Here is a 72089-nt window from a genome sequence, read left to right on the forward strand (position 1 = left end):
CTCCTTCTCCTTTAGGTTATCAATCCCTGAATACCTCTGCTCCCTGGCAATGCCCCTTGTGCAGTAGCACAGAAAATGCCATAATCGGCTCCGAGATAAGTATATGTTGATGAATCAGCTTATATAAATATATTGACTGGCTTGATCGCAGACAAACAAAATATCTAAGCATCGAGCTCCTTTTGCAGCTTTTCCCTCATTGCAGTCATGTTGAGAGGTACAAAAATTGAGGTGAATGATCATGACCTTGTGTCTGTCTTCTCAGCTATGCTTTTTTCCCAGACTTAAATAGGTACAAGCTCTCCTCTTTGAGACTGAATAATTCTAGGGATAAGACTGACACTGAACAGACAGTGCAATTGCACAAGTCACATTTCCTTACAAAATGCGATGCACAGTAGCAAATCCTTGATTAGTTTGTCCATCCCCTGTAGCTATTCTTATGAATTTTTTTTTTTCATGTTGAGTTCAAAGAATTGGTCATTATGAGCTACATTGCAGTAAGAGTCAGAGAAGGAGCATGTGTTTTCCTTTGTTCTAGTTTTCACTACTCATTTCCAAGACATTTGCCTTTTTTTAAGGAGCAACTTTCATGTAAGTTACTAGTAAGCAAGGAGGAAATTTGAAAAAGTGTAATTATTGCTGTTTCTACTCTGTAAGAATAGGGTTTAATGTTAGTTTTGGAGGTTTTAGGGTGGGGTTTTTTTTTTCAGTTTTAGATTCTTTTTTGGCAAATATCTGAATTGAACAGCTCAGTGCTCATCCTGAAACAGTTCAGACCCACTGTTCTACACCAGCCCCAGTTCCTATTGCAGACCATGTCACTTCTCCCTGAAGTTCTCACTTATCACATCAGTTTAGCTTTTGGCAGGTTTTAGCTGCTGCCAAACAGTCACTGAGAACTACTTTCAAGCGTGGGGTTGATGTCTAACTGAGAGCATTCAGGAAAGCAATTGATGCAAGGCGTTAAATCTTTGTTATGTCAGTATCAAGACTTACAGATCTCACATATTTTGCAGTGAAACACTGGAAGTAAAGGAGAAAAAATTGGAAAAAGTCAAGATTTGGAAAATCTGAGGTTCCTGCATACAAGCAATTTTGTGTGCGAGGGGCTAGAAGTACCTGTTAAGTTACACACTTGCCCAACAGTACAAAGGAAAACCATGCAGAGCTCAAAGAAAAATCCACCCAGACTGCTTGAGGTCAGCACTAGAATGTAAATAGTAAGAAAGAGGGGATAAAGGTGAACTAAGATACCAAATTGGATCTGACACTTGGTATAAGAACTTTTCACTTAAAGAAACAATTAGTGCGTTCAGTAAATTTAACAAGGTGTTGTTAAGAATTGTCAAGGAAAAAGAAGAAAGTCAGAAAATGCAGATACAGAAACTATTTAAAACAAACACAAGCAAACAAATTCCTGTACACAAGAGCTGATCTGTTTTTCAAAGAAATATCCTGAAGACATGATACAGACCACAAGCTATAAATGATATTTAACTCTTGCAAAGATCATTTATGCAAACACATGTGTCCTAATGGAATTTCACCCTCAGTGCCAAGAGGGAGACCTTTAGACAGAAGAAGGATCAGATTCATGTCCGTGCTTCCATTTGAGAAGGAAGATGCTGCAGCATCGTACTGCAGCGTCCAGAAGCGGCAGCATCACTGTACATGGGGATGCAGCTGCATCCCCAAAGTCTGTATCAGCCATGGTGCAACAGGGCAGCACTTCTCTACACAAAGTTGGCCTGTCCTCATGAGTAAATCTTGGGCATATTGAGTTATGGCTGTGCAAGCCTTTTCTAGGCAAACATGAGCTTTCTCCTTTCTATTTCCTCATGCCGCCCCAAAACCAAGTGAGTGTATTGTGGCATTGGAGAGCAAAGCTAATGACCCAATGGATGCGAGATAACTTCTGAAAACATTCCGTCACCAACAGTGATTTGATGTTAATGCCTTGGAAATGTAGAAAGAGAAGGTTGAACAAAAAGAAAACAAAAAACAAAACAACAAAAAATATTGCGAGCATAAGGATAAACTCTTAAGCAAATCAGAGGCTTACGGATAGGATGATCAAGGGTATGGTTTGAATAGATGATCTAGCAACCCAGTATGTTTAATAACACAGACAAACACTATGTAACTTGACATTTTAAAAAATGTTTACATCCCACTACTCACATGGCAGATACTCAGTTGATGAACTTGAGGAATAATTAGAACAAAAGTAAAAATTTCTTTCACTCTGCTTGATTCTGTATTGCAGTATGTAGAGTTTCTTAGTCTCCTAATAATGTGGCTTCTGAAATAGCTTCCCGCTGTTTACCCAGTAACTAATCTTTTGCATTTCCTTCCAAATTTCTTCCCATGTTTTCTATGACACTTTTCTTAAATAAGATTTTCACCTCCAAAGCACTGAAGTTCTTAACAACCTGTATGGTGTAATTTATGTCTCAGGGCTATAAGCGACATTGAGAGAAATATCTAGTATTAATAACACAATCATGTTCAGCAGGTTAATGGCTCAGACAGAAACACAGCTGAGTGCTTTGGTAGAGAAATCCACTGTATTTCATGTTCTCCTGATTGTTAATAATCAGATGCAGCCTCGGTTTGTGAATCTTGTGATTTAGTGTTCAAACCTAGAGGAAGAAACATATCTACAGGGAGAAATTCATGAATCTATATTTCCTCTTGCATGTAGTGTAGGGCATCTTTAATATTTTGTAAAGCTATTGTCTTCTGATTTTACGTTTAGAATTACTTTGTCCTCAGTGAAAACAATGTCTCTTCCATATCATCTGCAGTTCTGATTATAAGAATCATGAAGCAGTAGTGAAAAGAGTGTAATATGCATTTTCTTGCACAAAGATTCTAGAAATTGTACCCTGCCATCTTGCTCTGCAGACGCAGTTTTTATCCTCCTATTATAAAGTGCATATGCTCCCTCTGTGTATTATGGATATAATCTAAAGCCCACTGAAATGGAAAAACTCTCACTTGGCTTCAGACAGGTCCTATATCTATAAAGAGAAAAGCAACTACAAAAGAAAATGGCTTTATACACTCGTTTTTGTGCGGATTTAAAAAGTTCACAATTCCAGATTGCATCTCCATTTTCAAACATAGGTATGTGTTTGAAATTAAAATTGTATATGCTGTCCTGGTTTATTTACATGGCAAACCTATTTGCTGTTTCTGGTTTGAGCAAAGGTATGTGGAACGGAAAAGATTGCAAAAAAGAAGTTTACAGAAACTGCTCCTTTGCTAGTAGAGCCCAAAAACCTTTACCCATCACTGCAGGTTTATTGGTACAAATTGCTTGGCTGTACCCTCGCTGAGGCACAGACTCTCTGAAATGTCGGTGCATTCCTGTGAGTTAGCTTCACTAGCAGAAATGACATGGTTGGCTGTCTTTCAAGGTGTACACCAGTCCAAGTTGGTCTCCTCTGTAGGTTTGAACTGATAGGGTGGAAAATGCACTAAAAGGTGAAGAATTTTTCCCTAGAGGGTCTACCACAGATTAAGTCCTCCAGGATGGTGGCAGACCAAACTGCTGTGTTTGGACCTCAGGCCATTGTGTTTGTAGCTACTTCATTCTCCGGATCTCAGCAGGTTCCAGTGACCATCTCTGGCTGACCTGCAGACTTTTTTGGGCAGAAACTTGGGATGTTACTTCTGCATGGAACTGGGATGCTGTCTCCCAGCCCACAAATGTCCCATGCCCAGAAATTACTACAGAGTCTAGACAGTTTTACTGAATCTCCAAGTCTCTGGATAGTTTCGTTTTCCACTTTAGTTCTGAATGGCTGAAAAGGAAAGGATAGAAAGATGTTGCAAAGTTTTCTGAACAAAGCTCTTCTTTATTTTAAAGGTATCAGAAAAGATGTACAGATCTGGACAAAAACAATACACTCCTTGCCTGCACTTCCCTGCCTTAATTTCCTCACTGCTGCAAAGTCTTCAGTGGCTGTGACCACAATCCAACAAGCAATCTCTAATTTTACCTTATGCAAGTGGCTACTCCTCCAAATCATGGGTGCTATCTCCTTCTCTTAGATATAGTACTTAGTTTTCCTCAGGTAATCTTATATGAAATAGAAGCCTAATCTGTAAAAAACATGCTTATATTCCTCTGTCATAGGTTTTTTTATTATTATTTATTTGTGGGTAATTCTGAGCTTTCTTTTCACTGCTCATTCTCAGAATTTTTTAAGATCTTATATATATGTGTGTGTCTGTGTGTGTGTGCGCGCACGCGCGCGTGTGTGTGTATTTCCTTGTGTTTTAATACGGGGATTTTTTCCGCTCTCCAACTGTTTTAGATAGATTCCGCCTTCATATTTTCACATTGACTTCACCCGATTTGTTGTTCTGAAGTGGTCCTGAGGAGTCATTATGGCTTAATATTTCACATTACCCCTGGTCTTAGAGACATCACATAGTCATGATGGAAAATGATGGGTTGCTACAAGGTCTGTTCAGGCATGGAAACCATGAATTTCCATAAACTGTTAGCATTAGAGGTATATTTTATAAAGCTTTCGACAGGTATGATGAACCTATAATAGTAGCTTTGGAAACGTTTTGGTTAAAATTCATCTTTACATGCAGCCAAAAGAAGTTGAATGATTTACAATAGCTTGGGATCTGAGTGACAAATGACGGAATGGAAAGATTTAAGTGCAGCGTCTTACAAATTATTATCTTTTCTAGTTCCCAGCTAGGGGTGTAGCTGATGCTTTCTTTTGGATTTAGTGCAGCTTTTAGAGCGGGTAATAAACAGACACACAGAAAACAAACTTCCACCATGCTGATCTGCTATATTACATTTCTTTTAGTAAAGCTGTATCTCCTTAGATGCTCGCAGATGCTTTCCAGACTATCTGCGCTAACTTACACTATTAGTAGTTTGTGCAAATTAGCTTTAGAGGGTAAAAATAGCATATATTTTTTTCCAGAATAGAACCATATTGACCTTGGACGGCTTTCAGACTCAACACATTGATGGCACAGCGCCACGGACAATCATTCTCCTCTAAAGCAAAGGAATTTGGAAAAATGCCTTCACAGAAGGATGCATAAACTAGAGTGGTATCTATGGAGGTTTTGTCTCTTTTTAACTCCTGCTTTCTAAAAAATATGAAACTAACTCTGCCTTTGAAACCCACGAGAGAGAGTTAAGAAAAACACCACCTCTACCCCTACCGTCAGAAAAAAAAGTTACAGAGAAAGTTACAGTAGCAAATAGGAAAAATGTACAGTTTTAGACAAAAATACGGTAAAAGCTGCATTTTGATGGGTTCCTGCTAATATTTTTGCTCCCTGCTTCTCTTGGTCCACTGTTTTAGTGTGCTTGAGGTCTGCACCTGCAATTTGGATTTCAGTAACAGCAGAGTTCCCTAGTCATGGAAGTATAATCCCATTTTTTGGGGGTATTCCGTAGTCACCTACCACTGATGCTGGTACTCCTGTAGTGGAGAAACCAGTTCACACTACAAGATATTTGTGTATACCCCATCCGCCACCACTGCAGCTGCGTCAATTCCTGGACCTGTAGCACAGCTCTCAATGCATGATCAAACTGCAAGACATGACACTGCACTTCATACAGCTCCTCATTCCTTTAGGAGCTCCCTAAAGGAATAGCTTCTATTCCCCTACAAAACCTCTGTTATTCAGGTCTCAACTGAGTGAATCTAGGCTAGTCTTCCTTTAGGACACAGGCAAGGATGCCTACTGTCACGCTAGTGAAAAAGTACTTTAACCAAATTATATTTAATAGACTATCAATAAAAGGTCAGGCAAGCCTGCCTTTCATACAAGAGGGTAGCAACGACTCTCCTGGGAGCTGGTGGCTCTTCAGTTAGTTAGGAAAGAGCTGCTTCACCCAAGAAGTCTTCCTTGGTTGGAAGAGGTCTTTAAGATCATCAAGTCCAACTGTTAACCTAGCACTGACAAGTTATGACTAAACCATGTCCCTCAGCATTGCATCTACACATCTTTTAAATACCTCCATCTTTAACTGAACCTGGTAGTTCTTCTTATCAGTTCCTAAATCTAAGGATACAACCTACCTATGTCCAGACTTCATACTGGGGCAGTACCAGAGCATCCACCCTTCTCCCTTTCCCCATACTTTGGCTTCCAAACCAAAGAAGCCCAGACCCAAAAGGCATATAAGAGAATTAGCATCCTCCAGCAGGGCTTCAAACTAGACAGCATCCCAGAGCATGTCCCAGTGTGTCTCCAGGTATCCCTGATATAGACCTACCTTTGGGGCACTTCTTCAAGAGAAATGAGATGAAATAGGTCATGCTGTTCCTCATCTAACTCCCTCACCCTGAACTGGGACACGGAGAGTTAAATTCCTCAGTTGGAAATTATGCCCTTTGGCCATTTCATTAAAGACCTGAGCAAGCTGCTTTACTGATCCTTAAAGAGCCTATATACTCCATTACAGTGAACTGAATATCTCCTAATGAGAAATGTTGTATTTGCACTTTGGCTGTAAAAGGTTACAGCTGATAACTTTGACAGCCTCCACTATTCTACTATTAAATCTCATTGAAGACTGATCTACGTTTAAGATAAGAAAGTTTCTGATCAAACTCCTGTTTTTTATTTTTAGTGGTGTGGGGTCTTTTTTTGTTTTTTGTTTTTTTGTTTTTTTTTTTAATCCAGAAACCTGTTGCCAAGAACAATTCATTTATCGTGAGACCTTTAGAGCGGTGTCTCATCTCTAGTCCCTGCCAATCTGCACAAGTCATCCCGCAACTCACTCAGAGCATGAATCAAGGGGCAATAGGCACTGTAGTGATGCTGGGAGGAAAAGGAAGATGTATTGGGCATGCTCAGTGGATGTCTTTCACGCAACTGTGAACAAACAAACCAGGCAGGACACTTGATTAAACAGCACAAGTGTGCACTGCAAAGCAAATTATGATAAATTGCTAATATTGATTACTTTTAACCAGAAGGATGAGATTGTCTGGTGTTTAAATTTAGGAATGCAGCCAAAAGATACCTTGACCTCACCTCTGCACCGGGAACCAATACAAAATTAATTTGAGCTGTCGTTCAGGTAGAAGTCACAATTATGTGACAGTTGATTTATTAATTTAAGAGCTAGCTACAAACCAGATGCCTTCTTCTCTGGTACGTGATTTTTGCGGCTTAGTTTGATAAGGCAGAAAAATCTCAAGGATGTTGTTAGTCTTTGTTTACTGCCTGTAATATAACACATTTTCATTTGAGTTAATGCACTTCTGATCAGCAATAAGCAGTTTTCGCTTGTTTTTGTGACTACATTTTTCCTTTTTTTTAAATTTTGCTTTTATTTTTGTTAAGTAGCTTGTACTGCTGAATTCATAAACGTGTAACCAGTACGGCATTTGCAACAGTCATCTGAAGCTGCAAATACTGTGTCTGCCGGTACTGTTGATTGTGTATGTTGCGTTCTAAGCAAAAGCACTTATTGTCTGACCTAAATTCTCAGGAGGGTTGAGCTGCCCCCTTTCATAGAATCATAGAATCATAGAATCATAGGGTTGGAAGGGACCTCTGGAGATCATCTAGTCCAACCCCCCTGCCAGAGCAGGGTCACCTAGAGCAGGTTACACAGGAACACGTCCAGGTGGGTTTTGAATGTCTCCAGAGATGGAGACTCCACCACCTCTCTGGGCAGCCTGTTCCAGTGCTCTGCCACCCTCAGGGTAAAGAAGTTCCTCCTCATGTTTAGGTGGAACTTCCTATGTTCCAGTTTGTGCCCATTGCCTCTTGTCCTGTCCCCGGGCACCACTGAAAAGAGCCTCGCCCCATCGTCCTGACACCCACCCTTTAAGTATTTATAAGCGTTGATAAGGTCACCCCTCAGACGTCTTTTTTCCAGACTGAAGAGACCCAAATCCCTCAGCCTTTCCTCATAAGAGAGGTGTTCCAGTCCCCTAATCATCCTCGTAGCCCTCCGCTGCACCCTTTCCAGCAGTTCCCTGTCCCTCTTGAACCGGGGAGCCCAGAACTGGACACAGTACTCCAGGTGCGGTCTCACCAAGGCAGAGTAGAGGGGGAGGATGACCTCCCTTGACCTGCTGGCCACGCTCCTCTTGATGCACCCCAGGATGCCATTGGCCTTCTTGGCCACAAGGGCACATTGCTGACTCATGGTCATCCTGTTGTCCACCAGGACTCCCAGGTCTCTTTCCACAGAGCTGCTCTCCAGCAGGTCAGCACCCAACCTGTACTGGTGCATGGGGTTGTTCCTCCCCAGGTGCAGCACCCTACACTTGCCCTTGTTGAACTTCATAAGGTTTCTCTCTACCCAGATCTCCAACCTGTCCAGGTCTCTCTGTATGGCGGCACAGCCTTCCGGTGTGTCAGCCACCCCACCCAGCTTGGTGTCATCAGCAAACTTGCTGAGGGTGCACTCTATCCCCTCATCCAGGTCATTGATGAATATGTTGAACAGGACTGGACCCAGTACTGACCCCTGGGGAACACCACTCGTCACTGGTCTCCAACTAGACTCTGTGCCCCTAATCACAACCCTCTGAGCTCTATCTTTCAACCAGTTTTCTATCCACCCCACTGTCCATTCATCTAACCCACACTTCCTAAGCTTCCCTATGAGGATGCTGTGGGAGACCGTGTCAAACGCCTTGCTTAAGTCAAGGTAGACCACATCTACCGCCCTCCCCTCATCTATCCATCTAGTCATGCCATCGTAGAAGGCTATCAGGTTAGTCAGACATGATTTCCCCCTGGTGAATCCATGCTGAGTACTTCTGATAGCTTTCCTTTCCTCCACGCGCCTTGAGATGACACCCAGAACGAGCTGTTCCATCATCTTTCCAGGGATGGAGGTGAGGCTGACCGGCCTGTAGTTCCCCGGCTCCTCCTTCTTGCCTTTCTTGAAGACTGGAGTGACATTGGCTTTCCTCCAGTCCGCAGGCACCTCGCCTGTTCTCCAGGACTTTTCAAAGATGATGGAGAGCGGCCCAGCAATGACTTCCGCCAGCTCCCTCAGCACTCTCGGGTGCATCCCATCAGGGCCCATGGACTTGTGAATATCTAGATGATCTAATTGGTCCCTCACTCGCTCCTCCTCAACCCAAGGGAAGTCGTCTTCTTTCCCTGTTGCTTTATTCAATGCCTGGGACTCCTGAGGGCTGGGCCGAGCAGAAAAGACCGAAGCAAAGAAGGCATTCAGTAACTCTGCCTTCTCCACATCCTCCGTCACCATGACTCCTGCCTCATTCAGCAGTGGGCCTACAACTTCCCTGGTCTTCCTTTTGCTTCCAATATACTTGTAGAAGCTCTTTTTGTTTTGCTTGATGTCCCTAGCCAGGTCTAATTCCAAGGCGGCCTTGGCTTTCCTTGTTTCATCCCTGCACGCTCTGGTGGCATTCTTGTAATCCTCCCAAGGGGTCAGTCCCTTCTTCCACTTATTATAAACTTCCTTCTTCCACTTGAGCTTTTTCTGAAGCTCCCTGCTCAACCATGCAGGTCTCCTGCGTCCCTTGGCCGATTTCTTTCTCTTAGGGATGCACCGATCCTGAGCTTGGAGGAAGTGGTCTTTTCTGTCTTTGTCCCAAAAAACTGATGTGATGTGACTACGTGTTATCTGCTTGTTCTGTGTGAACACAGAGGCTTCAGTGTAGGTTGCAGAGCCCGATCACAGAATCACAGAATCACAGAATGGCAGGGGTTGGAAGGGACCTCTGGAGATCGTCTAGTCCAACCCCCTGCCAGAGCAGGGTCACCCAGAGCAGGTGGCACAGGAACGCGTCCAGGTGGGTTTGGAATGTCTCCAGAGACGGAGACTCCACCACCTCTCTGGGCAGCCTGTGCCAGGGCTCTGCCACCCTCACAGGAAAGAAGTTCCTCCTCATGTTTAGGTGGAACTTCCTATGCTCAAGTTTGTGCCCGTTACCTCTTGTCCTGTTGCTGGGCACCACTGAAGAGAGCCTGGCCCCATCCTCCTGACACCCACCCTTTAAGTATTTCTAAGCATTGATAACATCTCCTCTCAGCCTTCTCTTCTCCAGACTAAAAAGACCCAAGTCCCTCAGCCAACTCTTATAGATCTTTTCCACATGCATGTATATATATATTTACATATATGTGCACATACATATACAAACTTAATATTATGTCTAAGGACAAACTATAAACATTTTAATTTCATTAACTGGTCATCTTTTTGGTTTGTTTTTTTTTTTTTCAAAGTCATTACAGTCTTTGACTGGTGTCTGTCTTCTGCACTCGTGCAGGTATATACATTTTATCTGTAATTAATGCAAAGTTTAGATCATCTTTATCTAGATTCATAAAATTACTCATGCATGAAGAAATGTCTCAAAGAGGCAGCTGAACAAAATCAAAGTCAGGGAAACTCTTTTCTGTCAGGTAGGATCTTAGATATTTAAATAAAGGCATTTAAAATAGTTTCCTCTTTCTTTTTTTTTTTTTTCTTTTGGCATGACACATGCATTGTTGGCATGATGGTATATATCTTGCTCCACGGTGCTTCCATAATGCATTTTGGTGTGTGCTCAGCACCAGGATAATAGGACCGTATTGCTCCCATGCGTGGAGTATAGCTGTTGAATATAGGCAATGGCCCATTCCAGACTGTACATCCATGTCCACAGAGAGCAGAGTGACACTGAAAGCAAGACTCTAGTACACCCTGAAATCAGGATGTCTTGATTTCAGTCCCATCTTTCAGGTCACACGCCTGAAACATTGAACCCTCTGTTTTGGAGAAGCTGTTGTAACCTCAGTCGCAGGAATTAGATCGGGGATCTGCAGGGTCACTTCACCTGTGGCCAGTGTCTTCTCCTCAACTCCAGTCCTTTGTAGCATCTGAGGTATTTATGCACTGCCTTATGTGTTTCTTATCAAAATAATGATAGGCTAAAAACAGCATTGTGTAATGAAACCCATGGGGCCTCCCAAATAAAAAAAAAAAATAAGGTGAAACACTGTAGAGTACAATGCACTAATATACTGTAACGTACAGCGTACTAGTGCCACAGCTCCACAGCTGAATGCGGTGGTTCAGGCTAAGAGACATTCTGGGCTGCCCCAAACCATATGTTTTGCCCATGATCTTAGAAAAAGAAAACAAAAAAACCTCCTCCAACCCAGCACTGAAATAAATGCATGGGGAGGGGATCCTACTCTAAAAGTCTATTGAATAGAAATGTGTATCTAAATGTAAAACACAAGCTGTCAAAAAAAAAATAAAATAAAGGAACATTAAATAAATTTTATTTTCCACCTTCTTTTCCTTCTATTCAATTCATTCTTGTGCCACAATGTACAACTACATCTCTATAACAGCACTTTGCATATTTTACTACCTGAGCACTAAAAAACCCCCAACAAAGACAGTGATACATCTAAAAACCTACGCAATTTCTGCCCCATTGTCTGCCAATATACCTCCCTTATTAAAAAGTATCACATATGCATGTGCACAGATATAATTCCGCTTTTCAAAACATATCTCCTGACCCTTTTAATATGGGGGTGATGGTGGTGGGGTTTTTTCTTAGTCTTTTTACCCATCCCTTTCCCTTGCTCCCTTTTTCTTTCCTCAGTGGTGGGCCTTCTAAAAGTAGAGCTTGGCAATTATATTGCTAAAAGTTCTATTAATGCAGTATTCAGCCCTGCTCTACTGATAATTTTAAGGTTCAATCTCCTGAGAATCGTCAGGGTTAGAAATAGGCTTTCTGTTTCATTGGAGAGCTGGGAATTTCAGCTTTTCAGATATATCAAGTGTTATGCAGCATTTATTTAGAAACCTGGCAGATGATGAAATATTGAACCTTAAAACAGGAGTGACATTTTGATTTATATTAAAAAGGACTGATCCTTCTCTGTTTCCCATTCTTCATCAGTATCTTTCTGTCGACATGAGCAGCATTACTTCTCTATTTACACCAGAAAGATAGCATAGAATTGGGCCTAAATGGTTTTAAATGTTTTCTACAGGCTTAAAAAAAAAAATCAATGTTTTTTTTTTCTTTCTTATTGACAGTATAGTTAGGCGTGTGATATCAAGGTAGACAGGATTTCACAGGCATAGAAATACAAATTATGGTGCCAATACATTTTTTAAAGACTCAATATAAAAACTTCTCAAATACCTTTTCCATAAAATGTGAGGCTTAAGCAAAATACAGGATGGAGTTATAAAGGTTTTTATTATAAGAAGTTTGGTCTGGCCAGCGTAATTCACTTGGCCATTTCAAATTTATTGTAATAAAACTTTTATGTCGTCACATAACACTGTCTTCTGTATAGAGAGCCAGATCTGTGAAAACAGTTTAAGAGGCAAGCTATTCTTGATGAAGGATTATAGGCACTGTGTATCTGTAAACTGACGTGATGTTGGTTTATTATTGTAGCTAGTAATTGTGGGAGGAATTCAGTCTTAGATCAAGGCAGCAGTTTGTTGTTTAGAATTTTTTTTCCTAAATTCATATATCCCAAGGTACTTTTGAGCTACTTTGGAGACTGAATATTCATATTCCCCTATTTGCAAATAAGACAGGGGGAAAAAATCAAGTCTGATACGAAAAGGGAGGAATGAGTACTTGGAGAGGGTTCTCCAGCTCAGTTCTGAGTCCCTTGTGGAATTATATCTGATGTTGTCATCTGTTGGACAAGTGACTTCACCTTCCTAGATTTATGTTTGTCCTCCCGTCTAAGTCTCTTTAATCTGTCCAAGTTTTCATAGAGCTCAAGGGCTCATTGTCTGCTGGGGTCTTTACCACCACAGTTAATAAAAAAATTGTTCACGTTGTCGCTATGAAAGTGAAATAGTGAGCAAGATATATAGCCTGTACAGCAGGGTAAAATTTACTGTAGTAGGACAAAACTCATTTATGGTGGAGGTTTCACATCTTGGCTTGATTAAATGCTTTTTAAAAAAGAACAATGATTTCATATCCATTCGCTCTTTGCGAACATAATTATAGAAGTATCTGGTAAAAACCAGATGCAAAAGAAAGGGTTGTGATAACTAAAAGGGAAAGATACAACTATATATATTGTTAGAAGCAGAGATGTGAATCCAAGTTCCCATTTCAATAATGTTAACATTAATAGACTTCAGCAAACTCACTCTTGTTCTGCCCAAATGGACACGTGAATGCAATTCAGGCCTTCCATATTGTGTCTCAGCCTGTCGTAGATATCTTTTATGAATCCAGATCAACTGTGATAGCAGCTTATCTGACATCTAAATCTTTGCTGTTGTTGTTATCTTCAAGGCTAAATAATGCCTTCCACCCGCTTTGTCTCTTTTGATTCTTGTTCATCTTCAATTTGTTTGTTTTTTAAACCTTCCTGTTGCGCAGAAAATTGTGTAGCTGATGAGATCTGGTATGTGTCATCGTCGGCGAGCACGCAGCAGAACCAGTGAACAATGGCAGACTCCAGAGCAAGTGGCATAATACAGTTTTAGCACATAACTTTGAATTGCTTTGTCAAAAATCGATTTGAGAAAGTCAGCTACAGTATGAGTTCCAGATAGTTTTGAAACATTAAATCATTTTCACACTCTGTTATATACGGTTACAGATAGGGTCTTCTATCAGTGGCATTTAACAAACATTAAGAGGCAGTTCATTCCCTGGAACAATTGCAATAAAGGGTCATTTGGGCCAAAATATTGAAACACGTCTCATTCACCCGGCATTATAATTGCATGTTTATACTCCTTTCTTATAATATCTTGAGCACAGAGGGATCTTGGAAAAAAATAATTGAAATCTGTAGGAGCGCGATGCTGAACTAAATAATGTTGGTGTAAAAGCAATCTAAAGAAGGGGAGGGTCAGGTCCGTTAAGGAGGCTATGAAGATTTTTAGCAGTGAAAACTCAGTGTTCTCTAAGGATTGAGATAATAATGAGAAATGGCAGAACTCTTGAGAAAGGTTTACTTGTAACAGTTTCATGTAGGTTTGTAAAAGTCCATGTTATATTATAAGGCGAGGTCTCTGCCCTGAGAAGGTCTAAGCCACCTGCTTTTCCCGTGTTTGACTGCTCCTGGAAACTTCTGAACTGTCTCCTCCAGCAGCCACTACCAGGGACAAGTGTACATGGGCTGACCTTCAGCTGTGTTTCATTCGTTGTTTCCTCTCCTATTTTTAGCCTTGCCTCTTGCTGAAGTACCGGAGGTCATCTGGATGCTCCAGGCAGATTGCAACCAAAAAGGAGAATTTGTGTATTTAGTGGATAGTCGGAGGCTAGGTGAAAATACTGGCACTGTCGTCACTCAGAATTGCCATTTTCCATGTTTGAGGGAAATGTTGTAGGATAATTTATTTTGATGAAGAGAAAGTATTGCATGTTGTCACATTACTTGAGAGTGTTCTGCTGTAGTTTACAAAACAGAATTCCAGTATAGGTGCTGTGGTACACGACACCTCTGTGGGTCCCATAGTATCAGATCCCTTTCCCTTCTGAGAGTCTAAAAATGGCTGTCTTAAGATAAATGGTCAAATGTAGAGACAATTGGGGTTATTTTAGTACTCAAGCAAGAATTATTGTGAAATATTTTGAGCTCTCATCATATATTTTGTAGATTTTATTTGAGCTATTTGAATTGCAATATATTGGAGTGAAGGACTGGTGCTTGAAGCTTGTCAGAGTCCAATACGTTCTGACCAGGTTCTTTTCAATATTGTACACATGGAGAGTGTAATGTTTAATATAAAATTTATTTATTTAAAAATAGTTGATGTTACACAGGATTTCTGATTTAGCAGAATGATACAAAATGTGTTACATAATACAAATGTTAGTTACAGTTAGCAAAATATATATAACAATTGCAAAACCCATTTTTGTCGTAATCTGGGACTGCTTAGTTTGAGGAAGAGGAGGCTGAGGGGAGACGTCATCACTCTCTACAACTACTTGAAAGGCCGTTGTAGAGAGGTTGGTGCTGGTCTCTTCTCACAGGTAATTAGCGATAGAACAAGAGGGAATGGAGTCACCATCCCTGAATGTGTTTAAGAGCTGTTTAGATGTGGTGTTAGGGTGTAGGGGAGAACTCTGTAGAGTGGGTGTTGTAGTTTTGGCCAGATTGGCCAATCAGAACCACACATGGCCCTCCCCCCATCTCTCCTCAGAGAGAAGAGGAAGAGATAAGGAGATTTACGAGTTTAGAAAAAGAACTAAACTACTTTAATGAAAATAATAATAAATAAGAAAATAGTAAATAATAATAGAATAATAAAAATTAAAGGAAGAAAAGTATACAATATATACAAAACCGTATCCAGCTCCCAGGATGACGATCACATCACCAGCAGACACAGGAAAAGTCCCAGACTAGAGTCAGCAACGGACATGAGCTGAATTCCAGAACTAGAGTCAGGAATGCTCAGATCGGTATCAAAGGCAGACGGACAGACAGGGTCCTCCTCAGACATGGGCCATTGAAGAAAAAATGAGCCAGAGCCCCCTTGCCCCTTTGATCCCTCAGCTTTTATACTGAGCATGATGCATATGGGATGGAATACCCTGATGGTCAGTTTGGGGTCACCTGTCCCATCTGCTCCTCCCTGCAGGTGGGACCCCTCTACGCTTCTCCGCTTCCGACCTTCTAATGGGGCAAACAGCAAAGTTAGCTGACCTTGGTTGTTACAGCACTAAGTATAAGCAAGAGCCTCTGTGCATACCATTCCTTGGTATAATCAGGTTTTATCACTCTGAGAGTGAACAGTTTCTGAACAATATGCTGTTAATTTCAGACTTTAGTCAGTTAGAAGAGGCTCAGCTAAAAAGTAAAATTACAAATCAGAAAATTGGTTCTATTTTACCTCAAACCCGGACGGTGGGGTTGACAGTTGGAGTCGATGATCCCAAGGGTCTTTTCCAACCTAAATGATTCTATGATTCTATAATACCAGTGTGATTCCCATTACTGGTCTCTACTGTCTGCTCACCGTTATAATGCTGGGTGTCCCCAGTCACTGGGAAGGAACATGTGGATGAAGCCAGCCCAAGCCTGCTGTTCTCCCTGAAACTCCCCTGCCGGTTGTTCAGCCTCCATACACTGCTCTGGACTGAACCACATACTCCCTCTCCCCACGTTGGTCTGGCTAGCTCATGGAGACATTCACGCTTTTAATGAACTCAGGGAGAAACACCACCTGTTGATCCACTCAACTGCCCACAGATGTCCACCTGAATAAAAGGCCACCCTCCAGTTCCCTCCGTGACAATGTTAAGCCAGTGTCTCTGAAACAGCTGTGATCAACCATAGCCTGCATTGTTCCCTGACCTTCACGAGCACATTGCCCTGGCCCATTTCCACTGAGCCCTCCTCCACCCTAGCGGTGGAAAAAGCTCTTCCTCTGTGAGATCATCTCATGCAGTCTTGAGAACTGTCCTGCAGGCTTGGACTAAACAAACAGCAATAACAGTAGCAATAACTACTATATAGCTGCTATTTGTCCTGGAATCTCAAAATGATACAAAGATGGCAAACATCCCTGTTTCCATGGTCTGTCCTGCATTGTGCTCTTCAGAGGGGAAAGTACTTTGGCTTGAAAATGTGGACAATGATCTCATACTCTAATAATAGGCATTCCTATTACTAAAAATCTGACACCGATCACTAAAAACCAGGTAGATCTGGATTTTTTTAAAGGTTATATGTTTTTAGGTGGAAACATCATCAAGATAAAGTGTTAATGTATTAGCCAAATTTTCTTTGAAACTTAATTTATAAGAAAATTCGTATTCAGTTGCCATTTCTTGATATGACCAAAATAAACACTCAAGGCTTCACAATAATTTTGTTGTTGGGCTTTAGTAATTTATAAGAGCTTGAAGACCATTGTTGTAACTCTGCTAAGTATCAGTAAAATAGAACATCTCATTAGAGATATCGTTAAATGGCTTATTTTTACTAATTGAAAAAAAGAGATTAGAAGCTTATCTATTTATTCTCCCAGATGAAGGAGATTGTGTCTAAAATTATGAGATCCACCAGAGACGTCTTGTCCTGTGATCCTATAAAGAGTCTTTAAATGCAAGATTTCTAACACTGCAGGAAAATAAGTTTTAAAAAACCTTAATAAAAAGAAAAGAAAACCTATGTTGTAAACCTTTTGCATTAACAAATGTGCTACTTCAGAGAGTATCTTCTGGGGACCTGCTGACAGTTTTCATGTGAGATAATTGCAGATCAAAACGTATTATGCTGTTAACTTCAGCAGAGGGATTTTTCTGTTTATTGATGTAGCTGATAACATAGTCATAATAGAAGGTTATATGAAATTTCTCACTTTAACTTTCTATTTTCAGGTTGTTTGGGTTTTTTTGTTTTGTTGTGGGTTTTTTTGTTGTTTGTTTTTTTTTTTTCCCCCTCAAATGCTGTTTGTTTGAGCTTGAGTTTCTCCACCCTGGACATCTGCTATGAATTTTTTGATCTGCAGAAATCTGTTTATCATGCTCAGTAGAAATCATAGAATCATAGAATCGCCTAGGTTGGAAGGGACCTTTGGGATCATCTAGTTGAACCATCAACCTAACTCTGACAAAACCCATCACTAAACGGATCACTGAGTCCAACCATCAACTTAACTCTGACAAAAACCATCACTAAACCATATCTCTAAGCTCTATGTCTACCCATCTTTTAAATACCTCCAGGGATGGTGCCTCAACCACTTCCCTGGGCAGCTTGTTTCAATGCTTAATAACCCTTGCAGTGTAAAAATTTTTCCTAATATCCAGTCTAAACCTCCCCTGGTGCAACTTGAGGCCATTTCCTCTTGTCCTATCGTGTGTTATCTGGTCTGATGTAAGTCTGGTCTGAAATCTGATGCAGTTCGTGATGTTTTGTTTTTTGTTGTTTTTTTTTTTTTTATCCAGTTATATCTTAATTGGGTACGGGCCTTTCTAAAATGTAACAAACATTCAGGGAAACCCCTGGTTTTGGTTGCAACAGGGGATTTGCCCATCCTGTGCTCATTATCCTACGTCCTGCTTTTAGGGTGGCAACATGGAAAAAGAATGAAATTTGATATAAGCGCAGAAGAAGATCTAGAATTGAAGCCAAACACGTGGCCGACACAGTTGTGGATGCTGCCAGGGTTTCCAATGAAACTGAAAGTTTCATTTGTGATTTATGGAAGTGCTGATCATTCACAACTGCTGATTAAGTCAATGGGATTGCTGCCATGAATGTATAAAGCAATAAGCAGAGTGGAATATCCTAAAACCAAACCCTAAATACCCATTTAGGGTTTCATTAGGATATTCCAATGGGAATATCCTAAAACCAAACAAAATCTAGGTAAAGAACATAAATTGGCAATTTTGATCTTCCTTTTTTTTTTTTTTCTTTATGCCACCACTCAAGATGAGCTGTGGAAATATTTTCATTACTGTTTGCATTGCATTCTGCAACTGCAGTATTGAGCACCCCTGGGAAAGAAATTGCGGCTTTTGTCCTCTAACACACTTTGAATAATGTGAAGTAAGCAAGTTGAATGATACTTTGGCTTTTTTTCTATTTGCTCTTTCTGAAGTACAGCTATTTTTATGACTGTCCTGAATTATTAGGAATGGGCTTGTAGGAAAAAGGATGTAATTCTTTAGCTGCTGAGGAACTCATTTTGCTGATTCTTTACACTATGCTTTACTACACTGTCAACGGAGCTACCGGATGTTAAAGTGAAAGCCTGAAAATATTATAAATATTTCTTTGATAAGTCTGATGCCTGTCAGCAAAGTGTTAATGCTACGCAGGAAATCAAATTCATATTAAAATGCTACACTCCCAACCGAGGTGCTGCACCCAACTGAATACATTCCAGATGTGTGAAGATTTGCTGTAAACACTAGATGACGTTCAGAACCAGATGTTTACCTGGTTTTGCTTTGCTTTTCATTTGCTCCCAGAAGATGCCCAAAAGTTCACTGGTGATCAGTAAGATCTTAACACAGTTTTATTATGGTAGAAATGTGTGGGAAAATATGCAAAACATCACAACATTTGCAATCTTTTATTCATATTCAGCTGTGCATTTGTAACTGCTATGAGAACAGGTGACCGAATATATTGTAACCCATGGGCTTCATACTTTGGTTTTATTTCTGAGGCTCAACGTAAGAGAATGAAAACTCTGCATTCTGCATCTGTGAGATGATCTAATCGATGCTAGAGGAAGAAAGCTGTAAATAGAGAAGTTAAAGGCAGTCAGGCAAATTCAGCTGATGGCTAGTGCATGAGCAAAGCTTGTGTGTGCCCTGAGTCCTGTGTCTCAGTGTCTGCATCATTCATGATACAATATATAGATTTTGTTTCAACGACTCTTGTTGAATTGACAGCTTTTCATCCATAAATTAGATTGAGGCCATGTTAAGGTCCTAAAGCTATTCTTTTGGGACTGTGGCATTTTTGGAAGGCAACGGAGGGGTTTCCCTTCTTCTCGACCTCTGAAGATTTAAGTTAACCAAATGCTGACGTCTCCATATGCCTTTTTATCAGTTGAGAAACACAGAACTCCTATGATATGCTTCATCTCATGCTAGAGTATGCTTGAAAAAGTTGACCAGATTACACACTGGAAGAACCTACTTTTCCCCCTTGATGGGGGGGTCACCCCCCTGGTGACCATCTTAGGCAGAGACACCCATCTTTCAGACATCTATGGAAAAGCAGGATAAATCTCTCCGTGTGTGAGACGCTTTACACATCGCTGGTTGCTTTAATAACCTTTAAGTATTTTTTTATACTATTAGAACGTTTTCTGTACATGAAGATATTTTCTGTCTGAGGTGCTGTCTGGAAACTGTTGCTTATAATTACTTTTGAGGACTCACAGAGCAAGGCTGTGTTATTTAAATCTGCAGAGTGCTTTGTGGACAATCCTGAAGTTAAAGGAGCTTTTTTCCCTCTGTGATTCCAACAGTTAAACTGCTACTCAGAGAGGCTGAAACATGGTATTACCACAGTGCCTACCTCCTTGTGGTGCAAGAAGAGGGAGATGACCCTTAAAATTTGGCACAAGCTCACTGCAACCACTCTGACTAACGTCACAGAAAAATAGAAGCTGGTGTATTTTTTATAGAACACTACTCCATGTTTATTTTGATGAAAACCAGGGGAGGTTAAAGAGGATGGAAAATGCAAGACACTGGTGACTCAGTATTTTAAATCAGCCCTTTTTAAAATGAGGTGAGGAAGACAGGAAAGGAAAAGAATGAAGATTTCAGCTACAGGGAGGAGTAAACAGCGACGGATTTTCCAAAACATCACTGTTAAGACTGGACAGGTTTGCTGGAAATCCCATCCAGACCTGGCCATTTGTATTTTAACCTGAAATTGCCCTTTTCAGGGCACCTGGATGAAACTTTACATTGAGGCATCTGATGTTAAGTTGTCAACTTCAGTCGCATAAGCTGACCTAGTCTGCTGGGGAAAAACTACTATTACTTATTTGTATAATGCTATATAGCATGAGTTGAGAGAATTTTCTTTCTATACTGCACATGCTGCTAAAACCACAGAAATAAATTTTATTCTTACACGATGGTTTTACTGACATTCATAAGAATCTGACTGAACACTCCTTGAAATAATTAAAAGTTTCCTTTTTTGCTTTGTCTGGCATTTTATTAACCAATTAATGCTGATGTTGATGAAAACATGATTACAGTGTAATTATGGTTACTATTTCTTAAGTTTTTAGACATTAGACTTCTGTGAAAAGAAAAAAAGAAAAAATAAGAAGAAAAACAAGCCTTTCATCATATGCATGAGAAGTGCTCATATTTCTAATAACTTATCTGAATACTATTTTTGAGTAGTTAGGTTTGTTCAGCACTTTGTGTAGTAAATTAAAAAAAAATAATTCCTCAGTTTAGGACATTTAGCAGAACTCCTGGCATTTGTTCTTTGATATTGGCAGTATATCTTTGAGGTGACTTGCTTATTTTTGCAGGTTCTTACAAAGAGGAGAAAGCTGAGCACAAGAGGATCTGCCCTCCTGCAGATCTGTATGAACAAACGGGAGAGTGTTCCTCACAAACCTGAGGTGCTCAGGGTTCTATTTTGTACCAGAAGGCAGCGGTGCACACCGAAGAACTGTGGATACAATATTTTCTGATCCTGCCTTTCTCCTTTTGCTTTAACTGACTTTTCCTAAGGGGCATGTCATCTGTGTTCGGCACATGGAGTAAATGTCAAGCCATAGGTAGCCTTTGCAGAAGGAAAACCTATTGATCCCATCTGAAGTTTCACCGAGATTCTCCACAAACGCACATAGCCTGTCTCACTTGCTTTCTCCGCGCATGGGCTGGGTCCACTCTCTCGTGAGCACTGGGCTCACGCTGCCCAAGCTCACACTTGGGCTTACTGGGTGAAGGCGAGCGTCAGGTGCCAAGAATGTGCTTGATGACGGGGAGGTGAAGTTGCACAGAGCCCACTGAGGCAGACCATCCTTTGCACCTCAGGTTCAAGTCCAGTAATCAGCATAATTAAATTTAAATTAATTATCACAGGTGAAAGCGAGCATTTGGAAATCTGTTCTTTGTTCACCGTGCTAACAGAGATTCCAAAAATGTTTGGAAATCTAATTCTTATTTCGTATGCATTCACATAGATTTAGATATTTTGCAAGTTTTATGTTGTTTTATACTGCAGCTTCAGACACGCTCTCTTTTACAGCTTTCAGGATATCTCAGAGTATTTGAGATCACTGAGACTAACCGACTGAAATGCAGACACCTGAGACATTAACTGCTCCTGATTTGTACTTCTAAGAAATTTTTAGATCTTCTTCATATATTTTATTGCATGTCAAGTAGCACAGAAATAATTCCCAAATGCTTCAAAGAATGACACTGGGATGGTATTTTAGGAGAATATAAGCTAGGATATCTCTATGCTGTTAGAGTCTTACGAACCTGAAATATGAATTCTCAGTGCTTACATAAGGGGTTTTAATGCACAACACCTTTTAAGCAATGTTGTAATTGCACAAAAATTGTCAAGGGCCTCCTTATAGCAAATGGCTCTAAAAGACTTCCTGCTATGGAGCAGGAGGATGATTCTGACAGCTGCAGTAAAGAAGGGATTTTTCCATAGTTTCTGACTTTTCTGAAACCTACCTTCGAGGACTAAGGGATGAAAAGGAAGAGCTTCCAGGGTGGGAGCTAGTTATAACAGTTTCTCTTATGGTCCCTGAGAGATTTAGGCACTTCTAGGGTATGATTTATCTGGGCCAATAATACACATCAAAACTCTTCAAAGACATCACAAATGTTTAAAGACATCTATTTCTTTTCATCGGTATAAAGGAAATATAGGGCAACTAGCTGAAGAGTAGATATCTACAGTCTAATGGTCCATATAAGAGGAATCCTGGCTCCGGTGAAAGTAAAAGCTTTGTTTGCCTTGTCCCTGTGGGGCTCTGGTGAGTCCTCATTTTGTCCTTTCAGTATAAAGGGGGCTTATAAGAGAGATGGAGAGAGACTTTTTACCAAGGCCTGTAGTGACAGGACAAGGGGTTGACAGTTTTTAAATGAAAGAAGGTAGATATAAGGAAGAAATTATTTTTTATGGTAAGGATTGTGAGACACAGGGACTGGTTACCCAGAGAAGGTCTGGATAACCCATCACTGGAAGTCTTCAAAGTCGGGTTGGATGGGGCTTTGAACAACCCGGTCTAGTGAAAGGTATCCCTGCCCGCGGCAGGGGTGTTGGAACTAGATGGTCTTTAAGGTCCATTCCAACCCAAACCATTCTGTGATTCTATGATTTAGCTTTTAACTCTGTATGCCTTCAACCTTCAGCCATACTTTGCTACTGCTGGCTGCATGGACAAAAAAAAAAAAAAATAATAAAAAAAAAAATCAGCAATGTTCTTATATCCATGAGTATTCTGCTTAGAAAGATGCTCACATGTAATATGTTACTTACTAAGATCTCAGAAGGCTAATAAAGGGTCTCGATCTGGTTTGAGGAAGAAACCTCAAAAGAAAAAGAAAGAAAATTTGATGAGGAAGACCCAGTTGGTGGGATCATCCGGGGAGGTTTCAAACTTCATAACTTGGCTCCAGTCCCTGAAAATGTTGACCTGGATCATTATTCAGAGACACATCAATTATTCTTAGCTGGGGAACACAGCTCTACTGAAGACAGAGTTACTGTATCACTTTGTACCAGTTGAAGTTCTGGCCAGAATAACCATCCCTTTTTTGAAGCTTAATGACATCATGTCTGGCATCAGGCTAAATGCAGAATACCTGGTGCTTTCTTTTGGTTATTCTTTAAAAAAGGAAAAACTGTGACAAATAGATCTGACGGCCCAAACATCTGAAGACCTTCAGATGAACTTCAAGTTACTTTGTCACACACCACGTGGGCTCGTGAATAAACCAAGGCGACACATTTAGCAGCCCGAAAGCTTGGAAATGAACTTTAAAGGCAAGATTAACACGTAGTGCAAAGTGACTTTCCCCCATGATGACACGGATATGCATTGAACTAGAACACAGTAATAGTTTTTATTGAATGTGAAAAGCGAGTAACATTTAGCTTCCGTATGGAAGGCGTGAAAAGGTCAGCTGGAAGTTTTATTGACGGTGCTTAAAGGAGAAGTTTGCTTGCTGCAATGCAAAATCGGAGCTTATTTGGACAAAGGAAATTGTATTAAAAAAACAAGTCCCGTTCCATAGGACAATTGCATTCTAATCCCTCTGTGTATATATATTGCCATTCAATGCTCTATGCCCATATCTCAGGAGAAAAATATTTTATGATATCTCTTATAATTTATCTAATACCTGAGCTTCATTTATTACGCATTACTAATTTGGTTTTAATGAGTGATACGTTCCTATAGGTTTCCAGGAAGCAAGAAACACTTCTATATGCTTATCACTTATTAAGCACTTATTTTTACTGTCTTAAACTTGTGTTGGAAATAAAAAGCTTATGTAAGTGTAACATTTTAGACTGAAGATTTAGCATCTTAGGGAACTTCACTTTATGGTCCATTGTAACCTGACTATAAATGCACGTCATTAAGACCACCTGACAATTAACTTTCAACAGTTGTTCTCTAAAAGACAGATGCCTTTTAGTGAAAAGAATCACGAGCACTACAAACGTCTGAGCTAATGGCCATTACTAATTATTATTAATACAGCTAATAATAATAGTCATGTTTGGAGTGATTTTCAATGAAAGTATTTAATGATTCATGGAATGTTTGTCTCCGGCAGCCTTTGTGAGGCAAATATTTTAAATGATGGATGGTTAAATGATGATACACATAAGTCAAGGGACTTGATTATGGTCATAAAATGAGGCATATGGAGAAATGGAAATCAGGGAAGAAAAGTGATTAAGTGATTGGCTTTTTCATTAGGAGACTAGCAGTCTGGATACAGTTATTGGTGTGAATTTGGGTGCTTAACTTCACTGTTTCTGCTGTCTTGCTGCAAAATGGAAATGACTGTTCATTATACTGTTAGCACATTAATATATGAGCCAGGGCTCTCTTACTGTGTTGAGGTAACTGGAGACCAATATAATTTAACTGTAGACTCTCGGCTTTCTGTTTTTTGTATAAACGTGTGCTACTGCTTCCTTGTGCAGAATGTGTAAGGAACCTGACCCTTTCTCTGGGGCTCAATTCATAACAGCATGAAATTTGCTCCATTGCTTGGGTTTGCCACTAAATTAAAAAAAAAAAATAAAAATTCTCATTCTGTAACTTCCCCCACTTCAGTTTCAGCCCACTCTTAGTTCCTTGTCCAGGCTCAGAAAAGTCTAACTCTTAAGCATATTAATCTGTTCTCCATAGTATTTTATTTTTGAAATTTTGAGATTTTTTTAGATCTAATTTTGTACCAGCCTTGCTGGTTGCTGATCTTTCTGGCCTCAGCAGCCACCGATAACCATTGCCTCTGAGTTTTGCGTTTTGTCTGTCCCATACCACGGTCATCAAAGCGCCTTGGTGCTTGCTGAGTTCACCAGCTCTCGTTCAGCAGTGGTCACCCTGGCCAGTAATGCTTCCCCCAGAGAAGCTGCTCAAGGCCAGGCTCACCTCCAGCTGTTCCAGGAGAACAAGAAAAAACACTTTAAAATCTTGTCTTTCTATCATGCTATATTTATTTCCATTTATAAAAAAAAATCAAGATCTTTAACAACACTGGTTTCTGATGTTTAATCAGGGAAAGAAAAATGAATTCCACTTATGTTTTAGAGCATGTTTGTTCTCATTAACTTCTTATGAACTATGCTTATTGGTGATAACAGATGAGACTTTGGTATTACAGATTTTCCATTTAGATTGTATACATGGGCTTTCACATTGCCCTACGTGTCATGTCAGACTGCAAAAAACAATGATAGATCAAACCCCCTTTTTTATTTTTTTTACTGGGGCTACGCAGAGAAAAACTATTTGTGTTGTTGAATATGTTAAACATTTTTTTCCCAGAAATTATATAATTTTACTCAAGTTTTATTTTATTAGATATGTATTTGGAAAAAGAAAATGTAATTTTTCTTTCAATCTGGAGCGATCTGTACATAATATGCTGTAGGTACTAGACACAGACAATACACTTGAACCAGAAAAAGGGTTTGAGACAGCTTAATGTACAGCTTGGCAGTGAGTATATATTTGGGATTCTGAACATAATATGAGATAATTGAAGCACTAAGAACTATTGTTAGTCCAAACACAAATTGTTCTGTTTTGGTAGCTGGTATGCCAGGGGCAGTTTAGCTGAATTCATAGAATTGCAGAATGGTTTTTGTTGGAAGGGACCTTAAAGATCATCTAGTTCCAACACCTCCCACTAGACCAAGTTGCTCAAAGCCCCATCCAGCATGGCCTTGAACACCTCCAGGGATGGGACATTGACCCACCCTCAGAGTAAAGAATTCCTTCCTAATATCTAATCTAAATCTCCCCTCTTTCCGTTTGAAACCATTACCCCTCATCCTATCATTATACTCCCTATACAGAGTCCCTCGCCATCTCTCCTGTAGGCCCACTTTAGGTGAAAGGCAGCTATAAGGTCTCCCCGGAGCCTTCTCTTCTCCAGGCTGAATAGCCCCAAGTCTCTCAGCCTGTCTTTGTAGGAGAGGTTCTCCAGCCCTCTGATCATCTTCGTGGCCCTCTGCTGGACTCACTCCAACATTAAATAATCCCATGTCCCGAAACAATTTTGCAGGCTCTGGTTTCTCTGGGTGAGGTATCACACCAATATCCTTTTGCTCCTTCAGGCTGAGCTAGTTCAGAGGCCACTCAGACACCTTTGCCTGGCACTGTGTTGTGATATCTAGACAGATGTCAAGGGGCAGATGCTGTTTTTCCCCTCCTCTATTTGCACATACTTCAGTTAGTGGTGTTTAAAACTGTTGCCCTGAAGCATTCAGGGACTTTAAAGATCAGGCCCCACAACTGTGCTTAATTTAAGCTTTTTGCACAATTTGAACGGCTACGGTCCTCGCAGGATGCAATTCAGAACAAATCCATATTTCTCTACACAGATGAGAAGTAATTTATGCATTTTCAGTAAATCCTGTACCTCCTCATTATTATGAAATGTGACATTTAAAAAAAGCCTGGCGATGCAAAAACTTCCCTTCTCTTCTGAGTAGCTGAGTGCAAGGACATGTTGTCCTGGGTTATTACTGAAGCTTTCAGCATTAATTTACATCATTTTCAAGTGCTTTTGGGACATTTTTCTCACCATATAATTTCATTCTTTTCCTTCTTGACTCCAGACTCTCCCTCCTGGTCACAGTGACTGACTTGAAACCATTTAGCATGTGCTTGGTGCAAGGGACAAAATGTCCCTAAGCCAGCTTCCCTGCCATTAAAAGCGTTTGTCAGCCTTTTTCTGTCTAACTTTGTGCACTGCTCTTTTTGTATAGATTGAGGTGGTTACTTGAGAAGGCATGTATGAACTTATTCTTGAAATACATTGGTTCACAACAGTGCACTGCTTTTGCTTTTTTAAACCATCTTTTATGTGGTAGACTCGTAACCAATATGGACTCTTACTTGTTGATTAAAGGAGTTGTGTGGTAAGGCTAAAATACTTTCCTACTTTTAATATAATCAGCAAATATATGTTTTTAATGCAGAGAACTTAAGATGCATAAAATAACTGTTTCAGTCGCTGTTGGTGTTCTCAAATCTGTACTGTTAGAAGGAGTGTTTTTTCTAATTCCTAGGGACGTATATGAATGCAGGTTCATTGATTTCAGGCATTAAGGTCGCCAGTGACAGATGAGAATCTGGCCCATCCAGGTGTCCTATGACATTTAGAAAGAAGCAAACACAGGCCCAAGGCTCTCCAGGATGTCTTGACGAAGCAGTCAAAAGTTTTATTTGAGCCACTAGGACAGATAGTCAAAATAACAACCACTTCCCTGTTTTGGAATGAAATAGAGATTATGCTAAGATTTCCTGAACAACTATTTCCTTAATATATGGAGAGACATGTATTGCTAGAATGAAAAACAGAACAAGCAGTATGCCCAGCATCCTGGCCTGTAGCAGGAGCAGTGTGGTGAGTAGGACTAGGGCAGTGATGGTCCCCCTGAACTGGGCACTGGTGAGGCCCCACCTCGAGGGCTGTGTCCGGTTTTGTGCCCCTCACCACAAAAAAAGACATTGAGGTGCTGGAGTGGGTCCAGAGAAGGGCAACGGAGCTGGTGAGGGGTCTGGAGCACAAGTCTTCTGAGGAGTGGCTGAGGGAGCTGGGGGTGTTCAGCCTGGAGAAGAGGAGGCTGAGGGGAGACCTTCTCGCTCTCTACGGCTCCCTGAAAGGAGGGGGTAGCAAGGTAGGTGTTGGTCTCTTCTCCCAAATAACAGGCAATAGGACAAGAGAAAACGGCCTGAAGTTGCACCAGGGGAGGTTTAGATTCAGTATTAGGAAAACTTTTTACACTGAAAGGGTTGTCAGGCATTGGCACGGGATGCCCAGGGAAGTGGTTGAGGCACCATCTCTGGAGGTATTTAAAAGGTGGATAGACATAGTGCTTAGAGATATGGTTTAGTGATGGTTTTTGTCAGAGTTAAGTTGATGGTTGGACTCAATGATCTGAAACATCCCTTCTAACCTAGGCGATTCTACGTTTCTATGACTCTATGATGATTCCCTTCCAGACAATCAGAACTCACAATTTCACAGTAATCACCAACTATTACTCAATAAATAGCACCAAAATGTATTACAAAAGATTTAGGGAGGGATAATTCCAAAGTGACACCTCATGAATGAAAAGGGATAGGGATGTCAAAATAAAGATTAGATAGCTATGCAATGTCAGCCTCAAGCAAAATAGTCACTGTGTTGACTTTGGCAAAAGATCAGCTGCTACTTTCAGTGGGGACTAGGACAAATAGCATATTTTGGGTAACTTGACTGATATGGAAGCTGTCATCTGTTTCATCTATTTTTGCTCAAAATTCACTTTTTCCAGGTACTTTGCACTGCTGAAAATTGTTATGACTTTTGCTATCGAGTTAGTTCCTATTGAGATTAATGTACAAACATTTATGTGAATCCATTCATGTGGACTAGGGTGCACATGTTGTTCATGTCAGTCTGCCACATTTGAAAAAAAAAAAAAAAAAAAGACAAAATCACTTTTCTATGTACTTTATCACAGTTCATGGCCTCAGGCAAAAATGCAGAAAAAAGGAGTGAGCTTAAGTGTTTATACCTCAGGGAGGAAACACTTGGTTATTAGACCAGATGGGTGAGCACTTTCATGTCCAGGTTCCTGCTGACAGATTCAGCAAAATAAAATAAAATAAATAAAATAAAATAAAATAATAAAAAAAATAAAATGAAATAAAGTAAACCAAAATAAAGTAAAATAAAATGAAATTATTTTTACTTTAATTTAACAATGCAGTTTTGGCTTTTGTAGTGGATATGAGGTTTGTCTCATCTTAATCTATGCAGGATTGATAGAACTGTGTTCATTTCCCAACCACGAAATATATTTTTTCACATATATTTCACATATAGTTTTTCACATTTTTTCCACATCCTTTAACTCCAAGATTCTTTTTTTTTCCTTACTGCAGAATGTAAAGGGAATTCACAATGCTTTATTTTACACACATTTTTCTCTCTTACCTTATTTGAGGAAGTTTTGGAAACTTCAGTCTTATTTTGCACGTGTAGCCTGGTGTAAAACAGAGCTTTGATTTTTCCTGGATACTTTGAAGGATTATTAGAGTGGGTATAACTGTAACAACGATTGTAATAATACAAAAAAAAAAAGAACATATTGCTTGCATTTCATGTCTGTTTAACCCTTGTCTCAGCACTACAGCAAGAATAGGAACCCACGGAGCACTTTCAGTCTTACAATCCACATCTAGGGCGATTCCTTTGAGCTTGCAGTGGAGGGCTATAAAAACATATTTATGTTCACCTGGCCACCTGCATACAAGTTATGAATCGCTGACACTGACAACACCTAGTACAGTAAAAGCTGCCTGATCAAGAGCATTCAGTGAGCTGATGACACACACATTTTTCCTGCTGGTAGGTGGCTGTATGTGATGTGAGCTTTCTTTTTTTCTTTCGGCGTGCAATATCCTGCAAGGGCCACTTTTGAAAGAGAACAAGTTCAACAGCAAAAAAAAGATTAACAGGCTTCTGAAAGCAAAGAGGCAGATAATAGTCTTGGAAAATATATGTAGATGTACTTCTGGAGAGAGAGAGAGCAGGAAAAAAAGAACTGTTGTTTGCTTGAAAGCTTTGCAAGAAAAAAGGATATAAAGGAGTTATGAATCAGAGCAACATGCTGACATTCAGAAACACAAAACCTGAAGCACTCTATGAAGGAAAATGTCCTAAAAATATTTTTTTTTAGAATTCCAAGGTATGATCCTGGTCCTATTGACATAATTTTGGTAACTCCACTGGCATCTTCCCTAATGCATAGTTTTATCTGAGAATCCAATTAGGATTCAGCTGCAGAAACAATAACTTTCCAAAAGCTTTGCTTTGACAGTATCAGTTGTCATTCGTTCGCACTTTAAGTGATTTAAGACTGTGTGGGAGTAATTCAGGTGCCTAAACAGAGGAATGTATTGGCAGTTCTGGGTATACTAAGAGGCATCCTGGTGTTTCTGAGGCATTCACAGGGTCTGGCAGACAAAACATGGGATTTAGGGAAGACCCTTTACACATCCCCTAAGTGTGAGCTGGAAGCAAGAGCATTTCAAATGGCACAAGATGCCTGTGTTTACACAAACAAATCAACCGAGTCCCTAAATCACTTCTTCCTTCTTCAGACCATGTCCACACACACACACACACAAAGTATCCTTGACCGGGACTGAATAAGTGAGCTCTTTTGAGATGAGAAAATCAGTTTTTTTTAAGATGAGCAAATCAGCTGCTGCCACTTACACAGAGACCTACTAAGCGGTAACAAATATTAAGGATATGACCAGATGGGGACAAGTGATCAAGCAGGGACATTCAACGAAGCAATTTCCTCTTTTCACAAAATGTTACCAGCCTTCAGCTGAGCCTGAATAACTCCTTTTGGTATGAACTGAAATACGAATTGAAATATATTAGTCTAAAGAAATTATCATTGCCTTCCGCGTTTCACTTACCCATTTTTACTTTGTGTTACAATAGGTGGAGACCGTGCGCATGATTAGTGCCTGCATTTCAAATAAGGAGTGGTGACTTAAATTTCCTGCCACCGACAGCTATTTTCAAAAGTGGGAGCAAAACACTGGCAGCTTTTGTCTTCAGGTGAAAGTATACACTGTTAAAAGGTCTGAATGAGCTAAAGCCGTGGTTATCCACGGCCCGGTGGTTATTGTCTTCTCCATTTATGTTAGTATTCTTTTTGCTACGCTTTACATGAGCTACTCAGTTGATTTTGGCTCCTTGTATCACAGCAAGCACAAAATACGTCTGCAGTTATTTGTGTCTACAAAATTATATGTATAAAATTGATGTCTAGTTAAAAGATGAGTTGAAAATCTTGCCTCTAAATCAAATTTAAAATCAGTGATGCACCACATAAGAAATATTGCTCTTAGAGTGCTTCTGTAGTTACTATTATATGTCTCATGAGGCTTTTAAAAGATTAATTTTCTTTCATTCTTTGGTTCAGTTTTTTGGAAATCATGCATTATTGTTTTGGGAACAATACAGATTTCATTCCAGCCAGTATAATTCAGTAATTTCAGTAACCTTCATGTGAGAATGTTACACTTAAAATCTTATTTATGGGAAAAGAAGTAAGCACATCTTTTTTATATATGCATAAACCCAAGAATTTATTGTTTGTATAAGTGAACTCTCAACAGCCAAACCCAGGAACTGTTATTTTTTGAGACCTAAATGTTACAGAAAAAGAAGAATTCTGCAGTTATAACTGTTATACACACACTTATTCTCTACCCCTTGTCCCAGGGTTTGCAGTTTCATTCTGGTGGTGGGTGGTTGTGGAGGTGTCACAGCAAATAGTCAGCATCTGGAGTCCTTCACCAAGAGGAATAAAATGTTCATGTTGATGGTTTTCTCTTCCTCGTCCTAGGGAACACCTGGGGTCCATCTTCAGATGTTTGCTAACATGCTTTTACACCTAGCTCTTCATCTGTCTGCTGCTCCACATTACATCCAAATTTACTGTGTATGATACCTATAACAGATACAACCTCATTCTCTTTGTTACCCCTAAACCCAGTTTTGTCCAGCTCCGGGTCTATATTTTTTTAATTGGTCATGGGTGAGCTGCCTCTAACGCCAGCCTGTGCCCCACCTCTTATCATCCCCTGCCTATAAACCTCTGTGCCATCTCCTGTGTCTCCCCTTCTCAAGACCTCTGCTGTCCTACCAGGCTTGTATTTCTCTACAGTACATCATTATGTTAGAGTTGTAAATATCTCATTCTGCATGGAATAACTGGTTGTTATTTCTGTTTGTATAAAACTACAGTCATCCCATACAAAGATTAAAAAAAGTATTACAAATTACATAGAGACAGACACCAGGTCTACAGTAGAGAAATTGCTGTCACCATGTAAAGTGAGGGTCAAGCAGGTTGGCAAAAGTTCAGTCGGAGCAAGCCTGACAAGTCTCAGTCCTGAGGCCTTGCAAGTTCAGCACAAAGCTTATAGCCTGTTATGAAAAGCAGAAGTGCTGTACTACGGGGCTGCAGTGCTCCGAGAACTATCAACATCTGTTTTCTATAGCTATTTTGTATAGAAACATCTCCACTCTTTAAGAGCTAATAATCATCTAAACCATCCAGAGCATAATCTTCCATTCATATAAGGAAGAAAAAACCCTAACGAATAGATAATGGAATACAGCTTTTGATATCATCCTGTATTCTTTTTTAAATCTATTTTGTAGCTCTGCCTGAGTCAGGCTCTTTCTATTCGCAACTGTGAAGTCTGTAAGACCAGCAGATGTGAGGATGCCACAGCTCCCTGTTTCCAGCTCTATCCAGGAGTCACACTGAGCGCGTGTTCCCTATAGGTACACACACAAACACATGTATGCAACACACGTATGCACACATACATGTGACGGGGCACAGGGGCAAATACTCAGCACTCACACAAACACAAAAAACATCACCGATCTTATCCTGTTCCTTCATCTGGCTCATCAGGATGGAGGTCTGTTGGTGGGAAATCTATCCATGTACAATCCATGTACGTACTTACGTGCGATGTGGATCCCCCCCAGCAGATGGGCTCAGACGCTCTGTCAGCCCAGTACCTGCCTTTACGTCCCGTTCTCTTCGGCTGCTGGCATCTGAATAGATGAGCTTCAGAGGCTGCCGCCCCAGTCCAGCTACTGGCAGAGCGCCCTTCACTCATGCCCACACGCACACGTGTGTGCGCGCATGCTGTGGATCTCTCCAGTAAATTACCTTAGATAAGGTTACAAAGTAATTTTCCCTGTTTCCTCTTTTCTTCAGTTGCCTCGTGCATGGCGACATGAGCGTGCAAACAGGTCTCCCATTTGGCGCTTAGAAACCAGAGTCACAGGCTGAGACCCCTCCTGCAGCCAACTCACAGCCCCTTGGGTCCCTCCTGTATCCAGCCCAGGCGTATGACCACCCCAACACGTGGCTCCTAAGTGCCTAGTTCTACTTTTTGGTTAATCTCGCTTAATGTTTGCTAGTGATCACCCACTGAAATATCCACCCACGTGATGTGCACATGCTCCATCACTCTGGTTGGTGCCACAGACACATAGGCCCTTATGATCCCTGGTCGCATCCCATTCGCTTGCATTCAGATGCATGCAAGCATGCAGAATAGAAAGGCCTTCACCCATTAAAATAGCTAAAAATGGAGTTCAGTCAGAAAACAGGATGACTGCACCTACCAACTGCAGGTCATGGACAGACAAACACATCGACTACCAGCCTCTTCATGCGCAACCAGCCCTTATCCCTTATCCTTATCCCTCATCCTTATCCCTCTTCTCCCTCTATTTCCCCAAATTTGTTTGCCTTGTTTCCTCTCTTCCCGCACCTTTGATTGCTCTCCTAAACATCCCATGATAATTCTTGTACAAGCCAAATACTCTTTTTCCAGACACCCCCCTCCAAGTGTCCCACCCCTATAGGGAGTGAACTCCCCCCTTCCCAGTCTGTAAAGTGTGCTCCCATTGACTCATGGTACTGAGTGAGAATGTGACATTATTGTATACAGAATTATTTAACCTCTCTAAAATTCTTCATAGGAACAAAATATATTATTATCAATCTTTTGCCTTCGGGTAAAGCTCCAGTTGTATCAACAGTTCTTTATTTTTATCTACTTGTATTTGCCTTGGGCTTTCTTATCTTATTTCTTATTTGTCTTGTAGTATAGTAATAGATGTTTGTGTGAGTCTTCTTGTCAGTAGTATTTCAGTCTCAGACCCCAGCAGAGGTGAACTGAGATGTTAGTTAATAGGATGCAGACACCTCAGCTGTTGAGCAGTTGGATTATGGTCAAGCCATCAGAGTGAGTGAACATCAGAAGACGAAGACCCAGATAATAACAAAAATGAATAAACCAAAAAGTCAGGTTTGTTATCAGATGTAGGTGCTGATGGATAATATAAACAGCACTTATTAAGGTCAAGGTCATATTACTCAGTATGTCAGTCAGCATCATTCTTCTGATCTTATTTTCAATCTCCAGCTAATAAGTAAAATGTTAGAGGGACCTATTTTCATTAGCATTAATTACATTGCGGTCAAGTCATTAAAGAGTTGAAATACTTGTAATATGTTATAAAATTATCATTAAAAGCTTCCATTTCTACACCTAAAGGACTGTATATTGTAATCTCTCAAGAGACTCAGAAGAAAACCAAAATTGGTTTAAAATTTCTTATTTGGGTTTATTTACATTTGGGGTATTAAATATGTGTAAGCCCCTGTGTATTAAAATAGTTGCCCTCTTAATTGGTTCTGATTATGAGGTGAAGTGTGCGTTTTATCAAAATTTATTTCTACCACACATGGTCTGGGAATTCCTCAACATTTAGTATAGAAAGTTAATTACACTAAAAATGCTCGGCCATGAAACTGAGGTTATAGAAAACATTATACTTGTCAAAGGAATTAATCTCATGCTGACCAAACCTTCCCCCATGATTTTTCATTGTTGTTCACTTTAGATCTTTGTCACCCATCTAGATCCCAGTGGACTGCAAGCTCTGACCTTTGATTTACAGGGTTAGAAGTAGCATAAAAGTTTTGACCCATTCAATCCCATCTTTGTGTTGTTTTTTTTTTTTAATGTGCTTATTTTGATTGTCATATTAATCACCTGTCAAAGAGCATTTCTTAGCTTTGAAAGGAACTGTGTCCATTTTCTTCAGTTCAATAACCTGAAACTGCCAAAAGTGAACTGCTCATCTCACTGTGAATAAACTGAATTGTATTTGTCATTTCTGAGCTTGCTGATGGTTTCTCTTCCTAGCAAAGTGCAATCTTTTATGATAGAAGACATATTGTGTATTTAACTGTATATTGGGCTTTGTTGTTTTCTTTTCATGAGTGGGTTGATTATTGATGTACATCTCGTGAATAAGGAAGAAAGTACATGGCCATTGATGACTCCAAAAAGAAAGAACAATATCTTATGCAGCACCTTTCACATGAATGCTGTTTATTACTTCTACCAAATCTATTCCTATAGCCTTAATTATTGATCAGAGCTCTATTTTGCTAGATGCCTAGAGGTACAGGAAAAAAGTGCCTTTTCGTGGAGATTTTCAGACTTTCTTCAGCTCAACTGTTCTCAGTTTAGCCTACCACAACATTCAATTAAGTAGGACAGTGGCCCAGTAGAAGAGTTTTTTCTTGAAACTTAGAATTGCTAGAAGTTTAGGAAAGATATATGAATTGATCTGTTGACACACACAATTGTTTTTTCCCTAGTCAGAGCTGGATGCCTTCAACTTCTGACCAATGAATAATGTCAGATGCACATCAGGACGTGAAGGGCATGTTCTGACTCTAAAACAGAGACTTCGCCAAGTTTTTTTGCTGACAAGCTGATGTCATAAGTATCATTGATTTGACATAGTTATCTACCATCTGCTTGGTTCTCAATGACCAATTAATGGCAGTTTCATTTGTATTTGTCTCAGTAATAGAGTTCAAAAGGAAAAAAAACACAACCAAACAACAACAACAAAAAAACCAAACAAGAGATATTTAGGAGAGAGAAATGTTTACTGGTGGGTTAGCTTCTTTTCCTGTACAGACATGACTAATGTAGCAGCTAAATGACCAGGAAAAGACTAGCATAAAACCAACCTGTGTTGTGCCATAGGTACTCAGAAGAGGCATTCAAACAGGAATGAAGGCAGCAGGACTGCTGGTGAATGAGGTGAATAAGGTGTCTCAACTTTTAGAAACTATTATTTCTACCTAGTTCTATGGAAAATTACTTGGTTATCCTCCTCTGCATTCATCAACATCCATCTGCCTTTTTTTCCTTCCCCTCTGCCATATTCCCCTCTGCCAACCTTCCTGGGCTATTAAGGAAAGCCAAATATATTTGAGGCTAGATACTGGCTATATTAGAATAATCTTACTTTTTATGCTAAACAAACCTTAGGACTATGGCATAGATTGAAGCATTGTAATACATGCTGGTTTTGAGGTTAACCCTGTCTTCTGCCATGTACATTTTAAAGTAAACAGGGCTGCAGGTAAGACCTTAGAAGTGATTAAAAGGACCCTGACAGAACGATGTAACATGTTCAAGTGTAGCTGGCAGGTTATGATGTAGGTGATGGAAGGGACTCATCATCCCTTATAGCAGCTGGAGAATCCAGCCGTCAGAGGATGATAGACATGAACATATTGTCAGTAATACACCCCTCATGGTCTTGAGGACCAGAGTGTTTCTAGAAATAGGAATATGGCTTTCTTGAAGTAAGAATTTGGAGCGTAGGATCATCAGTACAGGTGTGTCCAAAATGCAAAGAAATAAAATTCAAAGTGAAATTTGGATAAGGTGTTTGTTACTGCATGTCAGTATCTCAAGACAAAAGTAACGACATGTGAAGGTCCAAATCATCCATCATCCTTTGCTTCATTTGCAGGTGAGTATATGAACTACTGTTTCTTCGACTCATTTGTGCTTTGCCTAAAAAAGAATAGCATTTTGGAAAACAATATTACTTAAAAATCCCTAAGGGCATAGTCACCAACTGAAATATGTACATGAAAAGATGTGACTTAAGAATTAGTATTATGAATAAGACAGCCATGTACATCAATATTCTCTCCAGCACTCAGACAAAGCAAACAAAACTAAATAATGCAGTGAACTTCTTTCACCAGCTACTACAGCTACATACAGATTGTTAGCTCAAAGGGAATAAAACGGGGTGGAGGGAAAGAGGGTTGAAATGTTAAATACATAGTTTAGCATATTGATAGGGATAAGAAAGATGTGACAGGCCTAGTATGCAAGGTCAGAAATGATGCAAAAAAGTAGACCCCGGGGGAGTGTGCTGAGCCTGACTCTGGCCAGTCACCTGTTAAGAAACGCTGCTGGTTTTTTTTGTTTTTAAAGTGCCTGAGATAATAAATGGTATCACATCCTGAAGATGAATTCTGATGCACTGATGCTGGCAACAAAGATAATTTCAAATTCTGAAGCCACAGTTATATTTTTGATCAGATTAATGATAGCTATGACATGATAATAAAAATAACCTAGGAATTTGACCAATAAAGTTTTTATTTGTTTCTATTACATGTTTAGTTTAGTTAGTGTTTATGGCATATGGCTGTTTTGACACGGCTGAGATATTTGGAGGCTGAGCTCAAGAGAAGGAACAACTGCTGATTTGATCAGAAGAGCATATTGTTAGCAAATTAAGATATGGAACCATGAAGTAATAATAGGAAAGCAAAAGGATTGTAGTTTTAGTCAGAAATGATAAATGTACAAGGTTGTCTAGGAAAAGGGAAAAAAATACAATGCTTTTTTTGGCAGAGATTGAATCACAAATCAGATTATCTACTAAAAACACTTCACAAACATAATAGTTTCAAAAATTCTTTCTTCTGTTCCTGCAAGCTGAGTTTGTCTTTGCATCAAAAAAAATCCCTTAGCCTCCTGGTTCCAAGATGTAGATTATCTATATGGTCAAGGCTCTATGGTATGGTATGATATATCTATATGGTATGTGACTCTTTACAAAAAGGCTATTGAATAACCAGATTATATTGTGATGTTTAAACAATGGGAAAAATATAGGAAGAATGACATTTTGGGCTAACATTAGCTATTTTCAGAAAACCTATGCATAGACATCTATGCCTCTCTTTGTATTTACATACGTAAACTTCTGAGCTCAGGGAATCATGAAAGAAATCAGCTATTTTAATAAGGAAAAGAAGAAAGCAGTTATTTAAAATGAAGAGGTTATCATATCATAAATTCTGTTTCAGAAAATCTTTTGAAATAGTTCCTTCTTCTGTGCCTTTGTATGTTAAACATGTTCCTTTGGCTTTCGTCTTGATACACTTTGGTGTAAGTGTATTCAGAAGCAAATTCACAGTGCAGGTTTGGTATTGTCATTTTTGTTTTCAAATCTTGAACCGGTGGTTTGTGAGATTATTTGCTGCCTTTCCTATGGTTGATATATTTTTTTTTTCAATATTTTCTCCTTTAATATTTATTACCATGATTTCAAAACCTTTTATTCCAAGTGCCTAGAAAACTTTGGAGTCTATAAAACTAAAGTGAACTCATAGTAATATAAAATTACTTTTGGGTGTTATTTGCAACTTTTTGAAAGTTTACTATTCTTCTGAAAACCGTGAAAACTTTAAAAACTTTAAACTAGTTTTATCTATGAAATCAAGTGTTACATTTAGAGAGGGATTAATCAGAGGGAGGGGAGAAACAGACCCTTCAGGAATAGTCTTTTTATGTTGCCATAAGAAACAGTTCTCATATCTGTTAACTCTGGGTTTACTAATATTGGGGAAGAAATTCCCTCCAAAATACTTTTCATTTAGGCATATTTATGCAATAAGTTCTATGTTTGGGGGAGTTTTTAATGTCAGTATAATATCAGAGTTTTTACATAATATCTTTTTCTCCATGTTTGTAAAGGACATTTTTCATTCAAAGAAGGATTCCTGCCCGAATCTCTGATCTTGCCTAAAACACTGGAGTTTTTGTATCACGTGAAGGAAGGATAAATATGAACCAGTAATTATTATCCTCCTGAGATGTGAACTGGGATAGATGACATGCAGAGTTCAGTGATATTTCTTTTCTTTAAACTGTTTCATAATAAATGAGATGAATCACTGCGTAGGCACCTGCACTCTTTGTTCTGTGCAACCCACCCTGGGTTATCACATCAAGTTGATGCCAGTGGTTCAAAGCAAGAGAATTGACTGACTGGAGATTTTGGTCCTTTTAAACAAGTTGGTTGTTTGGTTATTTTAAGAGCTGTTTATGTCTCCTGATCATGACAGAACACATTTTAATAATTTAAAGATGTGCTTTCTCACCTGGCTGATGCTGGATATCAGCAGAACATAAAACTCAAGGTCTATAATTTAATATTTCTTCTGTAAATGAGTAATTTCCTCACTAATTTCTCTTGTGTATATATAATTTTAGACTTGCCCGTAAAGTTAAAAGTTACTTCCACATAGAATACACTTTTGACATAGCTTTTCACAAGACTATAACTGTCATCTGGAGATGATAAAAACTAGATAGTCTTGGTAAAACCAACTCCATGGGATGGAGTGTTAGGATTTGTTCTCCTCCCCTGTTTCACAAAGGACCAGGTGCCGGTTTTGGATGCCTCTGCCTATTCAATCGTAGTGTATGGAACTTTTAAGGAACAGTAGTGGAAAACACCTTGTGTGACTAGAAATAGAAGGAGATATCAGAAGGTTAATGCATCAATCAAATTGAAGATCATAATGGGAATGAATCTGTAGGTCTGCCATACATACTCCATGTGTTCTGTTTTGTTGCTCTTTATAGTTTAGCTTGGGACCTCATACTGCTGTGAGCAGTCGAGATGTACATTAGCAACGTGTAGAAGCTACAGCAGCACTGTGGTCTTCTACCCTCAGACATCAAAACAAACTCTCTTTTCTGAGAACCACAGACCTCAGCAGCACTGGATGGCAGCTCTTCCTGAGGTTCCTTTAGCAAAAGGAACTGAAAGGGGACTAAACAAATTTAAACCCACAGAATCATATAGGAATAACTGCAGACTCTTTCCACTTCCAAGAATGCCCATCAGATTTAAAAACAAGTTCCTGTGGATTTCTTGAACCCTTCTTTGATTCAGTAACATGTACTCTTTAAGTAAATCTACAAAAAGTATCTGTTAAAGAGAAATAGTCTACGGAGATTTTCCCTGTCTCTTTTTTTTCTCCCAGTCTTCCAAAAACTGTGACAAAATCTGCCTTGCAGAGTTGACAGTGAGGTGTTCTCCAGTCTGAACTGGTGTTCTTTTTTTTTTTTTATTTTTAAACTTTTTTCATTACTGGTGTAAAAAAGATAAACTCAATAGTGCAATTGCCGTAACAGACATATGGGGTTACCAGTAGCTACCCAGACCTATGTAATTTACAAAACAATTCAAAATAAATTGTACCATGAACAATGTTTTTTATTTCTCTCTTTGGTTATTTTATGACTAAAGATACCTGTTTTATTAGGAAAAGAAAAAAAAAATTGACAAATTAAAATAGTGACGGGGTTATTTGTAGTTTACATTGCCATCCATTTTTATCCTCTTTCAGTGTAATTTTTTCTTTGAACCGTTGGAGATCAAAAGGGGTTGGCCTGTTTATTGAGCTTGCTTCCATGACACCACAGGAAGAAATGTCCACCCAATCATTCCTGTTTCAAGCTCATAGTTTAGCGAAGAGCACTTCGATATGTTGAAGTAGGTGTCCAGTCTTGATCTCAAATGCTGAAAAACACATGATGTGCTTTTGTTAATTGTTTTAGTGGTAAATTCTCTTGCTTATTTCTAGTCTCAAATTAGTTTACGTAGTTCCAGTTTTCACCTTCTGGCTCTTGTTATGTCTTCTCCTTCTTAGATGAAAAAAACCATTTACTCTAAAAAGTATTTTCCTCAAGTAGACTTTTACTAGTCATGATCAAGCCACCATTTCTCTTTATCACTGGCAGGTATTTAAATGACCCCATAAATATAAAACTTTGATATGCCAGATGAAAAGAAGTGTCCAAATAGAAGCCTTATTGACACAGTAGATAACATGTCAGTTCTACAGGCTGGTCTTCAAAAAAGACAACGGAAGTTCTGTAAAATACTGAAGGATTACCCAATCCCGTCTTTGGGAGTTAAAAGCTGTATAAATCCAAACTATAAATAAAATGCATTTTCTAAAGGTTATTATAAGGGGTCACTGGCAGAAACTCTGAGAGAAGGTGAACGTGTCTGTTAGTTGGGGTCTCCGCACAGAAATGGAGAGATTCTGAGAGGACCCCAGTCAACACACAGATGAATTGTTGGCAATATCCCCTTTAATAACTATGGTTCAGTAATGAAGTGTAATAAATGAAAAGTAGTCATGACTCAAGGAAATGGTAAGAGGAAAACAATGGATGGGTTGTCTTTTTAATGGCAATATTTTTTGGAAAATCAAGGAGCTAGCCACTCTCATCAAAGCATCTCAAAAGCAATGAGTTGATTAAGATACAAACCACATGTTTTATGTGTTTTTTGTTAGAGCTGGTTTGGAAAAAAAACAGAAACAAAATCTCATCACACTGTAATAACACCTCATCAGAAACTATTAACCTCTCTACCCTTCAGCCTGTGAAATGTTCTCTGGACGTTCAGAACATATGACAGAAGGTCTTGACACCCTGACCCTCTTGCATTAAAACATAAACAGAGAACTTCACATACAAATCTTGACTTGTTTTGGATCTTACTAGGGGACTTTTTGTGCCAATTTTTCAGAAAATTCTGCATAGCTGCTTTGTCTATTAAAAGTGTTTAGAAGTTTTTGTTTTGTTTTCATTTTGTTATCTATGGGAAATATTTGCTTTTAAAATATCTGGTGGAGAAAAACATAGTTCCCACATGACTCCCAGATATTCTTCTCCTGATGAGTGCATACAGATGAAAGAGAGTAGGTTAGAAAAAACTGCATATACTCGTTGAATAATAAAACAGTGAAGTTTGAACTTTGTGTGTGAGCTAGTGCCATGCTGGTTTTGCACAAGATAAAAAGATCTAGTGTATTAACAGTTATTCAAAAATGTGTTTCAGATTCTTCCGATAATGAAGCATTTACCTTGCTATTTTTATCAGTGCACAGTAAACATGATTCGTAACTGTTATACAAGGGGTCAATATTGCCCTCGCTACTGTATACCAAGCTATAGCTGACTTTGAACAGGAATGCTGACACATTGCATGAGGGAGACGTGGACCCTAAAGGAGCACTTGGATTTGAGCTTGAAGTTCAGAAAAACACCACTGTTTAAGATAACATTTTAGTATGCTGTAAACTGAAGTCCCAGGGACATTAGAGAAGTCCTTCAGTTCTTTAAAGCTTAAATGCTCTTCTGGTTAAGGCCCTTAAAACAAGACATCAGCTGTGGCTTTGCATTTAAAGTTCAGCCAAATAATTTTATTATCTCAGTAAATAAAATGCAGATACTCATCAAATGTAGCTCATTATCTGGAATTAAAGTACCTTTAAATTTTATGTAGACTTGCGTTGGGTCTTTTTTTAATGGTGATCGGTGACATCATTTGTATATAAAGATGTTTTCCGAATGTCACAAAATATGGACTTCAATACACCTAAGTTGAGGCCAGATCTGAAAAAAAGGATATTAATGCCTCATATTATTCTGCCTCAAGTTTAGGAAGAATTCTGAAAATATTTTTCACCTGGCCTCTTTTAAACATCTATTTTAGGATGTGACAAATTATCCATTACCTCTTTGGACTGTATGGGAGCCTAAGATGATTATTTTCCTTATAGATGCCTACATGTGAGCGAATAGACCCTAGACCTGCAGTGAGCAGACACCTCTCTCTGTACCTTTGTGCTTATCTGTCTTTCTGTGGGTATCCACTGGCTTAATCCACCCCCTCCTCCTTCTTCCCTCAGTTTTTATTGCTGAACAAAATATCATGTGATATGGGGTATCATTTTGGTCACAAATCCAAAACACAACACCGTATGGGCTTCTATGAAGAATATTAACTCTATCTCAGGCAGACCCAATACACATATAAGTAGGGCCCCAGGATGTGCCCAGGGGACAGTGAAGCTGAAGGTTTATCATACACTCTTCTGGTTAACATTTGGCTTTTCTGAATCTGCCATCTGTGATGCTGAGCTCACTCAACATCAGGATGTAGGCAGCCAGGAAACGTTAGTAAAGGCAATTTATAACCATATCGGAAATTCCTCTATGGATCTACTTTTAGGATATAGTTTCAAAAGGCGCTTGCTTGGAGCACAAAGGCAGCTTAGGATATTTCTAGTCCTGTCTTCCTACGCTGCTGTTTGACTTGGTCTCTCTGGTGTTAGTACAGCTGTTTGTGGGTTTGCGGTTAACTGCCTCATGGAGATGAACAAATTAGAAGCAGCAAACAGTGAGGGCTGAGCTGGGGTTGTGAACTTCTTGTGATAGCTTTGCTGCCAATGCTATCGTCTTCTAAAACTGCAGCCTATGTTTCTTCTTCACATAGGCTCAATAAAATCGATCGTGAGTTTTAAGTGAACTTCTATTACTATAATTAGTATTTGAATATAATTTATAATTATCCATATGGTTTTCCTTGTGGTTAATTATTCCCCCACATGGTACATTTAATTAACTTAGATATCCCTTAAGTGATTATCCTGTTTTTTAAAAGCAACCATCACCCACTTTTATCCCAAATTCTTCAATATCATGTCACTGTTCTTCTGTTGCCACTGCGTGCTCCCTTCTTTGCAGCAGATATAGGCTCCACAAATGTTAGCTAGTGGCAGCTAGACTGTATGAGGAGGTACTTTTCAATGAAATATCCTAGCGAAGGTGTGGCCAATATTTCTCCGCAGTGCAGCGTATTTTTGAAGTACTGCATTAATTAGGTGGAAACATCAACCCAGAGGCAGCACTGGAGTGCTTCAGTGGAAAAGCAACCAATGTTGGTGAGAAGTCAAAGTACCAGTGAAGGAAACTCCTTAGGGCTACAGAAGCTGGTATCTCCGTCTTCATTCCATCTTATGAACAAACTTCAGTGCTGCTTATCTCACAGGCAGAGAACTGATGTGTTAATGAATGTGATGAAAACTGGGGCTGATAAGTAAAAAGAAACCAAAAAAAAAAGCCTAAACAGGATCACAACCGTGGAAAAAGATGGGAAAAAAAGAAGTGTACAGGTATAATTTCAAGGTATATATATAAGGTATATATATACAAGGTGTGTATATTAGAATTTCATCCCACTTAAAATTTTCCCAGTGTTAAATTCATGAATGACATTGCCTTTTTTTCATTTAAGTAGGTTTTTTTTTTTTTCCTAATTTGGTCTTTGAAGAGTTCCAGAATAAAACTGAATTAAAAAACCCTTAAAATTGTCTCATTTTGGATGACCTATAGGAGGTGCTGGTAGAGGGGCTGCGGGAGTGCACTGATTTCACAGATTATTCTTGAAACGTTAAATGCTGACACCAGCAGAGAGCAAACCACTGAACTTGTATGTACCTTGGTCAAGACACAGAAAGACAATGAAAGAAAAGAGCTTCTTCTTGTTAATTTTTGAATAATGTGACTTTTATGGACTGTTACCTTTTGTAGTATTTGTTTCTGAAACCTAAGTTGCACTAGATGTTTCCCCGGGTAATAAGGCCTTTTAATCAAAGTCCTTGCTCGCAAGAGCAGTTTATTGATACCCAGAGGTCATTACTGAACCCGTCGTAAGCTGCTTGTTTCATAGAGTTAGACACAATTTGAAAAGTGTCTTTCACAAAATCATACTCTACTGTATACCTCAGAGTGTTGAAGGAGCTTATAAATGCTGTTCTCAGAGGATCAAGTAAAGCTTAGTTTTAGTTTGATGATGAAAGCAGCTGGATGTTCAGCGTATGTGATGTGAGCTCGAGCTGTTCTGCTTCTCATCACCAGCTAGTGTGAGTATTTTGATAATTTTTCATGACTTCTTCAAAAAATGCCTGGATTATAAAAGTGCGGTGAGATCAGGAGCCCAAGTGATCTCCATGGCACTAACATGAAGATGGAACATTCACACTCACATGGTGAACAATACCAGCATCGTACCAAGATCTGAATCTGCAATGGTGCCTTGTGTTATTTCCAAATATCATTAGTATCAGCAGATATAAAAATCAGAGAACACAAGCAATGATAATCAATGTTTGCAGAGCAATTTGATTCCCTCAGAACACGAAATTTTTTATTTCTTTTTTTACAAAAGTTTTTACAGAAAACAAAGATCAGAGTATTGCTACTGTTTTGATAATATGACTATTATCAAGTGGTATTCGTGGTAACATGGTATCTAACAGTCCATGTGGTATGAGGTTAATAAAAAAAACATCAATGATATGAATGAAAAGAGGAGAAAATAGTGGGACAAAAAAAATATGAAAAATAGGAGAAAAGGGAGAGGAAGGAAACCAGAGAAAGAAGGAAAGAAAGCTAGAGAGAAAATTCCCTCAGGAAGGGACACCAAGTGAAGAAAAGAGATTCCTTCTAAAGAGATCTAGTAAGAGAGAAAATCCTGGTTAACGAACTCTCTTCCATGGTGCCTCTCTACTCGTAGGCAGACCTACACAGACACCATCAAGATCTATATACAAGTTTATGTTTAATTGTAAAATTTTTAATGAAATCACTTTTATGGAAAAATACCACCTGTTATCACAGTTTTTGCTGAATGGTTTCTGAGAGTTTTTAGATTGAAGACTGGAGTATTTTATGGCTTTGCAAAAGGAAAGCTGTCTTTGTAACTAGACTATGAACAATTCACGCTCTACAAAAGGCAGTTAAAAGTAAAGGAGGCAACCGAAATGCATAGAATCAGGGTGGTTTTGGAGTCTGCAGTTTCTAATATCACCTGTACCTGTGGGTTTTTCTTATTGGGTGCTATTAATCTCAGAAGAAACAACTCTTTTGTCTAAAGAAAAGAAAAGGTATTACAGCATCAGGAAAAAGTATTACTGCTGAACTTGCAGGGAAAAGGCCAATAGATTTCTTCTATCCTTTTATAGGTAGCTTTTGATCTTTTAAGGTATGCAACACCATGCAATTGTGCAGATGAAATTAGACATATGCAGCAACTGATTTAAAATTATAATCAAGAATGTTTTCCACATTACAAATCAAATAAAAAAGGAAGCTACATATAATACAAAGAAAATAAGCAATATACTCCCACCACACTACAGGAATTTTTTATTCCAAGACCGAGTCTTTTTATGCCATTGCTGAATATTATCTGCCCAGTTTTATCAAAAGCTGGTCCAAGGATAACACTGTAAATTGGCCCTGATGTCCTCCTCTTTCAGCTGGCACTTTGGACCTAGGAAACAGAGAAAGGTCTAACCAAAGGTGGCCACTTTGCACATATTTTGACAAGTTTGCTGTGATGTGCTGATTGCTACATTTCCATTGCCTTAAATCTTTTTCTGTTATTTCATGGTTGGCTGAGTTACAAACAAACAGGCAGGTATTTGGGGAGACACAGGTTCTCTCTCCCTCACTTTTCAGCTTGGATCTCTGTTGAGTTATATAATCTCTTTCTGACTAAGCTTACCAATCTGAAAGGAAAGTGGTAATAATGATAATTAACTTCCTTTGTAATGCATTTTCACATGTAGAGATGAAAATTGCTCTGTCAGAGATAATGTTTGGTATAATTTTTCCCTGCCTGGCTTTCTTGTTTCTCTTCTGGGATGCTCACATCAAGACGGGTTTTTAAGTTAGCTTCCAACAGATTTATTAGTCATTTATAATTCATATTCAAATCAGGAATTAGTGACTCTCTAAAGAAGGTCTTGAAGATTTCCATTAAATTAATAAAGAGAATAAGGCACAATACGGCAGTTTTCCTTCAGGAGAACAGAAATAAGAAGAACGTTCCTTTGTTTGTGTTGATGCAATGTGATCCTAAAGCAAAATGGTTCTGAGAATAAAGTTGGTTTTATGGGTGAACAGTTGGAAGAGTTTATGGGAGAACTTATGTAAAAGTTCAAATCTTCTGCAGGTAGGTGGGAATACAAAAGGGCCAGACTATAGTGTCTGTTGGGAGCTTCCTTGACTGGGCCTATGGTATATCTGACTTGGCTCTGAGTCTGCTCTGCTGTCTAAGCTTAGGAGGTCTATAAGCACTTTGCCTATATATACAAATCATGTGCTTATAGGAACTTTCTGTTCATACACTTTTCTTAACTGCTAGAAAGTTAAATAATACTCCCATTTTTCTTCTGAGAGACTGCATAATCTAGGAATGTTTGAGGATTTTTGTTTCACTTGGACTTTAAAACAATTCTTTAAATTTTGTCTCTGCTAAAAGCACTTTTTGCTTGCTTAAAACAAAACAAATCAAAACAAAACAAACCCCAAAACTTCCAGAAATTCAGAATCTCCTTTCTGCTGCTATTGAGAAACTTCTTTACATTGCATCTAAAGATTCAGCATTCATCTTTGTCTCAAGAGCACATTTTTGTGTAACTGCCCCTTCTGTCATTTTATTGTGAAAGTTAGCAGATGGTCCCTAAATCAGAATTTCCAAGTTCACCGTTGTCACCTGGCTTGGAAGGGTCTGACTGAATGAAATTTGACTGGATATAAAAGCCACAGTTCAGCCTTGGGGAATGGAGTCAGGGAAGAATGGAAAGGAATTCTCCAATTATTAAGTAGACTCAGTTTTTTTTGTCCTAATGCAGCTGAAGTCTCCATCATATCCTTCACGTAGCACTGGAAGATTTCCCTCCCTAGATTTTGGCCTAAAATCATATTACAGGAAACCTATGTCCTTAATGTTCTCTAACTCTCCCCATTGCCATGATTATTGGTATAGAAGAGAGAGAGAAACGCGCAGGTAATATAGAGATTACTAGCCAAACCATTAAATATAGCAAATTCAATGTCAGAAGAAAGAGCTAAGCTGCAAATTGGAGGTACCTGTTTCTGAAAGACAGAGAAATAAGGGCATAGGTTGGATTTTTTCCCTAGGATCCCTCTTAGGTGATGCAGTTGTGTTCTGCCTCATACACAGTGCTGGACGTCCAAAGCCTTCTAACTCAGGAATAATTTGGTGCAGCTTCCAGGAGCCTGTAAGCAATGTGTTACTTATAATTTATAACATTCCTAGTACTTTGTAGTTGTCTGCTGGGACCCGAATCACGTGCTGGGGACAGGTGTGTGACTACTGGTATTGAAAAAGCACTTCTCCCACTGCTGGTTATAATAAAAGACATTTTCCCTGAAAACCTGAAAGGAGAGATTTTGAAGCAATTGGCCTTTTCATATGTTGTGGCACCATGGGCTAGACAACATTTGAAGCACAATTTCCATGCAATTTAAGATTTCCTTTCTAGCTGTTTGAGAAATCCGTTTCCTTTGTTTGGTTGTTTGTTGTTTTTTTTCTTTTTATTTAGTTATTTAGCTATTTATTTATTTTCCCAGGAGGTCACTTTATTCTCTAGAGTCAAGGGTACCCAGCAGATTATTGCCTAGCCTTCACTTTCTGGCCTATAGCCTGTTGCCTCCTATCCAGCTTTAAATACTTCCTTACAACAACTTACTGCTCCTGAGTGATATATACTCTTTCAATTGATGTCCTGATGCATATGAAAAACTGGTTTTGGCTCTGGTCTGACAAGCTCTGCAACATGAGGGTTTTTTCAGTGAGATGCGAATGAAAATCGCTGGTATATATCATAAAATGTATGAGGTGAAGCAGCTGATAAGATAGGAGTGTGGCTTTCATAAATTCCAGAGCTCATCCAGTTATGTATGGATTTCAGAATTGATTTAAATGTATTAGTCAATGGTGTTTAAAAAAATAAATGCAAAATTGCCCTAGAAACAAGATCTTTCTTAATTGTCTTAATTAGAATTAATTATCTATTAAACACAGTGCATGTCAACTTAGGCAGATTACAATCAGGGTGCTGGGAGTTTATTACCTTGGTATGACAGTAAGACACAATAGTAGCTGCAATTTAGGAGCTAATATTTATGGGTCTAATTCAATCAAGAAATACATTCAGCTTCTGTGGTATGCAAGAAGCAGCAATTCTTACAGTGTGTGATGTACTGCAACTTGTTCCTAGTTGAATTCAGTGTGCTCATGTAAATATATAAGACCAACTTTTACATAAAAAACCCACAGTTAGTGAAAGCTGTTGAATTGTGAATGGAAAAACCTGAAGTGAAAAATGGAAGATTCTCTTCTCTGAATTTCAAGTATCACTAACGTACAGGGAAAACAATACTTACTCATCCCTTTAATGAGACGTTTCAACCACCGATGAAATTGCTATCTACCCATGCCGGTTTCTAGGGTAATCACTTTGGTTCAGAGGTGTGCAAATCAACTACTGGTCTTGCAAAAAGATTTTGATGACCATCTAGAGGTTTTACACAGAGCTGCCCTGGATGTTGAAGTGAAACTGTCCAGAATGAGAGACATGGAAACCATGCAACCTTGAGTACAATACATTTCCATCCAGTTTGATGCATTTTTGGATCAGGATCATAAAATAATCTCCAACACAGCCTATTACGTTGCATTTCAGAGCTATTCTTTGTTGACTGGAGTTGCTCAAAGAGTGAAATTGGACGATGTTGTGCACCGCAATACAAATTTACACTTTTTTTTTTTAAACAAAATGGTTACTGAAAGTGTATCATTAACATCTGAAAGCCAAGAACTGTAACATAAAAAATGCTTACAAAGGCCATATTGACATTTAACCTCACAGTTTCATTAAGTCTTCACTCTGTACATAGAAAATGTTAATTACATCGTGCTTTAAGTCTTCATAAAAGGTCAATTCACTAGTACTATACTATGTAGCAGCAGAGGTTGGAAAGGTGGTGCTGTGAGTAGGAACAGGTTTTTAATAGTTGATTGGGGCAAATCATAAGAGCTTCACAGTGCATGCTTGGTAATGAGATTCAGTTATTTCCAATGAGAATTTTAAGCCACCTGAGAGACTCATCTTTTGCTTACTGTAAGCAAAACTAATCTTTGCTCATATAAAAATGACACTTACCTTTTTATTTTGTTGGCTTAGAGAAAGGTCAGATCTAATAAAGATCACTCTTCTTGACAAATAGTACTTAATGTTTCTTTACCTCCAGCTTATATTATATTGTAAAATCAGATTATTGTTGCAATACCCTAATGGTACCTGACTGATAAAAAATTGGTCCAGTACAACAGCAGCATGTATATGGAAGATTCTCAACTTGGATCCCCAGAAGAGCTTTGATGTAGGATTATTTCAGGTTGGAGATACAAATATACGTATAAGCCTGAAACGAGTGAAAGTCCAAAATAATTACATTTACATTAGCAAGTAGTGCAGTCCAGAATAAAGCCCAAAATCAACACAGAAAGTGTTTCCAGGAGGCGGTAAATTCAAATTATGGCTAAACTGGTCCTGCCTGTGATCTTAAAGCCAGTTGGCAGCTGAAGCACATGTGCTCACATGTGCTTCTGGGCACAGCTTCCAAGTGAGTTTCATCCTAAAAGAATTCAGTATGTCTACTCTGAGACGACTCTCTGGTGATAAAAAAAGCATGATAAACAGAAATGTCTAGAAATCCACTTCAAAATTCCTCATCCAAACTAAAGTATGGTTATAGATTAATTTAGTCTGATATCAATGTAAAAAAAGGTGATTTGTAGGTATGAATATATTAACAGGAATGTCAGGAGATCAAAAGTAATTATTCAGATTTTATTTAATGGGATTTCTTTGCAAATAAGCTGAACTATATTTAAGAATAAAATTATAGGAATGTCAGAGAGGTCTGAAGAATTTTTTCTGCTTCACTTGTCACTTGAATACTGTGTCAAATGTTGGGAAACATACCTTAACGCAGACGTAAACAAGAAATAGAGAAGGCAGAGGAAACCACCAATGACTGGCAGATCAGAAAACACGACATAAAGGGAACCACTGAAGTGAATTTTTTTTCTTTTTTTTTCTGAAGAGTAAAGTGAGAATAATTTAAGTCCACTATTAAACAATTTTTTTTTCTGATGACGAGAGAAATTAGTTGTTCTCCATGTTCCAAAGGAGAAAAAGAGGAAAAAAACTATTGTTTTTTTACAGTAAATTTAATGATAAAGGAATGTATTGAACTAACGGATAACCAGTATGACAGCACTGAGGAACTTTCTTTATTAGAGGTTTTTAAGAATAGGTATGACATATAATTGTCAAGAGTTTTTTATGTATTTGTTCCTACTTGGTACAAGGGACTGGGTTGGCTGTCCTGCAGATTACCTAGCCCTATGATGCTAAACAGCTACAGATAATTTAGCTGAGAATCAATGGACTCTTAAGCAATCCTTCAGGAGGTGTAAATAGTTGTGAGGAATACTGAGATTTGGATCAATAATACAGGCCATGGGCCCCACGGGACATGAAATCAATGACAACATCAGAGTCCACAAACCTGAAAATCGGGCTCCACATGTCTAAAGCTGCAACCCAAAGCACAAGTACTTGCTTATTTTGCAGGTTTGGTGTAAGTGAACTTCCCAAGCAGAAGCACACAGAAATTTAAGACTGAAAAGAGAAACCAGATCTTCTTTCCCACCAGCAGCTGTTGACTTTTAAGTTGTTGATGCTTTATTCCTCTGATAGAATGGATTCGTATACAAACAATATGCCCAATTCGTATACAAATTCCAGTACCAGCACCTTTCAAAATGACTCTCAACTTCAGAGTCACCATGAGTTCAGTCTCCAGCCACATATCAGTCATCTTCTGACCCCAAATTGATTATCTTCCCTCCCTTGAAATTTCCTCTGGACTACTTTTTTATATGTAGAATTATTACTAGTGTGGTATACATTATTGTTAACTAAAACCACGACTGAAATTTATTTGGATTCTTCCATATGCTCAGAAAATTTAGTACAACTCTGTTTTGTTTCAGCGTAGGAGTCTTAGTTCCTTCTGATTGCCCTGATAATGCTTTTTTTCCCTGTCTTTCACTAAGGTAATTGCTTCCATAAATGGAGTTTGCTGAAAGAGCTTTTAACATATACAGTTCAATTGTGAGTTGTCTATGTTGTTCATGTTAACTAACCAGAGAGGAAGTGTTTGATAGGTTTCTAAAATGGGCAAAACTGACTTTCTCAAGGCTTCCTTATTTTCAACTTAAGTCTAAATTTCCTAAAATGAGAGGACAGAATTCCTGCTTCCAGGCCACTTAACAAAAGTGTCTTCAAGTGTAAAGCAATATTTCCCAAAGCCTAGAGAGAGCAGAAGTGTGAAAAGCTGCTCAGAGTGCTAAAAGATGCATGTCCCATGGACACCCTTAAAATTAGTCAGTTTAAACACCTGAAGCATGAAACAACTTCTGCACGGGTTGTGATCAAACTCAAATGGAAAAAATTAAAATGAAAAGATGTTGCTTTTACTCTGGAGGAAGCACAATGTTCAATAAAGAGAATAAAGATTCCTTTCATTTATCGGCTCCCTTCTGCTTCTGTTCGTCTGTTGAATGCTCTTTGCCGACTGAGTTGATAACTCAACCCATTAGTATTGCTCCCTCCATGGCAAGAACACCATGATGCCTGACTGCTGCCCTACATGTGGTGAGGGTCAGTTGTGAGTGCATATCACTTCTGGGGGCTCTGCACAGATTTCTGTCAACCTGTGGGTAATACAGTCTCTGGCAGCAGGAGAGACAGGGATTTATCTCCATCCAATCCCCCCTGCCAGGAGCAGGGCAGCAAGGGAAGACACCTTCTTTTGTGATCTCTTGTCTGGCCGGTAAAGAAATCTTCCAGGAAATGGAAACATCTGATCGTGGAGCTAGTCAGTGTTGTAAAGTGCAAGGTGTACACAAAAACACTTCTAGTAAGCAATATGATATTAACTTCTACAGCTCTTGCAAACCTTATGGGATCTACAGAATTCATTAAGTGCTCACGTTAGAGCAGAATTCCTCTTCAAATCACTCTCAACCAAAGCAAAAGTGAATCTATGTCTGTGGTAACTTATCTTTTAGCCTGATATTGCCAGGTGCTGTGTTCTTTCTGAACCCTCGGATTTCAGTAGGAATAGATGAAGCTTAGCTCATTATGATATGAGACTTGTCATTTAATATATTATATCAGTACTGTGGGCAGGTCAAAATATTTCTAGAGCAGCTTCGACAAAATGTTTGGATCTCAGAATACATAATGGACACGGCTTCTTTCTCATCTGTTAGCATTTATAAAGACAACACTTTTACAACCATCTCATTTTTCACCTTTGGTTATATCCACCATCCGTACTACTGACAGAATTAATCCTTATATTTTAATACCAAATCATTGCCCTATTGCAGCTCAGTTTATGGAAAAATAATTATAAAAGGCAAGTCACAGTTAATAGGTTTAAGGGACCTATACCTCCCTTGGAAAATGTAATAGGAAATAACAGGTCAAATGGTTTACATTAGAATGTGAGAACAGGTTTAGTAGGTCAGACTATAGTTCATTTAGTTCTAGTGTACTGTCTATGTCAGGGGCCTAGAAAAAAATGCTTAAATATACTTACAGGGCAAAAAAACAGGTACAATTCCTCCACTATATCCTCACAGCAAACTGAATTCTTCATCTTACAGACCTCTGGGGCAAGAGTAAGAAGGGATTTTTTGTTTTTCGTGGCACTTGTGTCATTTTTTTCCCATTAATTTTTCAAATTAATCTATGAATTGATAGAAACGTTCAAAGTCCACAGTCTTCTACAGCGATGGACTCTCCACCTTAACTCCAGCTTTGTGGAAAAGTTGTTCCCTTTGTTTCTGCTACACTTTTCATTCTAGTAATTTAATTTAATGTGTCTGGGCACGTAGTAAAAAAAAATGTAGTGGATGGTCACTGCTTTTTCACTCTTTTATGCTACCCTTTATTTCATAGGCTACTATTACAGTTCCCTCCACCCTCTCTTTTTCAGACCAGAGGCTCCTGGTCTCATTCTGTAGCTTTGATCATCTCTGTCACCTTCTCTGAATATTTTCTATTTCTAATCTACACTTCCTGGAAAGAAAAGACCACAAACAATTAGAAGAATCAAGCTCCTGAGGTTACACAGTGGCATGATGGTTTCTGCTGTGTTCTCTATCCTTTCTAGTTATTGATGTCTGATTTGGTTTTGACTGCTTTTGAGTGCCGAAAAGGTATTTCATGGAATTATGGACTAAAATTTTAAGATGTCTTTCCTGAGTGGCAATAGTTGGTTGATACTCCAGATTTTGTATGCAAAGTTAGGATTGTTTATCCCATACCCCTTTTTGTAAATATTTGTATCAGATTTAATCTGACATTTTATGTCCAAGACTTTCAAGGTGAGATTAATCTGGTGATATCTGAGCTCTTTACCTTTGTCTCCTTTTATAATCAAGGGAGACAAACTGGCATTTTAAGGGATGATTTATCCCCCCTTGCATTACAGTGAGATAAGTCACTGTAAGTACCTTTTTTATTCCACTGATTATAAAAAGGGAGCAAAGCCCTCCATGCACAGCAGATGCACCGATTTGGTCAGATGAATGGCGCACTCAGCATCATGAGATTTTTCTGCAGTTCTCAAGGAGTTTTTCAGTTTTATTGCTCTAAATAGCTTAATTTGATCAGCAAGCTTTATTACCTCATTATTACCTCGTTTCCTAGGTAATTTATGAAGATGTCAACCAGTATAAATTACTAGCACAAGTTTCTAACATTCTAGCAGTCTCTAGTCCCTGTGGGACTTTAGTGGTAATCTTCCCTACATTCTCAAAACTGATAATCTATTCCTAAACTTTGTTTTCTATATTTTCACCTATTTACATTAATTTAGAAGATAAATGTCTTCCTGTCCTACAGAAGCTTAGTTTCTATAGGAGTCATTAATGGGAGATTTAAGAGTAGCCTTTGGCCATCCAAGGAGACAAACAGTAGCAACTGACCCTTTTTTAGCAACATGTCTCTTGGTACCTTCAGAGACCTGCAAGTGGATTGTGACACATGCCTGCCTTTGGCGTATTCTGTTTCCTGTTAGCCAGTATTGATCATATTTTATGGTTATTCACTAGCTTCGGTCAATATTATACTTTCAACCAATCTGGGCTTCTTTGATGTCTTAAATGCATACTGGATCTACCGGCTAACCACGAAAACTTTCTGCTTTGTGTGTGTTTGAAAAGAAAAAAAACACAAACAACTAAGCCACATCAGTTTTTGTGCCTTTAGCCAGTTCTTTTTCAGAGTTGGTTTGGCGTGCCTCATATGTTTTTCACACTTATATTTGTGTCCTTTTCTGTTTTTCTTGGTTGAACACGCATATAGCTTTCTTAAGGAATGTTTTACTTTTATACTTTTAATAGCTTCATTTGTCCTCCTGTCCTGTCTTACAGCCTTTTTTTTTCTGATTGACATATAGTTGATTAGACTGCCTAAAGTGATGTCCTTAATCTCTACATCACCAGCAAACATTTAAGCCTTTTAGCTCTTAGTTCCTTTCTAACAAGCCTATGCACTAGTTACCCTTTTTGTAATTAAGAGCTCTTCTAGTAGACTTTGGTTCTTCATTCACTTATGAGCATTGTTAACTCTAAACATCTTACATGCGCTGTAGCGGAGATTTTATTTAATAATAAAATTTTAAATCAGCTCTTTTTTTCTCTCCTGGATGAAGTCAAGAGCAGCTTCTTCCTTTTGGTGTCCTTAACTACTTGTTTCATGAGGAAGGTACTTGCAATACCTAAGGTGAAGTTTCACCATCACACTGTGATGTGACATTTACACAGTTACTAAGGATAATTGAAGTCTTCTATTTTTATTGTATTTCCTGTCCTCACAACTCTAATATTTCTTAGTCTATTACCATTTTACCAAAACTTTTTTCATCCTGGTAATGAACTATTATATATTTTTGGGATTTCAGTCCCAAAATGTGACTGTACTAATTCTTGATCTGTCAAGTTATATATCTGATTTGACTGTAAAGTTTGAGAGGGTTTTTTTTTTAATTGTGTGCATTCCTGAAAGTATATCAAATACTCTGTCCTTCCAATATATTTATAAACTGATACTACAATGCCCATGGATTTGTTGCCCTCTACCAGTTTCAAACATATCTTTTGATATATGAATTTAAAACATTTTCCCTTCCCTTCCCTTCCCTTCCCTTCCCTTCCCTTCCCTTCCCTAACTTTTTTTCTGCTTCCCTGTTTTTCTATGCTTTAAACTTCTCAAACAACAAATGAAGAAATACCAAAATCTTACTGTGTCAATGAGAAAGGGGACTTTAAGTAAGTGTTTTACTGTGGACATGGAGATGGTGTATAAAAGGACAGGGTATGGAGAATTATTTGTATCCCTTTTGGGAGGACAGGAACCACTGAATGATCATTCACTCAAATCCGAAGTTCTTTAATAGGTATGTAGGTGCAATAAAGGACTTGTGTAATTCTAAGGACTGTGAGCCCTTGTGATCCTTGTGCAAATGCTAATTTCTGCTGTGGTACATGAGAAGTGGGTATTTCAGAATAAGACTCAATGCGGGACATTAACTAACCTGCCGCTTGAAGTCAAAGTACTTGGTCTGTAGCTGCCTCGTGTTAGCCACAGGGAAATGCTAAATCATAAGTCTTGAACTGAGCTGTGTCCCTCTGGGTTGCAGGGATATGAGTTTGCCCACCAGTACAGACAGCTCTCATCCACCAGCTCAGGGTCTGTACCTGTTCCTTTCCTACCAAGTGTGTTCTTGGAGTGCAGCAATGGCATACAGCATCTTGGCCTCTTGTATGCAAGGTTAGGGAGCATAAAGGAGAGGAAAAGAGAGGATTGCTTGTGTATTTTATTCCAGAGTGGAATAAATTTTATTCCAGAGTGGAAAATATTTGCCCAGGAAAAAATCTGCCCAGGGAGGTGGTTGAGTCACCATCCCTAGAGGTATTTAAGAAACGTCTACATTTGACACTTCAGGGCATGCTCTAGTGGCAGAGATTGTAGGTTGTTTGGTTGGACTTGATGATCTCATAGGTCCTTTCCAACCATGAAGGTTCTATGATTTTAGAAGACACTGAAGTGGTTCTGGCAGCCCCTGCATCTTTTGTAGGTGGTTATTCTGACAACTGATAAAGTTCCTTGGAGAATTAGTGGAGAGAAAGGGTATGTTTTTTCAAAAAAAATGATATTTATGTAGTTCAATTTATTATTTTTAAGCCATTTAACTATTGCAACTAGTGATGTAGCTGCCGGTATATGAACAATGAAGGTGCACTAAGGATCAGCTGCCAGATGCAGAGGTACATAACCTAACTGAGAACTGGTGATCTGCTGGAAAGTGGCCACACTACCATTTCTTGCACAAGTCTTGCACATTTCACAGCACCACAGTCCCTGGTGCTCTTTATAAAAGACTTTTTTCCCTTCTTCAGTCACAACTTCCTTATTCCTTTCTAACACTAAAAATAGACACCTGGGGTAAAATATAATGAATTGTGCTATCACACAGCAGGAGATGTAAGTTATCCTTTAAATTATAGACAAAAGACCAAACATAGACTATGGCTCTGGTTTACTCGCCACTATTATTTTGGGCAACTCAACAGGGTTTGTATTGTTATAGAACTGTCAGATACAATTGTCCTGCTTCTGCTAATTGTCCTTCTGTGAATTTTTAGTACCTGAGCAGAGTTTTGCCTAAACCGCTGCATGCTTTAAGAAAATGATGTATTACAAAAGGCAAAGCACTGTAGCACCTGAATTTGTCATCCAAAGCTGAGCAGACAACAGCTTATTTATAATGGCACTCTGTCATCCTTCAAGCCTCGGTGGAACCCTTAGCAAGTGAATAGGTATTTTAGGAGACGTGTCTCATGCTTCTAGTCTGTGTAAATCTGAACCTTACTTCTAGCCTTATATAAGGCTTTTTCATGATACCCTACATCCACATTGCAAACCCTTCTTGGAACCTCCACATACTTTGATCAGCCAAAGCCTATGTATGAGTCTAAGCTATTTACTCTACACTGACATTTAGAGTCAAAGGTGGCTTCCTGGATTAGCAAATCTGGCTCATGTAATAAAATAATATAATGTATTTTAAAAAAAAGACCATTGTCTTACTTTTACCAATATAGAACAGGTAGGAATACCTGCCTGCCTACAGCTGATGGCTGGACAACAGTGTGAACATACAGTAACTATGGCTCATGTCCTCCTTCTCCCACACCTACGTAGATGGCCAGCTCTCAGGATGTCCCTTGTGGTTGTTGGCCAGTGAAAACCATTGAAGTTTTTTTGCCAGTTCTTTATCAGCTGTGTTATTTTGAACTAATGCAGCATCCCTTACTAGCAGAGACATGATGGCAGCAAAGCAAGAAAATGAGCCATCAGCATCATCCCTGTACCTCTCCTCATGCTGAAATCTGTGATGTTCAGAATTATTTATGTAGAGTATTCCCTTGTCTTTTTCATCATAGGAGGCAGCCTAAATCCACTAAAATCAGCAGATGCTCAACTGACCCTGGCTACATTTTGGATCAGGCCACGAGCCCAAGCTGACTTTCCATGTATTCTGTCCAGCTTCGTGATAACAAAAACTACAGGGGTTCCTCACCATGCTCTCAAAATGATGCCATGCAAACACCGAGTCCCTGAGTAGTTAACGCTACTGTTAACAACAAACATTTTAGAGTACACTAAACACCAAATATGTTAAGGGGCCCCCCCAGGACCACTTTGCAATGCATTCAACTTGTGATGCTTTAAGTACCCTGATTCCAAGTATACCTTCATTTTCTGGTGGCTCAGCTGACTAGTGAGTAGATAATGTTAATACTGCAAGTTTGTGTGCGTGGCAGTTCATTAGTCAAATTTAAGAGGCCTCTGTGGAGGTACCCTGCATTATGTTGTTATACAATGTAGGCAATCCTCTAAGGCTGTGTGACTAACAGGATTGAGGAACCTTCTCCTTTTGGCTGTCTCACAGTTACACCTTTTTACAATATCCCATGTCAGCACATTAAATAGAAAACACACATCTATGAGATGAAGGAGTTTCTATGAAGGGAAAAGAAATATAGACAATTCACATAAGTTTTACCGAAACATTTATCTGATGCTCCATTATTTTGATATTTCATGGGATCAATATACAATTTTATAGATGTATATCTTTTTAATACTGCACACACTTGTTCAGGTTACATAGCCTAAATCACCTCTTTGCATAATTTTGGATGCAGCATGAACCTGAGTGTGTTGCAGTGATTGGGAGAAAGGCAGTCTAAGGTGGATTTGAAGGCATTGACTGCAGTGAAGGAGCTGCTCTGGGACCCAGAAAATACAGTTCCAGCTCCTGTTTTTTGTTACATGACTTTGAACAAGTCGCATAATCCCTCTGGGCTATGGATTTTCACTAGTAAAATGGTAATTGCATTTTTTTTGTTGTTTGTCTGACAAGCTGTCTAGCCTGATGAGACTCTTAAGCTTTTCTGGATAGGATCCTAAAGTGCTCCTGGAGTTTATGAAAAATAAAAATAAAATATCTTCCAGTTTGGACAAATACTATAAACTATTGTCTAATTCCTCTACATTAAACAGGAGTTTGTGATAGACCCCTATTCACTAAATTAAAATAATGCAATAAATAGTTACTTTTCCACTGAAGTCCCTACAAAGTCAGGGAAACTTTTGGAATACACTTTTTATTAAAATCTTTACCACCTACCTGTCACTCACACAAAGCATATAATTTTGACAAATTATGCAAAAAAACCTAATTGCATTTTAATTTGCTAATCCTTGCTTAGTTAAACTAGTGACATATTCAAATTACCTGCTGAGACCTAAATTACTTTTTTCAAAGGATAAATAAATGCCCTTTAGTATTTTCAAATATTATTAAAAGAACTTCATGATTGACAGATAAGAAGTCAGTTCTGGGATGTAATATCACTTTTATAAAAGTGAATTCATGTGCCTAGGCATAAGTGTCCAGAGTTTCACAGCGTGGAGAAAAAGGTTTGAATCCTTTTCTGAAAAACTTGCTGGAACCCAGTTGAGTCTTATGGATTGGAAATCTTATGACAGCTGACTTCCCTATAGGATTGCTTATGTTTTTCCTTGCTTTCCATCCAGCTATAATATAGGAACACGATTATAAATCTGCACCCAGGCCTGCCCTTTAAAAGAATTGCTCTCAAGTGAATAAGAAGAATCATGGGTATGACCTTTAAAAGACAGCATATGACCAATTATGGAGAGATTTTCTAACGTTCCCAAGAGCAAGAACAACGGCACAGAAAGCTGGAGCTTCGATAGGGCTGGGGCAATTTTAGAGGAATGGCTATTCAGAGGTGAGGGATGTCAGCATTAATTAAATCTAGGGACAGACCAGAGAAGATAATTTTTTATTGCTATTTAAAAAATAATAATAATTAAAAAAAACCCCAAACCCATACTGAAGGACGATATGGTTGCTGTGACCAGTATGTAAAATATGGTGTCCTGATGGGAAGACTGAATCATAACTAGAAGTTTCTAGTCAGGGACCGAGCAAGCTGCCACTGCAGTGATTGGATTTGGATCTTAATTTAGATTTGCAAGCGTGATCCGTAAATGAAGTGTGGTAGTATCTGTGCATATGTCTTACTCTGAAAAGTGCTGCATCTGCCCCTATAAATCTCCACCACCCCTAAGAACTTCCACAGCCCTACAGAGATTTCCAAAATTTGGTTTAGTTCTTGAACGAGACAAAAGTTTAAGTGTTTTTCTTTGCCTCCCTTAGATGCTGACACCACACCTCTAGTGCATTTCACCAGGTATATCCACAAAAGACCTATCTGAGTCAGATAGATAACCTCACAAAAGCTCAGTTCTTTATCTGTGTTGTGGATTCTACTTTAACTCGTAAATTGGAGAAAACTCTTCAGTCTCAATATATGATGGGTCTTAGTCAGTACTTATCTTCCTTGCTCCCCAAATCATTTCAATTTAACAGAAAAATTCAAATAGTCCTAGGAACGGAAGCATAATCTCAAAACCTCTGATCTCAAAAGACTATAACTATTCAGCTGATGGGTCCCTTTCCCTCTATTTTTCTGTCTGCTTGAATTCTCCATTCCCTTCTGCTCAGGAGCAGGAGTTCAGCAGGAAGGAGTGGAAGTTTTCCTGCTGTAAGCCAAATCTCTGGTTTGGTGATTCATGAATTTTCCTGCAAATAGTTCTTAAATGCCTGGAGGCTGTGACTGGTTGAACCTATAGTTCTTGTGTCCTGGTTGAGAAGCCTCAGGGCAGAGGGGGCAACATCATCACTGCCCTGGAAAGAAAACAGATACATCTCTGTTTTATGGGAGATCTGATGGTAATAATTCTTGTCAAGGTACTTTGATAAATCCTTAGCTGGAATGGACCTTTTGGAAACCTCAGGCATCTAAAACGGTGTTAAAATATCCTTGAAAACACTGGACACTTCAGAATTTAAGCATTTTTGAAAACTGGTAGTTTTGCTCTTTATCTGCAGCTGAGTTATACTCTGGGACAGGGACAAAGGCCTGTTCAAATAACTCCCCTAGTTTTCTGTTTACATGTGTATCCGCTAAACTGAGTGGAGTTAAGAAGATATTTTCCAAAGAGTGTTTTGCTTGAGACAACCAGGTCTTGGTGACTGATCTGCGTCTGGCACATTCACCGTAGTCAAATCCCTGTTGCAAACCAACAGCAGAATTTTATTCAGTGCTTGTTCATCAGAGGTACCAGAGGCAGAAGAATATGAATTGAGGCTGCCAATATAATCTGTGCCAGAAACAAAAGGCAAAGCTAGATATTGACAGTGCGATAGTCAAATGGACTGAGAGCAGGTGGGAATATCAATTAAGACGTTTTGTAGGCACTTTTGCAATCATTTGTGTGGTCCTATACGCTAATCCTTGCCACCAGCTCCAACTGCAAGTGCCAGTTCTTACCAGCTGGGGATTAAAACATTAATCTAAATTTCTCTCTGAAACCATCTGTCTTTTCCCTTCACCACAGAGGAGCAAAGAGTCTTTTCAGAGTCTTCCAGTATCTGAAGGGGGCCTACGAGAAACCTGGAGAGGGACTTTTTACAAGGGTATTTAGTGATAGGACAAGGGGTAATGGCTTCAAATTGGAAGAGGGGAGATTTAGAATAGATATTAGGAAGAAATTCTTGACTGTGAGAGTGGTGAGACACTGGAACAGGTTGTCCAGGGAAACTGTGGATGCCCCATCCCTGGAAGTGTTCAAGGCCAGGCTGGATGGGGCTTTGAGCAGCCTGGTCTAGTGGGAGGTGTCCCTGCCCAGGGCAGGGGGTTGGAACTAGATGATCTTTAAGGTCCCTTCCAACCCAAACCATTCTATGATTCTATGATATGTAGAGGGGTATACATAAGAAACTGAATATGTTAGTCTGGTAAAGTAATTCTGTTTCCCTTTATTAAAATATATTGATAAAAGGAGTGGCCTTCAAGTGACTATTTCTTCCTATATCTACCCTGTTCCCCCTCCCTAGACCATCTCGGCCCAAGCCATTCTTGACAGAAATTTGGCTAATCTCCTTCCCACAGAATTCGCTGACAGGCATTAGGTGTTCCCCCAGACAGAGTGTTTCAGTGACTTAACAATAGCTATGACACAATGATGTAAGAGCAGATAAAATAAAAAAATAAAATAAAATAAAATAAATAAAATATCATTCAGTTCTCATTGAGTGTTGACTAAGGTGATGGGTCTACTATAAATTTCTTAGACTGAATAAAATGTTTGTCACTCTATGTGCTATGTTATGTGTTCTTTTCTTTAAAACAAACACTTCCAAAACTCCTAACATCTTACAAAAACAGTTTTTAACCTCTGACAAACAGGTTTTGACCACTGTATTTAACTAACAAGATAAAAACTTAAAAATGGAGGTAAAATTATACTGGTTTGATTATGTGAAACAACTCAAACGATGCAGAAGCTAATTAATCTAATGCCTCCCCCAATAAATATATGTAAAAATTTTAAAATGTCCCTCAAACATTCTAGCAGTATTTAATGGTGCTAAAACTAAAAACCAGAGACAATGTTAATTTCTTTTAAAATACAACTGTCTACAAGAAGTTCTCTAAAAACTAATGTAGGCATCCAAATATGTTTTATGGAGCCAACAGGATGAAAAATGGTAGATTATATGATTATTCTGGTTTCAAAACCTGTTTTCAGAACTGCTGAGTACTGTTTCTGCTGACTTCTGTGGAAACTCCCGGGTGCCTGGCATTTTATAAAGCAGATCACTGTGAAGATTTGAACAGTTAAACACATGGGAGCTGGGCTTTATTGGTAATGGTGGAAATATGAGCATGCATCACCTCTAATCTTATTATCAGCAGCACGCTTTGCAGTAACAAATAACTCAGCTTCTCTTCTAAGGAGAGCTAGTCACTGTGGCAAGCTGTGCACGAAAATTAAGCACCGATAACGTAATTTTCTGTTCTCTAAGGAGCTTACAGTAGACTAGATTGTGGGACTCAATCTCAAGTAAAGTGCTACAGAGTAAGAAAGGAAATGTAATACTTCATAAATCAAATAAAATAAAAATAGACAATTATTACATTGAAAATTATATCTGATGTAATTTTTTTCATTCTATTGAATTTTTGCTTTCATTGACATGTATTCTCAACACCTACAATCAGCAGCTCGGCTGCTGTCACATACATCTGTTAAACCTTACGGATAACCTAACCCCGTGATAAATACCACAGTGCAAAGCACCAGACTGCACGGTGTTTCTGGCTGGTCAGACGATATTCTTCCATACTGTGGGACGCATTAGGAGTTTACTGTTACAGTTTCCGGGGCATTGCCTTAGCTCATACCTCTGATCTAATGCTAAAGGGTGTCAGATTCAAGTCAACATTGATGGGACTCTAGTATGGAAACAACTGTTTCAGTGTTTTATTGGGATAGAGACATGCACAAACTCATATTGCATTCATTAAGGATCCGACTTAACAAGGGATAGGTCATTGTGCAACTACTAGGGGTTGCAAAGGCTCTGGCAGGGCAATTGGACAGAAAGAGAACCCAAGAAAGAAGATTGTCCTACTGGAAGGTAGGCATGGACATGGGTGCAATGTTAGCAGAATGTCATCAAGCTTTGGTTGGGCAATCCAATAAAATGAAAGATAGATATAAATTTCTACAGCATCTCTGTGGGTAAAAGGCTAGAGTATATGGTGATGTCCATATGCAGTTTTCCAACAAGCAACAAGATCAAAGAGGAGTAAAAAAACTAAAAGAAAGTTTTGGAAAATAAAGGAAGAGCTCGTGCTTCTTGTTTTTCTTCGAAATACAATGGTGTTGATCCATCTTACCAACCTTTAGGCACCTGGATGGGAAAAGAGCTCATTCTCTGCAAGTGAAAGAAAGAGAGAAAGGAGCCAGATGTCTTCAGAGGGATTTTCAGTCCACCTATGATCTTACCCGGGCCTGGAGAGGTCTGTCTTTACCCTTCACTGCATTAAAAGCAACACTGTTCCTAGTGTCAGCACTTCAGACCAAGTGAGATGAATCTGGATGCCTTTGTTCAAATCCTATACTGAATCAAGAGAGAGGATGTTGCCTCGCCAGTTCTGAGTGGATAAATAGCACTGCGAGAAAAAAGTGTTTTCCTAGAGATTTCTGAAGGAGGTTGGGAGAACATCCCACCTGACACTTTTCCATCTTTTCCATCTTTTGCCGCACCTGGCATATCTATACAGCAGGCATTTTTCAATACTATTTTGTCCATTTCTGCTCTTACAAAGCCATATTGACCTTTTAGAAGGAAATTCTATAGTATCTTCCTTCTCTATAGATACACAAATGTTTGTCATAGGTTAGTCATATCTGGTTACACAGGGTGTTATTTGAAAACAAAAATAAAATCACTGGTATACCCAGGAGAATCTTGATATTAGTATTTTAAAATACTAAAACAATGTTTCTTCAGCACTAAGTAAAATTTAATTTATTTTTTTTTCAGTACATTAGATAGGAGGTTCTTAGGGGACATAAAGCTAGCTATGCGTCTGTAGATCTATGTTGATTTGTGTCAGCAAATGGGTGACCTGGCATTGATGTTCCTCTTTCAGTCCATTAACCATCTCACTATTTGCATTAGTACCACTGACAGTTGCAACATCATAGAAAAAAGCTTTCCCAGACCTTAACATGACCTTTCCATTTTGAATTCAGATGCACTGACACAGATCTTAAAATGAGACTGTTTTGACTTTTTACATTTTTTTTTATTTCATTCTTGAAGTGAACACCTTGTTTGGTGTCTTCATCTGCAAACTTCATCAAGTACCAAGGGCTGACTTGTCCAGACAGGTTTGTGCAGCTGATTTCCTGATCTTTTGTCTTGCAAACAGTGAATATGAAGTAGGACCATGGGATTAGCCCAAGGTAGTACACTACATCAATCAGTGTAGTTCTGTTTTTGGCAACGATCATGCATGCAGATCTTCCGTAGAAACATCTTCAACTCTCAATAAGGAAGATGCATGTTTTCACTGGTTGAGAGTGTTTACAATTGCAATTTCTTACTGACCATCATATTTTACTGTCCAAATAACTTTCCAAATAAACCTTCCAGCTCAATGGCATGAATTATGAATGTGCCAGCAGTGCTGATTTTAAAATGCATGTCAACACTTTAACATCTGAACATCTATGTAAATGCAAGCTTTTAGCAGAATTTCAATTTAACAAATTACAGTTTGTGACTCTAATTTATGAGAACTATGTAAATACCTAAGATTTTTATAGCTGCTCCCGCTTAAATTAATCACAAATTACTAATTATGCCTTCTTCAGCTGCAGGATATGCAAATTTAGTTGCATAAAGAAAGGAAGCGTTCAAGAATAGATTGATTATAGAAACGTTGTGCAGTATCATTTTTGAACAGTAGAGTGCAGCCTTTTAACCTGCTACAGACCTAACTGGTCCACATCTGGTTTGTTTGTATTGAAATCCGAAAAATGAAGAAAAAGAAATATATATAAAATATAAAGTATATTCTTCCACAGAGAATAATTCATATCCCCATCACTGGCTGTACACAGTGCATGTCTGCACACAACCGCAAAGCAAACGCAAGTCAGAAATTTGAAAATATTGTAAAGGACAGGCCAGTTTGTCACACTGCAGCTCCAACACGCCAAGTCAGGAGGAAGTCTGAGAGACACCTTACTCACCTAGAGCCAAAACAATCTTCTGATGTCAACAGAAATATCGTCTACAACAGGATTTCTGCAGCAGATACACTCTGCCCTGCAGGTAAGCAGAACCAGGAAAGATCTATTATTGCCAGCTGTAGCGGTGGGAGTCGGGAATTGAGCCCCTGATGTATTTACAGTGGCTCTTCTTGCAAATTCATCCTCCTTTCCTAGCTGCCCCACGATCACAGTGTTGGATGCAAATACTGATTTTTAATTAAAAAAAAAAAATTGTTTTATTTTTGTTTTGATTGTCAGAAATTTCATTCTGTGCTTCCTGTAAGAATTAAAGCTCCGAGCTTCCTTCTTTTTTCAAGGCCATTTTTTTTCTGACTGGTTTTGTGATTCTTTGGTGGATAGACATTCTTTTTATGCTTACAGTTTCTTACACTCAGCCCTTCTCAGAATTCATATCCAATATTTTCCTCACTTTTGGGGTCTATAGTAGAAGACAGACATTAATGTATTGGAGGGAGTGCAACAAAGGGCCTCCAAGCTGGCCAGGATGTGGGAGAAGAGGCTGACATCTGGGTTGTTCAGGCTGAAGAAGAGGAACATTTTTGGTGTCTGCAACTTCTTACTGGGAGCATGTAGAGACAAAGAGAGAGAATCTTCTTGGAGGTGAACAAGGAAAGAACTGGAGGCAACAAGCACATGTTGCAGTAAGGGGGAATCCAATTAGATATAAGGAAAAAAAAATCACCATTTCAGGGCAGTCAAAACCCATAGTCTAAGTTCAGAGTTAGATCCAATTTTGAATCTTACCCTTCTCTCACCTGGAGGTTGCACTAGGCAATGCCCTTTTCCAAATTAAATTAGTCTATGTTTCTAAGTCCAGGGTTTTTTTATATATAACCAAGTTCTGCAGACAATGTCAAAAGTATAGGTAGGAAAAAGTCTTTACCAGACCCAGATTTAGGCAGGTGGTACTATCTGCTGTCATTTGCTGTGATTTTGACTAAAGAATTTTGTAGCTAATTGCAACAGAGCTGGTAATTGAGACTCAGGTGGATGATGGGATCCTAATTTGCCACAGAGCTGCAAAGATTAGAGGAATACTCGGCTGAAGCACACAATGAAAAATAGGAATTTGGGACTGTATTAGAAATGTCAGACACAGAGTGGTTTTATTTATTCACTTACTGAAACAAAAAGGACCCAGCAGAAGGGAAAACCAGATCCAAAATCATGCTTCAGTATGTTTCTCTAGTATACTAAGATAGAAAACTCATTTATGAACTGCTGCTTGGGCCAAATTTATTTTATCAATCACTGTTTGTAGTCCTGTCTCAGCCACCATACCGGTGGGCATCAAAGAAAGCAACATGAAGCTTTGTGGCTTATGGCATGGGTTTGTTGTCCAAAGGATCCTGTTGTGTACATTGCACCAAATCATCACCAGGGTGGCCTGTGTCATCCCTGTTATACATCATCCTAAAACCTGAGGAAAGGCAATCTGACGATGCAAAAACTTCCCTAAACCGGTAAATCTGTTTTCCTTCATTTTGCGCTGTAGTTCTGATGTGACGTTCTTCTGACACCTTGTAACCTCTTAACATAATCTTCTAGAGTTTGCGCCTCTGTGGACTGAGTCGGAATTCTTTGTAAAAGCTATTAGGCAATGGGTTCAGGGTGTTTCTTCTTTGTCTCCCTCTCTCACCCCTTTTAAAGACTCACGGTGCTTTAGTTTGTAATTGCTGGAATTGTAAGCAAGCGTTGAAACGCTATAGAGTTCATTGCTCATTTTGTGCTTCATAAAATATTTAGATCATTTCCATGCAATGTAGCCATGAGTCAGCAGGCTGTTAACTTTAACACATTTCATCGCGTCGAGAGCTTGCATCCTCCAATAGTTTAGTGGCAAAGAGCGTTGCCAGAATGTATTTTTTAAATGCAGAAGACTTTGAGAACCAAGATACATTACTGCTCCTGTACACCTTTCCATTTTCTCCTCTTCAGTCTTCTCACCATATGCCCAGTATCCTCAGTGATTCTCTGATGGAAACTCCTCATTATGAGCTGATGGGTTGGTTTCGCTCTCTAGCTGACTTTGATCACGTAAAGAACAATCATGTTATTTCTTCTGCTACTGTAAAATTCATAGATTTTTGTTTTGCCTAGTCATGAGGAGTGATGTCCCACCTGGGTTTCAGCAGAACAGAAATGCAGGCATTTCAAATATCTGCAGAGCAGAATTTCTGCTAATGCATTTTCTCAGCTGATATCGCTGTTTGCTGGATTTTTTTGTTTGTTTTTAGGAAATGATGACAGATGTTAACAAAAAGAGCTGGGTTTGTGGTGTCTATTAATTGAATTAAGTTCATTTGGAGTTCCAGCTTGAGGAAGCTGGTATAGAAAATGTGGGCTTTTAGGACTGCAGTGAAGTATAGAGGGAGGTTAGCGCATGATATCTCCTAAACCTTCTCGCTTCCCGGGCTACATCACAAGCATGTAGAAGTACATCTTTCCTTGTGGGGAATGCTTTGAGGTCCACTTGTTGAAGATGTTGTGAAAATACCCTTTCACATGCATATCTACATTCAAATATTGATTTTTAAGTTCTTTCTCCTCCATTGAATTTTGCAAGACGGCTTAAAAAACCCAAACCTTCCGGGTCATCCTTTGCATTCTTTGTTATCTTTACAAAAACATTTAGATCCATGTGGAGGTGTGTTTCAACAGGCAGCAACACATGAGTGTTGAAGGTATTTATATAACTTCTGCTCTGTCTTAGTGTTGCTGGGGATCTACTGGAGGGCTACAGGCTTCCAGGCACCTATCATTTCTAAAGATGTCCTACCTACTGAAATTATATGGGTCTTGAAGCAGGAAGTAGCACAGAACTTGCATATCTTTTGAGTCTCTGTATCTAAGTGGCTCCTTCCAGGTCACAATCTGTAACAGAGATCGGTGAGCCTGGATTTTTCACTTCATAACAAATTCCATCATGCCATAGCACTGAAGTGATCTTCCTACTTCTTGGCGCAGAGTGGTTTGTTGTTTTTCTTTTCTTTTTATCTCAAGGAAAGATCTTAAAGATCTTATTTATAATTTATTGAAAGTAATACGAGATTCAATTTCCCCACACAAACAGTGTTGTACAAAATATTCATAATAACCACTGTTTTAAACCATAACTCATAAAATCAAGTCTATCTCAAAATGTATTTTTCATTTATAGCCTGATAAAAATTGAATCGCAGCTCCAAAATCAGAACATAAGTTAGTTTCATAAAAATATGACCACTTTGTTTTGTTTGCCTAGTCTGGAAATAGGTTATAAATATAAACAGATCCACTAAATATATTCTACTAGGTACCAGTGCTGGTGAACTTATCTAAATAAATCTAAGAGGAAGATAAATAAAAAAGATAACTGTTTAAGAGTAGAGCTGGGAGTAGACCAAGAATCCAAGAGGAGTATTCATGAAAGCTGCTGGAAGTTCAGATCTGTGGTAGAGCTTGAGGGGCCCTAAAAAGAAAACAACAGCAATGCCTCAAAAAAAAAAAAAAAAAAAAAAAGAGAAAAAAATCCCACAGATTGTTCCTTCTTAATTTACACTTTTAATTGAGAGTGTCAACACCATTGTAGAGAATAACAGAGTACAAAGGCAGGCCGTCTACAGGCAGATTAAAGGACTAAAGGAATTTGTGGATCTGGGCTCTGGTGGGACAAACTGGGTGGGGAGTGGAGGGATTTGGGAATAAGGACTGACATTTGCAGTAAGCGCTGGAGTGAAACTCATCAGTTTTCTACCCACTGCCATGATGAAGTAATCTGTAGATGTTATGACAGCTTTCAAAAAAGGAAAAATATCAGGTTAATCATTTGCAAGACGGTTTTTCCCCATGCCCTGAGAGCATTATGGAAAAAATACCCAGAAGCATTTGTGAGAGCAATGGAGAAGTTGATCAAGGATGCTGTCACTGAAACCAACTTCTGTAGATTATTCCATCGTTGTTGCAATCACATTCTTATTAATATTAATAGAAATATGGATTGGGTTTTACAATGCATATTTAAATAAAAAGTTGATGGCAAGGGTACACCAAGAGTATCTAACAACATTAAAAAAGAGCTAAATTAAAGCCTGTGGTTTGCAAGTGGTCACGTTTTACTGCATGCAAAACGAAAATACTGCCCAGCCAAATGCTATTGAACGCCGTCCAACAGGATTGTATGGTCAGATCAAGGATAACGTACTCTGCTTATTGCCGCACTGAAAGCCTTCTTTAGGATATGTTGCAGCTCAGCAGTTATTGTAAAACATTTTGCATCCAGAGATTTGCAATTCAAACATCAACAGCTAACATAAAAAATAAGCTATATAAGCTGTTCTTTCTTTCCCTGAATCCATCAGCAAACTGTACGCAACAAATTTGTGTTATTATAAATTTTAGCAAGTAACTAGTTATTTTAAGGTCTTAAGGAAAGCTGATTTGAGTGGGTTGTGGTGTTTTTCTTTCAGTAGCTTGTGCAGCTTTATCTGTCACATAGTGCAATTAGTTGCTTGATATAACTGAAATATTGCATTGAATAATAGACATCTGAGTAAAATGGATCTCGAGTCGTTTCCACTGACATTAGGTTAAGTTCATATTTAGGGTCAAGCTCTGCATATGCTTTGAGTTTCTGAAACTGTTATTTGCATGCCTAAAATAAATACAAATTATGAAATAAATGCTCAAATGCAAAATATTCCACATTCCAGGGCTGTTTGCCATTAGATAAAAATTGTTGAAAATGTAAAACCCCCCAAAATGTACTTTTACTTTGGCCAGATCTCTCATTATTCTGGGAGACGTGTGTGTGCATTGAAATATCTTTGGGATTTTTGCATATATGATGGAGCTTGTTGGATGTCGAGATGTTTTCATAGTTCTTCCCACAGTTTGCCTATTGTAAGCCTATCGTCAAATGAAATCACCTTCATTAAAAGCAAGGACTGTTTGTGACTTCCTGTGCATTTGCAGTCAGATCACCCTGATTCTGGCTTGTTAGCTTTATCTCTGTTTGCAAAAATGTTGTATTTTTGTTGCCTTTTTATGTCGCTTTAGGTATGAGGAAATAGGTGGGAAACATTTGTGTAATTTGCAGGCCCTTTTTGGTGTTCCTAAGATTTTACATTTACTTGGCTTTTTCTTTTGAAAATTTTATAACAATCCCTTGCAGCAAAATTTCTATGGAGTTTAGATTTGGAATGCTATGCACAGTCTAAAATACACAAAAGAAGGGCAATCTGCAAAGACTTCTAGTTGGGAGACTGAGACAATCACTGTCAGTACTATTTTATTTCTTTTAGATTAATCATCCCTAACATTTATCTAAAACTCAATCCTCTATGTTTAAAAACAAACCGATTTGCAGAATAAAGGCTCAAAACCTGATTTCTTCTCTGACTGTCAACTTAAATTCCAGCTGAAGCCTCGTATACACTCTGGCTTCATAAAGTTGGTTACAAACGGATTATCACAAGGAAACGCTATGCAACATTTTCAGATTTCGAACACAAGATGGCACCATTACTAATGCTTTTCCCATATTATGTCCTACTTGATACGTGACAACTTTTGACAGTGCAAAATTGAGGTAGCGGCATAGCTTCCTTGCACACTTTACGTGCATGTTTAATGTATAGAAACCCAGTGTGTGCCTAACGGCCTCCGTAGTATCTCTTCATTTTAATAAAGTGCCGTGTATGGTACAAATGCTGTTCTTCTTGCCAAGAAAACTCTTTAAAAGCCCAGGCGGGTCAGGACTGAATTGGTGCCTGTAGATGCAGGTTTGCCGAAGGGGTTGCAGGGGCTGGAATTACCCTTATGCCCAGCGTCGCGCGTATTCAGGGTCACGCACTGCAAGAACGCTCGCTCCTGCTTTTCCCAGCAGCCATCAGATAGATGTGTGTACAACCCTGTGCAAATTTATTTTAGCCTCGCTGCTTGTATGAATACACATATATTGTGCTCAGCCTCCTTTGAGGAAAATACTGGGTCTGTTTGGCTTTTCGGACACATAGTGTTGGGCAAATTTAACTAACCTTTTTTAAAAA

Source organism: Chroicocephalus ridibundus, chromosome 1, assembly GCF_963924245.1.
Source record: "Chroicocephalus ridibundus chromosome 1, bChrRid1.1, whole genome shotgun sequence".
In the NCBI taxonomy this organism is placed as follows: domain Eukaryota; kingdom Metazoa; phylum Chordata; class Aves; order Charadriiformes; family Laridae; genus Chroicocephalus; species Chroicocephalus ridibundus.